The sequence below is a fragment of the Hyperoodon ampullatus genome (genome assembly GCF_949752795.1).
Source record: "Hyperoodon ampullatus genome assembly, chromosome: 12".
In the NCBI taxonomy this organism is placed as follows: Eukaryota; Metazoa; Chordata; class Mammalia; order Artiodactyla; family Ziphiidae; genus Hyperoodon; species Hyperoodon ampullatus.
The window spans coordinates 76,292,775-76,364,863 of record NC_136925.1 but is presented as its reverse complement, the minus strand read 5'-3'; the positions used below and the strand labels follow the sequence as shown (position 1 = coordinate 76,364,863).

Here is a 72,089-nt window from a genome sequence, read left to right as displayed (position 1 = left end):
CAAGAATGACATGAAACACTTATCTTCATAGTCGCAAAATACATCTGAATTCTAGCACACCTCTTAAGGTATATCCAAGGTTCATTCCCATCTTATATTAGGTCAGGATATCATACTTAGCAACAATAAGTAAAGATAAGAACTCCTTTCAGTACATTCTGTCATCAGTCAGTCAGTACAAAGAATACACATGAAAATGGGCCAACAGAGCAATCCTCATGGCTGGATAGCCATCATTTGCCCAATATCATCTCCCAACAAAGCTAGTTTTGACATTTGGTACAGACAGTAAGTGATAGAACATCACTACTCAATGTGTGGCCACATGCGATCCATGTGCTGATTTGCAAAACATTTCTTACTGGTTCACAACAAAGTAAGTAATGAAATGGAGAGGAAGCATCTAGAAAGGTTCACAGCAATTTGAAAGAGTAATTTTATGTCTATTAAATCTAATAGTAAAAACTAATTGGGGCTTGTACCTTGCTTTTTTTTTTCAATTTATTATGTTTTTTTATTATATTTGACCAAAGTATTGTTCCAAGGCTGATTGGAAATTTTAAAATGAAGAACAAACAAAAATCACCCTGGTCCTTTACCATCAAGTGTGAGAGTCACTCTTCTAAACCAGAATATTAGTGAGCTGGGAAAGTGTCATAGATAAGTAGGAATTATGATGGCAATCTGGCTAGCTAATGATGCTTGACTACCTACTGTTGTGTCTATCATTGTGCTCAGTTTCTTTCTCTCTCTCTCTCCCCCTATATATATATCAATGTATATATGTGAATACATATTACATATGTATACATATACCATATAATGTATATACGTGGTATATAAGTATATATATATATACAGCACCATATATATATACACATATATGTATATATCTGTGTATATAGTATTTAATATCTTCACAATAACTCTGAACTTTGAAGTCAATATTTATCATCCCCGTTTGACCTGATTATGTCCTGGATATTACTGCCAATGTCCACTTCTCCCCCTAGAGTTATTCTTTGTTAAAAATTAAACCAACAGAATTTCTTTCATTACCAACATTCTTCCACGAATTTATGAGGATGGAGAATAATTATGGTTCCCCACCCCCTTACCGCCCCCAAAAAATAAAACCTGTTATTTCTTAGCTCTTTTCTGTATTTTGGAGGGTACTTGGTGGGCAGATGGGAATAGCTGTGTCAGTGGCTCCCGGGGAGAGCCTTTATTCCTTCATCATTGTACTCAGCCTTTTTCATAGCTGCTGCCCACTCTTCCTGGAATGAGTAAAAATGTTTTGCTGTGTGAATGAAGAGAGCTGATTGAATTGATTCCATCACTGGTGCACTTCCTGGAGATTGGTGTGTTTATTTTTTTTAAAAAAAGGCTGAACTGGCATGAACTTTATAACAGGCACCAGTTTGCTGAAATTACATTAAAGGCAAAGTGAAGGGAAGTAATTATTTTGATTAAATAGATATAATGTGCTGAAGGGAAAGATGACCATAACCTTCTTTGACAAATTTTCACCTTGAGTAGAACATGAGCTTTTGAATAGTTTACTGGTTACCTGATTGTCTCTTTAAATGTTCTTTTAAAGATGTCTATGAGCATAAGACAAAATATACAGAATGTAGCTTTGGAAAGAATAGATAATATACTACCTCATATGCTGAATATGTCTGAGGAGTTGACAAAGTAGAGCTGTAGTTCCATATAGACGTGTTATGAAATGCAACAGAGAATCAGAGATAACCCACACTGGCTTAGTCGTAGAAAAAGATTTGAATAACATACAGGGATAAGACATTAAACACAAACATACATGGGATATATTTTGTATGTTTTAGATCCTTTTGGGGATGCTTCCACATGGCATTATTCTCTTTATTCCCATTTAACGTGTTTATATTAACAGTGCTCTATGTTGAATTTCCATAGCAATTATCCCTGCTTGTGTAACTATCTTAATTAATTACATGAATAATTACTATTAGGAGAAACAGTCTCTGGCACACCCTTTTTCCAAATGTTGTGATTTTGTTTTCTCTACTGAATTCTTTTCCTTTTCACATTTTAAGTCTTTTTTTTTTCTTTCCTTATGTTAACTTGCTTATCTTCTTTATGTGAATTGAAATAATGAGCATGTCTGCTCTCTGCAAACCAGTTTGATGAATCTCAAAATGAGTATGTCACAGAGAAGAAAGTGCTATCAGTACTTTCCTAAGTAAACACATTATGACTGCATATTAATCACTGGTATATTCTAGAATGGCACAATGACAGTAATAGACCATGCTAAGGAGTCTCATTGTCACCAGGCAATGTTTATGACAGAATTTCTCTTACTGTAATGTAGTTTTGGTCCCATTTCTGAAACATTTACCTTAAGCTAATGTTACTGTTCTAAACTAAAGAAAAGCCTGAATGAATGAGGTAAAAATTAGATTTTTAAAAGTGCTACTTTATCTGTATTGTTCTTCTAGACTTTCTGAAATTACCAAGTAATTGAATAATCTTCCCCTTCATTTTAACTGTGCAACTCTGGCCTCTGTCAGAGCGTCTATCTACTCACTCATGCTAGAAAAGCCTTCTCTTTCTCTGTTTCACTCATTTAACAAGCATTGACTGACCTCACTGGTTCTCAAGCTTATGTATGTGGTGAAATTCCTGGAAAATATGCTGCTTTTTACCACCTATCATTTTGATGATATTAGCATCAAAATAGCTAAATTTTACATTTATGTATGGAATTAAATACTGGCTTATATTAGATTCCAAAATACACAAACATGAGTAGGTACCAACATTTTAAGAAGAAAAAAAAGGGGGATAAACTTTGTGAGAGAAATCTCTCATTAAATTAACACTTTCCCTCGGAGCAAAATAGAGGGTTGTTTCTATGACCTGCTCCAGCTCACAAAATATCAGTTCTTAGTGGACTCTTAATTGAAACACGTAAGTATTATTTCATGTGTATCAAAAGTACCAAAGTAAATGGCCCAGACTCTGCCCTCAAAGAGCTCATAGTCTTGTAGGAAAAACTCACAAATGGCAAAGCTATAAAATGATATGGAATTACAGGTCAGAGAAGGTCAAGCAGTGCTGAGCACCTTCCCACAGGCTGGAAGGGTCTGCAAAGATTGCCGTGAGGAAGCATCTCCACCAGCTACTGGGGATACCAAAACAGGTGAGACTCTTCACGATGTCAGAGTCCAGTTCTAATATAAACAGGCTTGTACACAATCACAGCTCAAAGTGGAAGGCACACAGTACTGTGTGACACTGAGCGGGAACACCTATTTCTTCCCAAGTGGGAAGAAAGGAGAGAGACAGAGGACGGCAAGTGAATGAGCCTGATGGGGGGGCAGTTCAACAAGCCTTCTGTGATCTTTCCTTCCACCGGGTGCTTCCCTAGAATATACGATGTCTTTCCAACTCTCATGAATATACCTCCTCTACACACTGATCACGATGCCTCAAGTTCACAACTTAGCGTGGCCTGAACTGGCTTTAAGGTGTATATCCATCACTTGTAAGTCTGTATTGTTTTGTATTGTTAAAATGCAAAATCAGACCCTCCCAGGGAATGTGATGCTTCTGGTCCACAGCCCACACTTTGAATGGCAAGGGCCCAAGTTTTAACTCTTCATATGAGAACCTTGGCAATTGCCAAGTAAATCTATCATCTTTGCAGTTATATTTAAAAACCCATCATACAATTTTGAAGAAAATCATCAGCTATTTTTTTGTAAATAAATATGAAGACAGGTCTAGAGGTAATAATAATAGGAACAATGATTGTGATTGTGATTACAGATTACTGAGTGCTGTTCCCCTGGCACACTGCTAAAGTTAGTAGTTATAATAGCAATATATATGTTTTCTATCCTTACGACTACTGAGTGAAGTAAGTATCACTCTCCATTTTACAAACTGAGGCAGACGTTAAGTAACTTAATGCCTTGTAGTCAGTACAAGGCAGCCCTTTGTAACTCCAGTCCAGATCTCTCTTACTGCAAAGCCACTACACTCTAAAAAGCATGGTCAAAAGAAGAAAATAGGAAGTTGATAGAAGTGCAGAATCACAAGAGTAGAAATTGTGATGTTCTGTGGAATGGAAATGGCTGAATCTTCTGGGGACAAAAATTAGCAGCTGAGTTGCACAAGGTGCCCTTTTCAAACAGCCCTGTCAAATAATGCTTTTCAGCATGTCTGATAGATACTCATGGGCCAAAACAGGAAGAGGACTAACATGGCTCTGATTCTTTACTTTAATTATAGAGGAAAGCACAGGAGGAAAGATTTTTTAGTCTTTTTATATATTTATATGTTATGATACATATTTATGTGTTTATAAATATGTATGAAAATATCATGAACATGGAGAACTGATGACTCAACATAATGTGGCATTTTTAGCAAGCTTCATGTATAACCAAGGAAAAGGAACTGCATGGATGTATTCACTGATGGAACCAGATTCTAAGCACCAAAAGAGCAGACCAAGTCCTATTTTTAGTAATTATTTTCTCTTAATGCATGAAGAGTTTACTTCTTGAATTTTTCATAGTTTAATGTAATCATAAAATGGTGATTTTTGAAAAAAGCACACTAAAAACTATCCCTCTCCCCCCCGCAAAGAAAATGGAAAACTGGTTTGGATGCCACTCTTTTTAGATGAACAAGTCATGAGACAGGAAGTGACACTGAAAGCTTGCTCCGTTACATAGATATATGCTGGCTTAGATGAAGCAGGGTAGTTATCAGAAATTTTAAATTGAGGAGTGGGTTGTTTTCCTTCTCAGGGAAAATACATCACAACTAAGAATAAATATCAGTAGGTGGCGAATTGCTTCCTTGTCCATCCCAGTGCTAAAAAGGGCCTCACAAATTTGGCTTATTTATTAGCAAATACCTTTTGGGGGCTAAACACTGAATCAGCAACTATATGACAAAACTGACTGCTTTCACTAAACATGACAAAATGGCTACAATTATAATGAAGTATGATTGTGGGGTAGGAGTTGATTGTGGATAGTGTGAGTCACTTGAGACTCAGTTCATTTACATGTGATAAAACTTAGAATGTTAGTGGTGAAATGAAAATCCAAACCATTAGTCTTCTTTCTTCACTGAATAAGCCTTTGTGTAGATCCCTGAGCTAGGAAGAATCTAACCAATGGACACAAAAACTGTACAACCCACCCTATAAGAAGTGAAATGAGCTCTCAGAAGGAAGAAAGTGTGGAAATCTTCAACATCTGTAGCCTGAAAACATTGTACCACACCAACTTTTGGGCGACATCATGAACAATACTCTCCAGCATTACTTTGAGAGAACTGTCACTATTAAGTACTTACTGTATGTACAAGGATTTTTTCCAAGTATTTTACATGTTCAATCCACTTAACCCTTATAGTAGTAATGGTGTACTGATGTGTCCTATTATAACCAATAATTATCTGCAGATAAGGACACAAAGAAATTAAATAACTAACCAAAGGGCATTCAGTTGATGATAGAGGCAAGATCTGGACACAGCCCTGCTCCAGAAGTTGTTTAATCACTGTATTGTAGTGCTGCTTGGCGGTGGGGATGGAGGATATTGTCATTGGTGTATTTCTAAGTTTGAGTTCTAGAAATATTGTTATACCAAGAGTGAGATGAAAAATCACTAATATTGAGTGCAGAGTCAGTTCTTTTCCAATTCAGCCTAATTTTCCAAAATTGGTAATCTCACAGCAGCAGCATCTTGACCATTAAGAAAGATGTAGGAATATTCTTTTTCTTCTAAAGTTAGGATATGAAAAATAATTAGTCATGTTTATGCATGAATATATCAAAATACCAAGCAAACTTTCTGTGGGTTTCTAAGATAAAGTATGAATGTTTCATCTAAGATAAAATGTAAATGTTCACATTACAGTGGGCCATTCAGGCTTCAATTCTCTAGACTTCCTGAATATGAGTTTACTCCCATCCTCTGTGAAAGATGATTTGGGAAAGGACATGGAGCACTGTTGAAACTTAATAATGTGTCTTAGAGCTATAAGAATTTGTATGCAAATCTTCCATATTTCTGCCTTAGGCAACTTCCAAAACTTCCCAAATTTCTGTCTTGGGAAAATAGATATTTTTAATAATCAGAGAAATCATTCATACTCACCATCATCAATACTCAAAATTTATTGTGCATCTAATATTTTGTATTGAGGTATAGTTGACGTACAATATCATGAGCGTCTATTGTCAGAAAACATTGCTAAATTCCAGGAAAACCAATATATGAGAAATATATTTATTCTCTCCTTCCCCATTAGAGTTTTACAATCCACTTGTGAAACAATACGTAAACAAAAAAGATGAAGAAGTACCAGGAAATACTCAAGGATTGACAATATGATTGACAAGAGTACAAATTGAAAAAAAAACAGGGGTTCCTCATCTCCCTCCCAACTGTATTTTGAAGAGAGTTCTCAGCTTGGGCAGCCCATTTTAAGAACAGTAACTTCAGAACTAAGAACAGTTTTCTCAGTCTAACCATCCATGTAAATTTAAGACCCCTGTAGATCAACCTCTTTCAGAATGTCCAGCCTTGGCTTGAATGCTCAAGAAAGCTTGACTTGATACTAACCTCACAGGTAAATTAAGATCTTACCTGAGAATCGGACAGACTTTCTATTTGTGAAAGCAAAACTCTCTCAGTTGCTTCTGTTTATCAATCCATCTTCTAACATTTGGGATCTTACAAAGCAGATTGACACTGTCTTCTACTTGGTATCACTTCAAATGCTAGATAATTATGATTCTGATTATATGAATCTCCTTTAAACACTTTTGTTCTAAGAGTAGTATTCTTATGAGATTTTCTTTTTAGTTTTGTTTTTTTTTAACTCTCCTTCTAGTTTTCTAAGCAAATTTCATTTTCCTTCTTAAATTATGGGGGCCAAAATTGAACATAATAATTTAACCAGCCCAGAGAAGACCTAGCACCAGTTTGTTTTAGAAAACATGTTTTTATTAATGCATTCTAAATTTCCATTAACTATTTTGTTTACATCATACTGTTGATTAATACTGAATTTATTGTCCAGTAAATCACCTAGATATGCTATTAAGCCATGTTTTTCCCATCCTAGTCTCCTGCAGTTTTTTAAAATCTAAGTTCATATCCTTATATTTATCCTTTTAAATTTCATCTTGTTTTATTTGGCTCATTGCTCAAACTGTAAAGATTTTTTCAAATTGAGATATAATTGACGTATAACATTGTAAATTTAAGGTGTACAATGTGTTGATCGGATACATTTATATATTGCAATATGACTACCTCCATAGTGTTAGCTGCCACCTCTGTCCCATCACATAATTATCATTTCTTTTTTTGTGGTGAGAATATTTAAGATCAAGTCTCTTAGCGACTTCAAGATATACAATACAGTAGTGTTAACTATAATCACAATGCCATGCATTAGCTCTCCAGAGCTTATTCATCCTCTTCAAGTTTGTATCCTTTGACCAACGTCCCCCCAATTCACCCACCCCCCATTTTCTGGTAACTATGATTCTACTCTGTTTTTATGAATTCAGCTTTTTTGGATTCTACATATAAGTGATATCATACAGTATTTGTCTTTCTCTGTCTGCCTTATCACATTTAACATAATGCCCTCAAGGTTCATCCATGTTGTCTAAAATGGCAAGATGTCCTTCCTTCTCATGGCTAAATAATATTCCTGTGTGTGTGTGTGTGTGTGTGTGTGTGTGTATGTGAGACACCGTCTTTATCCATACATCCATTGATGGACACCTAAGTTGTTTCCATATCCTGGCTTTTGTGAATAATGCTGTAATAAACATGGGAGTGCAAATATCTTTTTCTTTTTTTTAACATCTTTATTGGAGTATAACTGCTTTACAATGTGGTGTTAGTTTCTGCTGTATAACAAAGTGAACCAGCTATACATATACATATATCCTCATATCTCTTCCCTCATGTGTCTCCCTCCCACCCTCCCTATCCCACCCCTCTAAGTGGTCACAAAGCAACGAAGTGAGAGAGTGGCATTGACATATGTACACTATCAAATATCTTTTTGATATCTTGTTTTCATTTCCTTTGGACATATACTTAGAGGTGAGATTGCTGGATCATATGGTAGTTATATTTTTAATTTTCTGAAGAACCTCCATACTGTTTTCTATAGTGGCTGAACCAATTTACATTCCTACCAATACTGCACAGTCGTTCCCTTTTCTCCACATTTTTGGACAACACATTATCTCTCGTCTTTTTTTGATGACAGCTATTCTAACAAGTGTGAGGTGATATCTCATTATGGTTTAGATTTACATTTCCCTGATGATCAGTGATGTTGAGCATCTTTCCATCTGTTTGGTGGACATATATGTGTCTTCTTTGGAAAAATGTCTCTTCAGTTCCTCTGCTCATTTTTTAATCAGATTGTTTGTCTTTTTGTTATTCAGTGGTATGAGTTCTTTGTGTATTTTGGAAATTAACCTCTTATCCAATATGTGGTTTGCAAATATTTCCCCCATTCTGTAGATTGACTTTTCATTTTGTCTATTTTTTTCTTTTGATGTGCAGAGGCTTTTTAGTTTGATGTAGTTCTGCATGTTGATTCTTGCTTTTGTTGCATAAAGATGGTTTTGATCATTGCATCCGATTCTGAAAAAAGGGAAGAAGCAGCATGGGGTAAAATTGTACACAACTAGAAGTGAGATCAGAATTTTCTCTTCATTTCTTGGAAGATACAATTAATTCACAACAGAAGGAAAGCCCTCTCTGATCACTGTCTCATATAAAGCTATATTGTATGTGTGTGTGCATGTGTGTGTGTGTGTAGAAAAATATATATATATGTACAAAAGACAAAAATACTCCTGCATCCAATACCCCAAATTAACAAATATTAGTATTTTGTTTTGCCTCAGATTTTTAAAAAAATTATCAAATAAAGTTAAAATCCTGTCTCCTCCAATCACATTCCCATCATAATTCCCCAGTATCAACCAAAGTCATGGATTTTGTTCATGAGTTTTTATCACTTTGCTGTATATATTACCGAGGAAAAAAATACGATTTATATTTTGTATATTTATGAAAATTTTGTTAATGATACAGGCTGTATCTAATATTTTGCAGCTATATTTTCCATTCAACATTGTTTTACAGTCTTCCCAAATTGTTTCATATAGATTTAAATTATTCATTTTAAGTGCTGTTTTATGTATCACCATACAGTGACATCACCATTTTGTATTCATTCCTGAAAAGATGAAAATATAGATTGTTTCTAATTTAAGGTAATAAAAATACTGTAATTAGTGTCTTCATATGCATATGAAGACACTAATTACAGTATTTTTATTACCTTATACAGTTTCAAAGTATAAACATGAAAGTGGAATTTGTTATAAGTTATGTATATCATTAACTACATTGTTACATAGTCAATGTTACTCTTCAAAATGATTGTATGAGAGCTTTTCATTACCCAAGTTCTCTCTCCAAATTGGTATTGTGTGACTTTTTACCTGTCGGAAATGTGGATATGAAATAATTTTTTTATTTGAATTTCTCTAGTCACTAGTTTTGACCATCTATTCATCTAATCTGGGGTATTTGTATTTTCCTCTTCTGTAAACTGCCTGCACATTTCCTTTGCCTATTTTTCTATTAGGTTATTTGTATTTTTAAATTGTGATGTGTTACATATATGCTATAGATATTAGTCCTCTGTATTTTCCAGTCTGGTTCTCATTATTTTTACTTTATGTTCTTTTATTTGTTCAAAGGTTTTTGATAAATTATCTGTATCAAAAATCATCTTTTCCCTTTTGGCTTGGTTTTGTAAGAAATCCTTTTCCTGCTCTGAAGCTATTAGTGCTTTCTTCTATATATTTTTTCCCCAATAATTAGATTACATTTATTTTAAAAAACATTTTAAAATTGAAGTATAGTTGATTTACAGTGGTGTGTTAGATTCTGGTGTACATAATGATTCAGTTATACAGTGATTCAGTTATACATATACATTCAGTTATACAGTGATTCAGTTATACATGTACATATATTCTTTTTCATACTCTTTTTCATTATAGGTTATTACAAGATATTGAATATAGTTCCCTGTGCTATACAGTAGGACCTAGTTGTTTATCTATTTTATATATAGTTTGTATCTGCTAATTCCAAACTCCTAATTTATCACCCATTTTTTCCCCTTTGGTAACCATAAGTTTGTCTTCTATGTCTGTGAGTCTCTTTCTGTTCTGTAAACAAGTCCATTTGTATCATATTTTAAATACCACATATAAGTGATATCATATGATTTTTGTCTTTGTCTGACTTACTTCACTTAATATGATAATCTCTAGGTTCATCCATGTTGCTGAAAATGGCATTGTTACATTCTTTTTTATGGCTGAGTAGTATTCTGTTGTACATATATACCACATCTTTATCCATTCATCTGTTGATGGACATTTAGGTTGATTCCATGTCTTAGCTATTGTAAATAGTGCTGCCATGAATATTGGGGTGCATGTATCTTTTCAAGTTAGAGTTTTGTCCAGATATATGCCTAGGAGTGGGATTGCTGGATCATATGGTAACTCTGTTTTTAGTTTTTTAAGGAACCTCCATACTGTTCTCCATAGTGGCTGTACCAATTACCTTCCTACCAGCAGTATAGAAGGGTCCCCTTCTCTCCACACCCTCTCCAGCATATATTGTTTGTGGACTTTTTAATGATGGTCATTCTGATTGGTGTGAGGTGATACCTCACTGTAGCTTTGATTTGCATTTTTCTGATAATTAGTGATATTGAACATCATTTCATGTGCCTATTGGCCATCTGTATGTCTTCTTTGGAGAACTGCTTATTTAGGTCTTCTGCCCATTTTTCAATTGGGTTGTTTGTTTTTTTGTTGTTTAGTTGTATGAGCTGTTTGTATATTTTGGAAGTTAAGCTCTTGTTGGTCACATCGTTTGCAAATATTTTCTCCCATTCTGTAGGTTGTCTTTTCGTTTTGGTTATGGTTTCCTTTGCTGTGCAAAAGTTTATAAGTTTGATTAGGTCCCATTTGTTCATTTTTGTGTTTATTTCTATTGCCTTGGGAGACTGACCTAAGAAAACATTGTTATGATTTATGTCAGAGAATGTTTTGACTATGTTCTCTTCCAGGAGTTTTATGGTGTCCTGTCTTCTATCTAAGTCTTTAAGCCATTTAGTTTTATTTTTGTGTGTAGTGTGAGAGTGTTCTAACTTCATTGATTTACATGCAGCTGTCCAGCTTTCCCACCATCACTTGGTGAAGAGACTGTCTTGTCTCCATTATATATTCTTGCCTTCTTTGTTGAAGATTAATTGACCTTAGGTGTGTGGCTTTATTTCTGGGCTCTCTATTCTGTTCCATTGATCCATATGTCTGTTTGTGTGCCAGTGCCATACTGTTTGGATTACTGTAGCTTTGTAGTATTGTCTTAAGTCTGGGAGGGTTATGCCTCCAGCTTTGTTCTTTTTCCTCAGGACTGCTTTGGCAATTCTAGGTCTTTTGTGATTCCATATATAGTTTAGGATTATTTGTTTTAGTTCTGTGAAAAATGTCGTGGGCAATTTGATAGGGATCACATTAAATCTATAGATTGCTTTGGGTAGTATGACCAGTTTAAGAATATTAATTCTTCCAATCCAAGATCATGGGATAGTTTTCCATTTCTTTAAATCATCTTCAGTTTCCTTTATCAATGTTTTATAGTTCTCAGCATATAAGTCTTTCACCTACTTGGTCAGATTTATTCCTAAGTATTTTATTTTATTTTATTTTTTGCTCTGATTTTAAAAGGGATTGTTTTTTACTTTCCCTTTCTGATATTTCACTGTTAGTGTAAAGAAATGCAACAGATTTCTGTGTGTTAATCTTGTATCCTGATACCTTGCTGAATTCATTTATTAGTTCTAGTATTTTTTGTGTGGAGTCTTTAGGGTTTTCTATACATAGTATCATGTCATCTGAATATAATGATAATTTTACCTCTTCCCTTCCAGTCTGGATAACTTTTATTTATTTTTCTTGTCTGACTGCTGCACTATTCTGCTGTCAGTGCTTGTTACTCCTCTGTGGGTAATTCAGCTTATATCTTTATTTTGGAGTTCTGTGATTCTATTTTTATGCATATATGTGTTGATTTACTTTTATTTTATAAATCCTGCTGAGCATGTGGTATGCTCTTTCAATGTAAGGCTTTTGTTTATTTTTTCCTTCCAATTCTGGAAAGTTTCCAGCCAGATTCCTTGAAAATACTTCCCGTTAATATTCTCTGTTAATACTCTACTGATGATGAAAATCTTGTTGGACACATAGGGGAGTCTTTCAATGTTACTGCTATGCTTGTCTCAATTCCCTTTTTAATGTTTCATCTTTTTATCTCTTTTTGCTGGATTCTGGATACAGTCCTTGACACTTATTCTCTTGGGGGTAGCTTTGGGAAATTATTATTCCATCTGAATCTTTTTAATGGCTATGTGTTTTGTTTGTATATTTTCCATTTTTCATTCTGTCTATTCTTGTTTCATTTTTGCCTATATTTGTTCTTATAATTTCTTGTTCTCTTATATGAACAGTTTTTTCCCTTCTCACATTGTTTATATTAAACATATGTTTATTACACTAATTTTGGATGATTCTGTTATTTGCATTTGCTCAGGAGTATATTCATTTCATGATTGTTGAGTTGGCTTTCTGTTTTTAGTGTTAATTGCATTTTTTGATTTCAGGCAACACACTAAGAGGTTGTATTTCTCACTCTCACTATTTATAATGCTTCTCAGTTGTCTCCACTAGTCCCCCAAGACCTTCAGTCCCAAAGTAGCTCTTTCATTGGCATCTCAGGATTTCCTCCCATCCAGGAATGGCTTTGGAGACATCCTTGGCCCAGTCACAGAACCTGTGGGCTGTTTGGCTTAGGTCAGGTTTCATTGGCTCTCTATGCATCCTCTCTCTCCTGAAGCTAGGTACCATAGATGGTACAGATAGTTTTTTTAGCATCTTTTTATGAGTGGCAGAAACCCAGCCCCTGATTTTATTCAGCTAAAACTCCGGTCTGAACTCTGGTCTCCCACTACTCATGGTGGAGCATTTTGTACCCCAGTAGAGTTTGGAACCTTTGAAACTTTCTGTTCCCATACCTGAATTACAAAATGACTGTGACTTTACCCCCATTTATCTACCATTGTGGTTTTCTCATCTGTTTCTGGTCTAAAGAGATGTTTTTCTTATTTTTAAGAATACAGTATTTTTTAAAGTATCTATCATTGTATTCAGAACTGAAAATGTATTTTTTAAAGCATGAGCTCACAATGCCAAAAAAGCCCAAAGTACTTTATGTTTTTAACAAGTATTGTTCTCAGTCACACATATGACAATATATATGTGTGATTTACATACACTGCGTATTTGTGAAAATATTATTCAGTAGAATTCATTTCTTTTTCTAAAAGTTCATGCTAAATTTTATATTAGTCTACTAAATAAAACCTTATTTTCTTATCATCAACTAACTCCTAGATCAGTGTTGGTCTTATAAATCTGTAGCAACTCACTTGGCTGCATTTGTAAAGTCACAGGTAGGGCAGCCTGCACCTCAGTATTTTTCTTATCTGCCATGATATATAAATTCCACCAAAATGATTCTCCTGGATTTGATAAATTTTTAGTCTTTCCACGGTTATCTACTAAATGAAAATAAATTTTGAGCAGTGCAGGACAGGGAGGTGATGCCTTTGCTACAGGGACACCTAATACAGAGTAAGGCATTTTGCCCATATTATCAAGAGAAGGCCCCTGGACGGTGAGCCAGAGTACCAAAAAGGAGACTGTATGTTTTAAAAGGAGATGAGAGAGGACCAAAAGCAAACTGTTCTTCACCATGTTATAGAGTTAGAAACCTTGCAGAAATGATTTGTAAAGCTCAAATAACTGTATTGTAAATAATATCAGAGAAACGAGTTATCCATACCCCCATAACCATTTAAAGGTGTTCATAAAGGCAAGCAGGTGTAATCATCCTTGAGTACAGAAGGAAGTTAAAAATAAATTTTCAAACCTTATCGTATTTACCTTACCAACTGATTCTGATTACATGGCAACACTTACCAAGATTGTATGTAGCAGATAATGGTAGAAGTTTGTTCCCAAAGTTTTTAGAATATTCGCCTTAAAAATTTTCTGGGGAATTTTCAACTTGACTACTAAAGTTTATTCATTTTTACCTTTTCTCAAACTATCTTTTCCTGACCCCTCAATTAAATTATGCTTCCTTCAGCATAGGCGACTTACCCTTATCATAATTTTTTCAGACCTTATGTTTTCTCTCTCCTTTCAGCCAATTGGGCACTGCAGTAGCTGAAATGCGAAAAAGGCAGCAGTCACAGAATGAAGAAACACCTGCTGTGTCTCAAGCACCTGGAAACCAGAGGCCCAACAATACGTGTTGCTTTTGTTGGTGCTGTTGTTGCAGCTGCTCCTGGTATGTCTTCTTATCTGTGTGATACCACACCTGAGCTGGGTCATAACTGGCGTGAACATGCACGTCAGCTCTTGGGACCATAGAAACTTCTCAATCTATCTTTTTTTCTTCCTTTACAAGTAGGAATTGCTGGAAATGATCATTGGTTTAATGTGCACATTTCCATAAGCAAAATATAGTATTTCCTCAAAATCTACAATGAAATTGGTAGTAAGGTAAAGAATGAAAAATTGTTTTATATCATGGTTTTCTCCACCCGTGCTTCTTAAAGGTATGGGTAAAAATAAGATTATGGCTATATATTTACTGAACAGTAAACAACATTCTCCCATGTTACAGAAGATACAAGAACACTAAGATAATATCTAGTAGTATTGTATATAGTATTCAGGGTAGTGTTTTAGTTCTCTGCTATTCCATGTGGTGTTGATTGTTCTGTCACAGAGTTGGGTGGCAACTTCAACCATAGACTCCTGAAAAGGACAGAAAAAGAAGTGCCACAGACTCATGTCCACAGATCTAAAAGGCCAGGGGCTATGATGGGTATGAAGGTCAAGTCAGTTCATTAAAAATTCTGAACTTAGAGCCAAAGAACCTGCTTTCCATTGCGGTTTTGTCACTGACAGGCTCTGGAACATCAGACAAAGTTGTAATCTCTGTTTTTTGGTTTTCTCACCGGCAAAGTGATGAAGAGTCAGATAAGTTGGTTTTCAAGGTCTTGTCTCGTACTAAATGTCCATGGTTCAGGCACCTTAGAAAACCTGCTTTAGTTCCAAATTCCCAAAGTCTTCAAATAAGAAAATCAGTGAGACCCAGAGTCCTGAGATTTACAAAGATGAGATTCCTCGGGAGGGGAGTGGGGGGATGTTAGACTTAATGGAATTTCCATAGAACCACACGTTTCAGGGTACTGTAAGATCCAATTCACAGGTGGATCTTTTGGGTTAGCAGTGGTCTCCTGGATCTCCATGACCTGTTTCAAAACCCTAAAGAAAGGGCCAGATGCTTGAGTCATCTTCTCACACATGATCCCTACAGTTTCTCAATGTCCATATTATGATGGTTGGAGTTATGATATAGTGGCATAATGTTCTATCACAGTGGCCAAAAGAGAAGAGGAAATATGTAATGCTCCAGTGGCAGCCTTGGTGTTGAACAAGCTCTGAGCTCTCTAGGAAACTTCATTTCCAGAAAAACCATCCGATATTGTAGCAATCTGGAACGTTTAAAGTAGTTTTTATAAATATCAAAATTGCTTCCCAGTTGATGATTCTTTTTTGGGGAAAGTCATGTACGATTCCTTTTTCTTTCATTCTTAAGCCTCAAATTCAGCATTTCAGATGGAGGCAACAGAGTCCTAGAGGAGAGAACTATTTCAATGCAACTGTGTAATATTTTTCTCTCTCATTCCTCAAGAGATCAGCTAGCTCTGGTTTTAATCTGTGAAATATGGGGTACTGACTTAATATGGTGGTTCTGAAGTCAGACTGCCTGGGTTCAAACTCTTCATCTTTCACTATTTGTTTGACCTTCAGCAAGTTGCTTAGTGTCTGCAGATTCCTCATCTATCAAATGACAGTAATAAGAATCCCTACCTCATAAGATTGCTTTAAACATTAAATGAAGTAAAACACATACAAGCTGAGAACAGTGCCTGACCCATAGTATGCATTTAATAAGAGTTAGTTACTGGGCTATGGAACACTTCACATTGGGAAAATAAAATCTCTTTAAAGAAGATCTGGCTTCAAATCATGTATATTTTTTTTAAAAAGATCAGCTTGTAGATACAATACAAAAAATTATCTTGGAAAGGAAAACTATTTTATTTTAAAGTTCATATGAAACATCGCAAATATATTGTTACATCGTGTTGAGGATTATATTTCTATTTCTCACTTGCTCTACGCCATGTTCCAGTAATTAGTATATAATTTTGTTTGCCTGCAAAAAGTTATTTCTGAATTGCTTCAGGATTAAAACACCAAGCACTGAAGTTTTTTTGTGCAATATCTGCTGTCAAACAGATGTGTAGGGAGATTTGCTTTTATCTGTCCTACAGATATTTAGCAAGACTTGCTTTTATTAATTCTTAAAGTGCACATTAAATAAAAAAATAGTCAACGTGAGCTTGTGAGCATCAGATTGTCACAGAACACAAACTATGGATGGAGAACAAAACAGCTTTTGGAAGCTGCATTAACTCTCCACACTTCTAGGGCGACAGGTATTTGGACCCTAAACACGTGGTGCCTTGGATGCATGTTCTATTAGTTCTAGACGAGAGAGTATTGTTAAGAACTATGTTTGCTAATAATGAGTCATGGACACTCAAGTCCAGGCCATAAAATGCAGTCTGTAAACGTATGCCTTCTTTACATGATAAATAATAGGTAAGGTCATTTCTAATGTAAGCAACTATTTTAAAAAACAAGAATGAAAGTTAAATTATGTTTTAATTGTAACTCTGTTATCTCAGTATAAATGGAGATGTCCTTTACACATGCATTTTTAGAGTATCATAATTTTTGCATTTTGAGTTTAGGGGAAAAATATTGTAAAGTCTTACTAGAGTGGAAAAAAAAACAAAGAAAGCAACGTTCTTCAAATTTTCCAGGCTAGGGAAAAGGAGTATAACAAAAAGAAACACTAGAAAAATGTAATTTAGGGACAAAAAGTTAGAAATAAAAGTATGAAGTAACTGTCATTCGTAAATAGGAATAGTTGCCATGTAGCTATTTTACCTCCTTTTAAGGAAATAGAGTGCTAAGAAAATAAATTTCTATATCTAGTAATAAATATAAATACCTCACTCAAGCCTCACATTATGAGTTTTTAAAACAACTTAGTATTTTCCCAAATTTTCATTTCTCATTCATATTTCATCATCAGCTCCTCTCTCGTGTTTAAATTTATTCCTGCCTTTATAAAATTACCACTATGCTTTATTTTGGGTGGTGATACAGAGCATAAATACATAACTGTTGAATAGTTCCACAGTTTCCTTCAAAAATCTCAAAAGTTAGGATTACTTCACAATGTCCTCTGTCCCTGTCAAGGAACCACTTCCTTCCCCAAATCCATCTATCTCCCTTTTCTCCCCAGAGCCCTCCATTTCAAAAAGAGAAAGCAAAGGAATGAGGTTTAGACCATAACCTGTTACACAAATAAGTCATGGATGCCCGAGTCTTGGTCATCAAGCAGACAGTCTGTAAACTTGCAAGCCCTTCTACACATGGGACAAAGCTGTTCCCAACCAGGAGAGCTTTGTCAAGATCACGTGTCTAGAGATTCAGAATTGTCAAAACAATGTTCCCCTTATATCAGGATTCAAAGAGAATGACCTGCTTTTTCAGGTCGTTAACCCTCTTCCCTTTTCTTTATGAGAAAGAAACCTTTTAAAGATGTGGGATCCTTGCAAAACTGCCGACAGTGTGAATCCATGAGGTAGTTTCACACTGTGAAAGTGTGTGGGAAACCAGAAATTGCGTTGTGCTCACAAAACAAGGTGCCACAAAAAGGAGGTAGAAAGGGAGAGCTTCCAAAGTGCATTGCGAGCTTAAACCTAATTTCCAAATTGTCCCATGAACCCTCCTCTCCTAACACCAGAGGTTAAACTAAAATAACACAGAGTATTTTTTTCAAGGAAATCTCTAGGTGCTAATCCACTTCTGCTTTAATTGCTCATTGCTCCCGGGGGTGTCCTAGCAAGCAAAACAGATTGCTATGTTTACTTATAAAAAATGACAACTCAACAGACTTCAGATACCATGCCTCCAAAACACTCCATTGGCTTCTCATGTTGCTGCATGGTGGTGAGGGGATCACTTGGGTGGGGCAGCCTCAGGCTCCCCACCTGCAGCTTCCGAGGGAATGGTTCTCTCTTTTGCTACTTTACTTACTAGATTAGTGTATAAGCTTTTGTTTGGAAAAAAAAATGTCCTCACTTAAAAACTAATGTTCAGAAAACTCTGTGTCTCATTTTACACATAAGGCAACTGAAGACTTGCCTACTGTCACTAAGCTCATTAACGACAGAAGTGGGACTAAAATGCAAGTCTCTTAATATCCCAGTCCATTGTTTTGTCCATTTTAAGAGAACACTTCCAAACTTTTCATTTCCAGGATGGATATGAACTGTTTCCAAAGCTTTTTACTTTGCAAACTCTTCAAGAATTATATTAAGTAACACTCTTCAAATGAAATTCACAATCCCATGCACTACTATGTATTGCCTACAAGATTTCGTCCACTGCATCGGATGGTCTCCATTCTTCTTGGGAGAAATTGGCCAGAACATTAGTACATTAAATAGTCCTGTGAAAGCTAAAATTATCTCCCTTTTGACACGTTAGTTTCCAGACCACGGAACAGATCTGACTAGGTAAACTTTAAGCACTTCACAAACATACTTTTGGTTGCCCCTCCCTCCATTTTTAACAAGTACCACAGCCTCTATAATTCAAAACAGTGTGAAAATAATGTCCTATTTTATCCTCACACTGTCACACTTTAGCTCTTTGCTAGTGTAAACACTAAAACGCATGCTTTAAAAGCCAAAGGATATTTTTTGAAAGGAAAAACAAAATCCACGTCTGCTCCATGGTAAAGAAACCACCCCCTGGAAATAAATCTGCTCACACATGCAAGTTGAATCATTTCATCTAAGGCACCAGTGAAGAAGCAGTCTTTTCTCTAGCTGTCACCCTCAGAGACCTGATTCATCTCACATGGGAGCACAACTTATCTGCATAGGATTTCCAAACCAGACCATCAAAAATATCACTTACAAAGAATTCTAGTTTTGAAAACTCTATCTCACCATGTCATAGGTAAAAATTTTCAGTAGTTTCTATAACTTACACAAACTTTTAAATGCACACAATCAGAAGACATGTACCAAAATGAACCCAGGTTTCCCAGGCCATAGACACAAAACCAAAAAGTGGACGTTGGCACAAGGGACCATCTCTGTGTCATGCACTTGTTTATTCACTCCTTTACAGCTGATTGAATGTTAATTATTTCCTGGTACTGTTGATGTCATTGGCTTTCACCAGATTCTCCCTGCCTCTACATTGACAGGGAACAAATGCTCAGTAAGCAACTGAACATGGACATGAACATTTTGTTTACTCCCCAGGTCACCCTCCAGAAAAATTTAAGATTCAAGCTGCCTCTGCCAATAGAATGCCTTGACCCTTTTCCAAGGAAGCCATACTATTCTTCTTTTTCTAAATTTTATTGGAGTAGAGCTGATTTACAACGTTGTGTTAGTTTAAGGTGTACAGTATAGTGATTCAGTTATACATATACATATACTCATTCTTTTTCAGATTCTTTTTCCATTTAGGTTATTACAGAATACTGAGTAGAGTTCTCTGTGCTCTACAGAATACTGAGTAGAGTTCTCTGTGCTCTACAGTAAGTCCTTGTTTGTTATCTGTTTTATATATTGTAGTGTTTGTATGTTCATTCCAAGCTCCTAATTTATCCCTCCCCACTATGTTCCCCCTTTGGTAACACTAAGTTTATTTTCAAAATCTGTATGTTTCTGTTTTGTAAATAAGTTCATTTATATCATTTATTTTAAAATTAGTTTCCACAAATGAGTACTATCATATAATACTTGTCTTTCTCTGACTTACTTCACTTAGTATGATAATCTCTAGGTCCATTCATGTTGCTGCAAATGGCATTATTTCATTCTTTTTTATGGCTGAGTAATATTCCATTGTAGATATGAACCACATCTTCTTTATCCCTTCCTTTTTGACTCTGTTTACTGTAAATGTACATTTTTTCTGAGTGTCACATTGCAGTGCTTAGACCATCAGTGGAAAAATGGATGTGAAGAAAACAAAATACTAGATGAAAATATTATACCCAATTTTATTTAAGAGAGTAGAAAGAACCAAAACAGAATGGAGAAAGAAGATTAAATTAATTCTAGCTAGAAGAAAGCAAGAGCCAGCCCCCGCCTGGCCCTGTGGTGGGTGGAGAGGAGCTGCCTCGGAGAGACGGAGTGCCAGGTGGGGCGGGGAGAGGACGTGGGCCTTACCAGGTTGAGATGTAGGAGAGTCCTGACGTGGAAAGGGCGTTCCAAAGAAAACAAAGATGGGTCCTCAGGAGAGGATGGTGAGAGGAGCCTCACTCTGTGAAGAAGCCCAGAATTCTAAAGAGACAGGAGGAAACAGACTGTAGGTGAAGAGACTAGGTAGCACGTCCAAGGACAGCACTTGGCACCGAGACTTGAGTGCCATTCACGGGCCCACGTACCCCAGCTGGCTTCAAGTCATTTCAGGGTCAGATCCAGGGAGGATCTCTCAGTCTCGGCTGACTCACTGTATGTCATGGTGCGGTGGGTGAGGGCCATCTGGGTCTCAAAGGGCAGGATGTGGTGGAGCTTCTCAGTGACCTTGGCAACGGGCCGATGCTGGTCTTCCCCATGGCCACGCCTCCCTCTGCCCTGGACAAGGCTGCACACTTGGGGGGCCGGTCTGACACCCAACTCACTGTGCTGGTTTTCATACTAGTGACTCTCCTTCTGTTTGACATGCGATTTTGTTTTCTAGGTGAAGGTCTTCAGTAAAATTATGTTATATGGATTTTATAGTGGAATTCACAGCCATTCATATCAGTCAGTTGGCACTGGGTCTTTTCCTAAACGTATACTAAAATTTTAAAATAACTAAAGGTATATTTTGGCTTATAAAATAATATTTGGCACATAGTAGGTGTTTAATTAATAATAAGGTGTTGAATGGTTGATGGAATTTGGATTTTCCAATTGAGTCTACTTTATAAAATATGGAAATTTGTATCACAAATTTTGTTTTTCAAAAATTACAGGTATATTCTCCTATCATTAGCATAATGATGTGGCAGCTAATGCATGTTAGGGAACCACCAGATTTCTTCTTATGCACCATGTTCTTCATTCCCCTGTGTGTGTGTGTGTGTGTTAGTAGCAGTACTAGTACTAGTAGTACTAGCAGTTAGTCATAGAGAAAGGCCAGGATTCCAGGAAGGAGTACTAAAATCTGGTTAGTACTACTGGGATATAAAGTCAAGAAGGACAAAATAGACTAGAGAGACAATGACAAGTAATAAAATGCCTTTTATGGCATATTAAGAAGTTAAAACTTTACACCTTTTTTGGTTATGGGAAGTGACTGAACATGATTAAGTAAGAAGGGGACAAAGTCCATTTTATGTTTGAAGTGTATCCCTGTGGCGACAATGGAAAGTGTGTGGGAGGACAGGACAGAAACAGGAAGCCTGTTAGAAGACTTCTGTGATAGTCTTTGTGAAAGAATCAAGGGGCTCAAAATGAAGGGTGATTAAAAGGAATGGAGAGATTCCAGTTTCAAGAAAAATGAAGTATTGTCAAGAATTTGCAGTAGACGTAAAGGAGAAGGGAAGGATAACGCCATTGCTTTGCTTGAGGGGCCGGGTTGATGGTAAGCCCATCAGATGAGAGAACTCTGGAACAGGAGGTGCTTTAGGCCAGGATAGGATGGTGGGTTGGGCTCGCTCCGTGTGTGGTGCCCAAGGATTAGCTGTGCAAATGATTTTGAAGCTTGCAGGGCATGCCTTGATTAGATATAACAATCAGGGAGTCATCAGCATACAATATACAGGAGATAAAAAGGATGGCCCAGCATGAAGAGCAGTGAGCTACAGGCTGAAACCTCAAATATAAATCCTTAAACCCACTACTGGGCATATATCCAGGGAAAACTATAATTCAAAAAGACACATGCACCCCAATGTTCATCGCAGCTCTATTTACAATAGCCAGGACATGGAAGCAACCTAAATGTCCATCAACAGAGGAATGGCTAAAGATGTCGTACATATATACAATGGAATATTAGTCAGCCATAAAAAGGAATGAAATTGGGTCATTTGTAGAGATGTGGATGGACCTAGAGACTGTCATACAGAGTGAAGTAAGTCAGAAAGAGAAAAATAAATATTGTATATTAACGCATATATGTGGAATCTAAAAAAATGGTATAGATGATCTTATTTGCAAAGCAGAAATCGAGACACAGACATAGAGAACAAACGTAAGGATGGATACCAAGGGGGAAGCGGGGAGTGGGATGAACTGGGAGATGGGGATTGACATATATACACTATTGATACTAAGTATAAAATAGATAACTAATGAGAACCTACTGTATAGCACAGGGAACTCAGTGCTCTGCGGGGACCTAAATGGGAAGGAAATCCAAAAAAAGAGGGGATATATGTATACATACAGCTGATTCACTTTGCTGTACAGTAGAAACTAACACAATGTTGTAAAGCAATTATACTCCAATAAAAATAAAAATTTTAAAAAAGCCTTTAAAGAGAAAGCAGTGCAGCTCTGCAAACACGGGATGCAGAGACTAGACAGTCTGGGAGGTAACATACAAAACACACCACTGGGCTGGCACAGAAGCCCAGACAGTAAAGAGTTCCACACAGAAGGGAATGATGGATGTTGCAAACACACCAAGGAAATCTGATGCAATAAGAATCATAAAACTTCTTGTCATCTGGCCTACCAGGAAGTTATCAGTGAACTCTGTGAGAATCAAGCATCTCCTTAAGGTGCATGAGGAAGAAGAATTTGGAGAGAAAAGCTGCTGAGTGCAGCCCTTTTCAAAGGCACTGAGACATCCTGGTCTTTGGGGGTGAAGATTCAAGTTGAGGGAAGCCAGTGTTCCCTTTCTGATTTAGTCAAAGCAAACTATTCAATTTCTAAAACAATGTGAAATCCAGCCCTTCTAAATCCTGGCCAAATATATTAGCTATCTGGACAAAGTTTAAGAACTGCCCACCCATCTCAGCCTCCGCAAATCAATAATAATACAAAAACTGAGGTTATGACATTTTGCTACCCCTAACCTATCTATAAAATGTCATAGTTGTGCTACATCTGATTAAAATTAACAATTTTCATCTCTCTCATTGGAACTTTTTTTTAAACATCTTTATTGGAGTATAATTGCTTTACAATGGTGTGTTAGTTTCTGCTGTATAACAAAGTGAATCAGTTATACATACACATATGTTCCCATATCTCTTCCCTCTTGCGTCTCCCTCCCTGCCACCCTCCCTATCCCACCCCTCTAGGTGGTCACAAAGCACCGAGCTGATCTCCCTGTGCTATAAGGCTGCTTCCCACTAGCTATCTATTTTGCGTATGGTAGTGGAACTCTTTATTAGTCCTTTTAAGCCTAACTTATTTAGGTCTAGGCCTGGTAGACCTATTAAAATCTGCCTGATGTTTTAGGACATCACTCAAGAATCACTAATTACTTGTCAGATAAGACAATAAAATCCACTTCTAGCAAATATGAAGTTGATTGTATAATAATTCTGCTTCATTCGGTTTTATAAATATTATAATTTTTGATGCTATAAAATTCATATCTTTGTTTCAGATATCAATATACTATATATTAATGTACATTTCATGCCTGGGAGCATGTGCTCCTAAGTAGAAAGCAAATTTCTGCCATTGCTACTTTTCTGTATACAGAAACATAGATTATTTAAAAGCACAAAACCCTTTTAATTGACCAATTTCATAAGTAATAGTTGAATAATAACTTCATATGTTTCATTGTAAATAGATGTGGTCTTGCCATATTTAAAGATTATGCACAAATTCTAATAACATGCCTTCCTCATATAAAGCCTACTTTCAAGAGGCAGCACTGGGGAGGGAAGAAAACCACACTGGAATTAGACCTGGATGCATCTCAGTTTCATAACAGATAACTGTGAAACGTTTGGCAAGCTGCTCAAGCTCTCTGAGCTTTAGTTTCTTCATCTGTAAGATGGGATTCAACAACAGTTACTTTAGGGTGCAGTTTCTTTCAGGAACCCCTGAATAATCCTTTATTGATAGATATTATTTGCAAGTCTCAGGCTGAAAGGAAATTACCAGACTTTGGCCACTGTATGCTTAGCATGTTCTATTTCCATGTTGTCAGTTAATGTAACAGGACCTGTTTTCTGCATTCGGTATCCCTGGCCCCTTTTCCCCAACTCTCACATGAACCAGCACAGGTATAACCCGGCATTCCCAGAGCATGGACCACACACTCATTGATACACAGAGTGATGTGAGTTCATCATATCCCGGGGTTAAGTCTCCCCACAGATCAGGACTCTTGCCTTCAACCATAGCTGTTCTCAAGGATGCTCCCACCTCAGCCCAAACATACTCACACACACAGTAACTGGAAAATCCCCAGGGAAGAATGAATGGGTGGATGGGTAAGTGACCCTGCCAGCAAGCAGATGTTTTTCTGAGTCAACTGCTAGGGTTTTAACCGTTTCGTTGTCCTTTTTATAATAGAGACACAAGTTAACTAAAGCTAGAAGCTTGAGCTCCAACTTAACTGATGCATTTAAAGATCTGGATGATTACATGCCATTTTAATAACAGTGTCTACTAACTAAATAAAAGTCCATTTGGCTTTTTCGCATCCAAGATATTTGCTTTCCCACAAAAGCATCCACTAACTTAATTATGACTTACAGGGAAAATTACAGTGGGTTGAAGGAAGAGCTTAAAATAGGATTTCAGTCAACCTGAGAACTGAAGTAGAGGATTCTAGTGATTGGTGTATGTTATAGAAAGTACATCTAAATATTCAAGCCTATAATTCTCTTAATGTTAAGGGGGGAAAAAAAGAAACTCTATATATGCCAAATAGGAGGCTTTGGTTATTTAACTGAACATCAGCTGACATAGTAGATCCAGATTTTAACCAGGTAATAACTTGTTAAATGCAGTTGGCATTTTAAACCAAATGAATGTCCATGAACTTAAAATACATGGCTTAGAGTTTGAAATAAAAATTTAATACCAATAGAAAAAGGGAGTTTTTGAAACCCATCTTTTCCAACAGAAGCATGTATAGAGGGAAAGTGGTAGCGCAGAGGGCGAGTATGAGAAGACGAAGTGATTTTGTTTTCAGTTTCCATGCAGCAAAAGAAGCAATTAACGTTTACATACAACCCAAACTGGGATTGAAATCGTTTGGAGAATCCACTTTCACAGTGGCTCTTTGAAAACATTTTAAATAACAAAAAAAATTTCCTGCCTGTTGGTCGCTAAAAACCTTTTCTAATTAATTTGTTCTAAGAATGTATCACCCAAGATCTATATTACTCCAGCAAGAGACATAATTAGAATTCAAACAGCTGATTATTGGAAAGGATGACTACGATGTTAATAGGATTATACCTGACCCTTTTTTAAGACTGAAGTATTCCTGAATTAAATGATTAGGGCGGGAAGTATCCAGAACAAAAAGGAAAACTGGGCGTAATTATTCACACCTGTCAAGATTAAATTTATCCCTTTTGAGTATATTTCACTCACAGAAAATTTGATGACTCTCTTCAAAGTCCTTAGAAAGATGTAATTATCAAAACCCCATACATATAAGAATAGATTTTTTTTTCCAAATAAGGGTAAACTTAGAAACTTTTTCAGTTTTATTGAGTTGATTAAAATATTATATTTATAAAGGCAACAGAGCCCTCTAGTGGACAGATTTTTAATAGCGGGTTAATTTTACTTCTGATAGGTTTTAAATCTATGAAATAAAAGCATAAACGAAATGAAACACTTGTTTTATGATATATGATACATGATTATGAAAAATAGGAGGAGTACTTCTAGGGGCAATGTTTTTGGAGACAAGTGTTGTATAACATTTCCAGACACACATTTGTAACCACCATTCCCATCCTTACACACCCCATTCAAAACCAAGTTGTTCTACCAAAATGTAGAAATGAAAGAGATGAGGTTCAAGACATAGGTTTGATTATAACTGAGCTTTTATATGTCTGAAATTGTAGATCGTGTATGGCTACTGTCCCCGCTTCTGCTGCCTTTTTTCTTCCTTTTTATAGTCCTTTCTAAGCAATGCATCAGTGCACCTCTCCTTTCTCTTCTCTCCAAAGTTGTCTTTGCCAGTGGGAGCGAGTTGTATGTCCCAGGGATGCTCTTTGCAGTAACAGCATCTGTTCTGGAGTCATGAGTGGCACCACCTCTTCTTCCCCTTGTCAGGTTTTGTTGTCAAACCTTCTGTAACAGCTCCTTTTTCCCTGGCAATCTCAAGTTCCAGGCAATCAAGAAGTTACTCCTTGCCAACATCTGCTGTATATTCAGTCCTCTGGGCAATACCTCCTGCAGACTGGCAGCTGTGGGATGATGTTGTTAGAAGGGGCTGTGCCCTCAAGACATGGGTTTGTGATAAGAGGTTTACCCTTTCCAGACATTTAAGAGCAATCCATTTCTCTAAATACCTGAAAGGGTAAAATACCACAATTAATTCTTCTATATCAAGAGAAGAAGCATTGCACAGCGAAAATGAGCATGGAATAAGAAGTCGGGAAGGTGTGAGTTCCATTGGTAGGCCTGATATGTTTTAGTTGTGGGTATTGAGTAAGTCACCCTCGGTGACTGCTTTTTCTTAAATCAGATGGGAATGATTAATAACAAAGCCCCTGCTTACCTTACAGGACTGTTGTGAGGAAGAAATGGTAAGGTGTTGTATGCGGAAGTGTTTTATAATAACAGCACAGTGTAAGTTTTTATTCCCTCTAGTTGAAATAAAAAACTCTTTGATAAACTTGGAATTGTCATTTTAATATGCCACCAATTTGCCCTTCCACTGAATTAAGCATGTGTAATAATTTTCCTTTTTGTCACAAGTGTTTAGTCTTTGCTTTCAACCTTGTGTAGTAGGTCACTACCTTCGTCCCCATTATGAATGGGGAAAATAAAGCTTGGAAAACCAAAATCATCATAAAGGAGATATCTTTGAGATTTGGAGTCCACTTCATTGTTTTCTTGGCCCATGACATAACCACACCTCACTGACTATTCTAATTTATTGCTTCCGTCCTGAAACATCTGATTTGTCCATTCTGCTCTGCATTGATATCATGCATTTTTACAATGCTACACATGATTTTACCCCCTCTGCTTGGAATTCTCCTTGTCTAGGTCTCCAACTGGCAAACACATTTATTTCAACTCTCACTGCAATGCTCTGTGATGCCTATTTAACTGTCAGAACTCCTCAGTTTCAGAGCCTCTGTCTTGTTCATCTTGACTTTCCAACCCAGACACCGCTGCATAAATCAGGTGTCTCATACATATTTGTAAATCGTTGTTGACGCCTAAATACAGCTGTAGTATTATTTTACCATGGTATTTTGACTGAGAAGAATGACACATTTAAAGAATAACTTACCAATTTTTTTGAGAACCTGAAGGAAGTTGATTCCATTTTGCACTGGGAAATGTGAGGTAGAATTGTTAAATATAAAGGAAAAGCTGATAGTACAATGTGAGAATATTAAAATAATGAATTGCCTTTACCAATGACAGTGGTTCTTTCTTGAGCCTTGATGTCATACTGCATTAAATTTAAGCATCTTATTAATTCCTCAGCTGAGTGTTTGTGTAAAGATATGTGGTTTTGTGATCAGCCTCTACCCCAAAGTTACCATAGCTACTGCAAAGTTTTCATCTTATTTGTAACCATTTCAAGGATTCTCCCTAAGAACCAATTGTTTACTGAAAGTAGACTGTCTTCCAAAGGAAGACAAAGGAAGACATGTCTTCCAAAGGAAGACATCCAAAGGAAGACACATTCCTAACCTGCAGTCCCCACATAGAGCCATGATGATGAACCAGTAGGTAAGCTCATTAAAGGGCAGTAGGTAATGTTTTCCATACCCCACTGCCCAAACTCCCCTGTAAACAAACAAAAAATCCACCCACACACAAAGAGGGCATATTTCCTTATTTTCTGAAGTATACCAAATTTATTTCTCTCTTCTCAACGTCACTATTCTAGACAATCTCTAATAAGATTTTATATGCTTATTTTAATATTCTTAGCATAGGCTATTGGCATTTTCTCCCATAAAATATTTCAGCTTTGATCAAGACTCCCACAGTGAGCATTGTATATGCATTCTGTTCTCTTCATGGCTTTACTTGTTTAAAAAGTGGAATTGTTAGTTCAAAATATTACAAGCATTGTAAAAGTGAAAAGGAACACGTCTCTACGTGACCCCTCATATTAAGCTTGATGTTTTCCTTTTAGAGCTTTTCTCCAGCATATATATATATATATATATATATATATATATATATATATATATATATATATATGTTGATCCAGAGCAAATATGTCCTGTATTTTATTACCTTAAATGAACCCACTGTATTACTTAGAGCAGGACCAAGTAAAATTGGGGACAGACATTAGTCATGCCTAAGACATAGATGGCAAACAGTCTAGTACCAAGTCTCCTATCATTTTCTCCATTTCTCTTCATCTTAAAGTGGCATTATTTTAATGGTTCTTGATAATGGAAACTTTGAAACCAATTTTTAAAGAACAGTCCTAAAGGACAGTTGATTCAAAAGGACACATCGATTGCTAAAGGTCAGTTTCTTTCTACAGGGCAATATTGTGTCCAATATTAGATCAAGAAATGGAGGAGACAGTGGACAGTTAGGCACTTACTGAATGTCTGTTATAAGTAGTTTTAGTACAAATGTGTGTCCATATTTTACCATCTGTAGAAATCAAAGATATAAACACAACCCAATATTTCATAATGATCACTCGAATATGGTGGCATTTTGGGATGTTTGTAAACATCACAGACACAGATGTAAGAGCCAGAATTCCTCTTCAGAAACTTGTGAATCATGTACGTAGATTCCAGATTTGTTGCTCCACAGCAAAGGCACAATGGAGAACACATTTTTTCAAAGAGGTTGTGTTTTAAAGTTTTTCAAATAAGGATACCTGCATTGGTGTGGCACGCTCCGTAGGATACTGTGTGGAAATGTAACTGAAACAAATCCTCAAGGAGTTTATTATTTAATCAGCAAAGCAAGCTCATTTTCCAGTCTTTTTATAGCCCCTCAGCATGTGTGCACACACACATATGAGCTCGGTGAAGCTTGGCAGAATGAGTACGAACTTCCTATTTAAATGTGATCTTTCTAGGATTTACCCCCCAAGTTGCGTAGTTTATACATCTGGCATCATTAGTTTCTCCCAGGAAATTTCACAGAATATTGTCAATGGTGTCTTCCTATCTCCTCCCACCCACTTTCCCATAATTATCGGAAATACATCAAATTCCAGAGAGGCACTCTTACTCAAAGACACTTTGAGAAGTGAATGATGCTCCCCTCCAACACATTCCTAACCTACAGACACAGTCACAGCTCGGCAGGCAGAGACTCAGCCAGTTGTGCCGTTCTCTGAATTCCCCCGCTCGCTGCTGCTTCCTCGAGGCTCCCCACACCGAAGGCTGAGAGGGGTCTGGAATTGCTGACTACCATGCAGAGCAATCCTCAGTCTTCTGGACATTTGAGTAACAATCAAACTATAGCTTCTGCTTCCCAGAATTCCTTGGGCCATACCACCTTTGTGAGAGGTTTCTCCTTTTCTACACCAGTAAATCTGCCACGTTCCCTAGAAACTGCTAGAGGAGAACTTAATTTACTTCCCTCTGACATTTTATTTTTTTCATTGACGTGTCCTGTTTCTGACTGAAGAATCCTTTCCACTTCCTATTGAGTTCTCTTTTCTCCAGGTGGTCCAATTTCGCAACTAAATGTTCCATCTAGTCCCACTTTCAGTTGTAGATTGACTCCTTTGCCTTCCCGTCTTTGCTACATTCTCTCCATCCTCACCCTTGCACCTGAGAATGAATGAATGAATGAGACATCTCTCCTCTTCCCTTACCGGACGTTCCAGATCAATAATAGCTAATTGTTGGAAGCTTTGCACACTAAGCCACAACCATGTTTGGTGCCGCTTTTCTGAATTCACATAAGTACTCTATTGCCTCAGTGCCTATCAGAGAGCATGGTTCATAATAACAGTTACAGGGTGGCTGAAGAGAATTGGGTTCAAATTCCAATCATACCGCATATTTAGTGCCTGCCTTTGGGCCAACCTACCAGACAGCTCTGTGCCTCACTTTGCTCATCTGTAAAATGGGGATAGTAAAATTAAAGTAAATTAAAGTAAAAGAACAGTGTCTGGCACATAATAGTTACTAGGAAATAATAGTTTCCATTTCCCTTTGTTGAATAATGAATGAACAACTGAAAGAGACATCATCTAACTTCTTTTGCTCTCTGACAGGCTCTCATGAAGCTTTTAGGCTTCTAGACAGAGGGATCAATTTGCTAATTCAGTAGCTTGGCTTTTCCAAGGCCACTGAGTTATCCTCCCCACCCTGCTTCTTAATATCTGCCCTCAACCTCCTCATCATGTTGTCTGCACCTAGAACCCTGAGTGTTTCACCCCACGACACTGCTCAGCTACAGTTTACCTGAATCAGACAATTCTTGTTCTGGGTTACTAAAGCCCATAGGATTATCCTAGCTCCTGTAATCCTGTAGAATTCCCAAATTTATGTCCCAGAGACACAGAGACTCCTCCCACTCAATTCTCTAATATCCAAACCCCAAACCCTCAGAGTGACTGGTTTTTCCCTGTTGAGATGTTGGAGGTTTACTTAAAGGGATGAAAGGGCAAAGAAAAAATCAAATATAAATCCTGTCGCTCGAACTTGAGTGGATGGAGGAATGATGACAGAAAACTTGTTCTGCAGAGAAGGGTGATGTGAACTTAGCGAATTCTGTTGTAGACTCTGATACACTTTATCTTTTTAGCAATCAATGGGGGAAAATCAATGGAAAACAAACTATGAATAGAACTAACCAAAAATCAAAATGACATTACACTAAAGAGTAATGTAATGATATATATCAAATATTAAAGCATATAATCATGTAAGTTATCTTGGAGATTTTAAGTAATTTGAATTATGCAAGGATGAAGTCAGAATGTATAACAGTATCCATTTTTTGAGGTTATGATTTACTTTCTTTTATTAAATAATGATTCTCTTTCCTTTAGTTGACATGGGCTTACCCAACATTTAAAAATGGTATTGCTCTTTTTATACTCTAAATACTCTCACATAGTTGAAAATAAAATCCTTCCATGAAATATTTTCCTGGAATTTTTTTCTTTTCTTTAAATAATTGGTTTTCCCTCGACAAAATAAAGTGTTATACTACATTACAGCCTCACTGTTAGGAATGAAGAAAGAGGGGAAAATGCAGGAAGACCCACACATACCACAAAAATGGAGAGTATCCAGGTCCTAGAGGAATGGTGAGTGTGATTCATGTTGTAATTGTGTCTTGCATGTACGTACTGTGTACATCTACCCAATGCTTAAACATAATCTCTTGCTTCCCGGTAACTCCTCAAAATGGTTTTGTGAAATGAATGCATACTTAGTCTGGGAGATCTTATTTTGTGATTGCGACTGCTTTTTATCCCTTTTTTTTTTATTAGCTCTGCTAAACTATCAGCTAAACCATTGCTTGAGTTTATCCTTCCCTTTCAAAAAACAACGATTGATACATGAATTAACCTCCCCCCCCCAAATTGCCCTAGTTCTCTACTTCCCTTTTCTAAGAATATTTTTTAAGTTGTTCTCTTTATAGAAGAGTCTAAAACACACAAAAAAAAGATATGGAACCACCGAAGTCAGTGAGAAAGGGCACCCAGCTGCTCCTCAGTCCCATTTCCATTGGAAGGGACTCTAATTAAGTATTTTCTCCAAACTGAGAAGTTGAAATGCAGTATCCACAGAACAGAATTAAAATACAAGCAGATTTGTATAATGATAGGTGCTTTCTTTTTCTACTTCTTATGAGAAGGTTTTAATTTTGATGCTTCATAGTAATTTTTCTCTTTTACACTTTTTTTAAACAAATGAGGAATTTCAGACATCTTGGAATAATATCAAATCTATATAAAATATTTGGTCAAAAAGGTAAGAAAAAATAAAATATAAGTATTTTTTGACCAAGCGTATTTCAGGTTGGAAAATTATTAAACAGACGAATGAATGGCAAAGCAAAATCAGGACCAATTTAACCATAAGAATCTCCAAGCTTCTCTCCTTTACTTCTTTGATGTATAAGCAAAGGAAGTAACAACTGGTGGTTTCTGCAGGAAAGTAGTCGCTGAAAACCTGAATATAGATATCTAAAAAGTCCCTGATGTCATTATAATTGTCCTGGGCTTTTTAATTGTGATAACTCCATTCACAGGTAACAATTCACTCATAATAGTTACCAGAATCATTATTAAAGTTTAGGAGAATATGTGACAAGTGCACACAATGTATTCTTATTTTTGATTCAGTGAAAAATGAAAAGACAGCGACCACAGATGAAAAGAGAAACTGTATCTTATGGCTTGGAAATTAAAATCTACATCAGATGCAAACAAAAAAGTTCAGTTTGCCTTTCAAAGTAATGCATAGGCTTGCAGTAGATTGTTTGGGTTCAAAAATGCCCAAGCTTCATTAGGAATCTATGATGACCACGTGCATAGTGTATGTAGCCCCTTGCTATTTGAATGCTTGACTCCCTAACACATAGCTTGTACCTACAGGAATTTTTGTCAAGACCCAGAAATATCTAGCCCCGTCCTGGCAGATGCTTGCCAGGTCAGGCTGGACTGAGTCTCAATGACCACTAGATGGCAGCAATTGAATGACATTTCTATCTGCAGCTCAGCATCCCGGCACCAAAGTTGCTTTTGATAACGGCCCCATTCTGTCTCTGCAGCCAAAACCCCACTTCAGATGAAGTCTTGTCCTGGTCTCAAAATTTTGACAAGATGATGAAGGCCCCGGCAGGAAGAAACCTCTTCAGAGAGTTCCTGCGAACAGAATACAGTGAAGAGAACCTACTTTTCTGGCTTGCCTGTGAAGACTTAAAGAAAGAGCAGAATAAGAAAGTAATTGAAGAAAAGGCCAGAATGATATACGAAGATTACATTTCTATACTCTCACCAAAAGAGGTAAAAATCTGGAAAATATTGATGTGAGCTTCTTAGACCAAGGATGAACCTAAAAGAACTTCTGTCCAAATTGAGCAATGAATGCATGGGGTGTGGACAAGCTAGAAGGCTTGTCTGGGTGGATAATCTATATTCCATTCTGAGAATCTACCTGAACATGTGTTTCAAGGTTAAGTCTCCCCAGTATGCTTTGATCATTTATCTCTAGCTGAATCATGTGATAGTCTACTTGCTTTTCAGAACTACCATTAGGAAGCCTGGTAATACAATTTGCCATGACTTAGAGTGGAAAAGAAGAACTTACTTTGGGGCAGTGTTTCTCCAAGTGTGATCCCCAGATCACCTGTATAGGAATCACCTGGAGCATTTGTTTGAAAAGCAAATTCTCGAGGCTGACCCAGGACTTCTGAATCTGAATTTTGGGAAATAGAGCCCAGGAATCCATACCTTTAACAAGCTTTCCACATACATACTAGTTTGAAAACCTCTGGTTTAGGGGAAAAAAACGAAAACAAAAGAAACCCTGCCATGTTGATGCTTATGATAGAATTTTTACAGAACTGAAGTATGACCCTTTAGGACCCATTAATATTCTTGGGGGAAAGATGTGTAAGGACAATCATTTTACTTGTTCTGGTTTTCCTGTTATTATAAGTGCAAGCTATTTTTCCCATTGCCAGAATGTACCTGATAAACAAGGAACCTTTCAAGAAATCGGACTGACACCGTTCCATTAGCTTTCTAAAAATCCGTTTGCTCCTGAGAAACGGTCCCGCTACCAGAGTTAACAAGCATTTGGTGAGGGAGGGGCTAAGAGTGCCCCTGGCCTCTGAAGTCCCGAGTGACTGAGTTCCAGCAGGGCTTTTCAGAATTTGAACTTAGAATTTCCTAGAATGCCTTCTCTTCTGCACGCCACCCTCTTGCTGTCTTTTCTGTCTCTCTTAATCCAGTGTGATTTTACCTGTGCATTGAAGTGTTCTGACCTGGTGCTGTCTGCCTCCGGACTTATCCTCCACACCCCTCTCCCACACGCGGACTTTTATTACATCCCCTAGAGACAGGCATCTGTCTCCTCCAGAATTTGGTGCGGCCCTTACCTTTAAATCTGTAAGATGAGTTTGCATCTGGTCTATCAGCTCTGTGCTTGGGATGCTATATAAGCTATTTCACTTCTAATCAGATATACCTAAGTAATTTTTTAAAGATATATCCATTCGTGCCATTGGTATTCCAGAGTACTCCAATAGCATTGTCTCTGCAAAATGAGAAAACTTGAATTGGATACACAAAAGATTGTCTTATTTTTTTATTTCCTGCATTAACATAGAAAAAGTATTCATAGAAACAAGGTGGGGAGAAATTTTTCTATAGCCTCAATACATTTATTACTGACGCCACTTTGTATTTCTAACGCCATTAAAATTCTACATCCTAAAAATACATTCTTCAAGTTTCTGGTCTCTCTAGAACCTCAGCATCTAACCAGTTCTACTTGAACTTTATTAGTATATTAATTTCACCTTCATTTTTATTTAATATTGCAATACATGGCAAATATATCAAATAATCCAAATGTGCCCCAAGATGTGCTTCTCTTGTCCATAAGTACACATAATTACAGGGTCTTTGGGAAGATTATCTATCCCATTTCTCTCCCCCAAATATGTAACATGTATCATTTGAAAATGATTATTGTTTAAATTATCTAGTCCATTCCTTTGTACTATATATCCTCTTAAAATGATGACTGTCCCATTTTAAAATGTTAGTAGAAAAAGTGCTCTCTATATTAAGTACATACAATTCCTTTATCTTACAGTCTCCATTTTCTAATTTTAAGTTTTTATGGGAAACACTTCCCCATTGTTCTCACAGCTCTTGATTTTCAGATGTCGCTCATTGATGGAGCTTTGTAAAATACTTAATTTTCACAAAATTACTTCTTCTCTGGGCCACAGTTTAGAGATATCATAGTTATTGATTACTGAAATATAAATTATTGGATTTTCATTATTTTGCAAAAGTAATGGAGTTTTGTTCTAACCAAACTTCTTTACTTTGAACATGAGTTTCACCAAAAAGTCATTAAAATATTATTTCCTGAATAAGAACATGACCTTTCCTAAATTAAACAGACTAATATTTAGTGTAATAGCCATATTTATTCTCTCCTTTAATATTCTCTAAATACCAGAGACAGAGGTAAAATTCAAATTTTTATCTTTTGGCTACTTGTTTGCTGATATATAAATAATTCTCAACATAGAATCTAAGTGGTTGGACTGTATGAAGTACCTTTGTTTAGCCAACTGATTGCTCTCCTGTCAACATAGTAATTACACTTATTATTGAGCAGCAAAATTGAATAAACCCAAAGTAGGCAATTATAAAAGATAATTGTTAAAAAGTTATATTTTAAGTCTACGTATAGATATATTTACTTTTGAACCAAGTCAGATGACTTGACTCACTTATATACTCCTAAAATGGCACTCACTTTCTAGCTATCCCAGGGCCCTTTCCAAAATATTATATCTCACTGACCTTCTATGCAAAAACGTGTCCATTTCTAATCAACAATACACTGCTAACCGTTTAATGATACTGTGTTATCACCCTTCAATTTTTGTTTTCCACCACTGGAGAGAACACATGTCCCATCCAGAGAGCCCTGACTATATAGTAGTAAGAGTACTGAACTAACACTCAGGTGGACAGATTCTAGTCCATGCTTAGCTCCAACTTAATTGTGTGGCCTGGGATAAATTAGTTCACTTTTTCTGGGCCTCGGTATTCAGTTGATTTGTTTATAAAAATCAAAATTCAAAGGGGCACAGAGGATAGTAAACCAAATCCAGAATGGCAGCTGTAAGGCCCTTGTGGTACTACTGCATTCTCCCCACCAGATGTCATGGCCAGTTAGTCATGGTCTTCCTCACTGCTGTACCCAGATTCAGCCTCAGAGTCTGTCTTAACACGGTCCTCAGAGCAACTACTGCAAGGCAACCGGAGTTGGGAATCTACTTCCCACTTTGGAGCCAGACAATCTGTTTCTACTTAGATTATTTTTAAACAATATGAACATTTGAATCATTTGTAAAATGGTAGTAACTAAAGAACTGAAAATTGTCAGGACTTTATTCTTAACCAGAACCTCAGTTTTCTTCACTAGAGTTTCATTTTACTTTAATTACATTGGGTCACCATGTTCCCCTTTGTTAAATGTTGAGGAGGTCTACATTCTTAAAATTATATATTCATTGGGGCTTCCCTGGTGGTGCAGTGGTTGAGAGTCTGCCTGCCGATTCAGGGGACATGGGTTCATGCCCCGGTCCGGGAAGATCCCACATGCCGCGGAGCGGCTGGGCCCATGAGCCATGGCCGCTGAGCCTGTGCGACTGGAGCCTGTGCTCCACAACGGGAGAGGCCACAACAGTGAGAGGCCTGCGTACCGCAAAAAAAAAAAAAAAAAATATATATATATATATATACATAGCATATTTCCTTCATGAAGCCAAAGTGCTAAACATTACATTTCATTGTTTTAAGATCATGTTACATGCATTTTTAATAATTTGGACGTTATGTTATAAAATAGATGTTTAGGGAGACGCAAGAGGGAAGGGATGTGGGAACAGATGTATATGTATGACTGATTCACTTTGTTATAAAGCAGAAACTAATAAAAAAATAAAAAATAAAAAATAAAAAAAATAAAATAAAATACAGTATTTTTCTGATTATAAATTAACATGTTCATTATAAAAATGCAGTTAATACAAAAAATAAAAAGAACAATGTTAATTAAAAAAATAAAAATAAAAAAAATAGATGTTTACAACCAGGAGGCAATATAACTTCCACTCTTGGCATAGCATGCATTTCAAGAGGGGAAATCACCAAATCTTAAATTAAAAAAATCTAAAACAAACAAAAATAACATTTCTTTCAAAAGTGAATTTTCTTTTTTGTCCTCAAAGGGAAAACAAATGGACGTAATAAAGAGGAATTTAAGACTAATAGTAGGCTTGCTATGCATCACAGATGCCAGTGGCAACTTATATGAAGTACTGAAAAGACAAACCCAGAAAAATAAAGAACTTTAATAAAAAGTCTGCTTAAAAGTTATGACCAACTTAAACAGCATTGAGCTGTTGAATAAAGAAATATCTATAAATGCTGAAACAACTGTAAGACTTATTGGAATTGAAGAAAACTATGTGTGTTCAGATATCTAGTGACAGCATTGTCCTTAACCAGGGCTGTAATACAGCCCTGCCACTTAACCAACCATCTGTTTAACACTAAGAAACTCACTTCAGTGCTCTGCAGCCTTAGATACCTTGTTCTGTAGAATGCGGGCATGGAAAAAGCTCAAAACCCCATGAAATCTATGACTTTCAGGCTCTGCTGAATGACAATTTTTATAGTAGTAGGAACCGTTTGCTTCTTCTGATTTCACCCTAAACTTCCAGTTGCTATCCGGGAGAAAAAAGCAAAAAGTCTATTTAAACACCAGAATTATCTAAACATAATGCATATGTGAAAGACATGTGGGTCCTATGTGTGCACATAGACAGATGTTTCTTCGTGCAAAATCATGTGAATTTAGTACTTTCAATAACTTAAATCAGTTTTTCTAAACAGGACTCATGATTGTACTTTCCTAGATTCATTTCTTTGTGCAGGCATACTAACATTCAAAAAATATTTATTGAGTACTTCCTATGAGCCAGGTACTGGGCTAGATGTTAGGGATATGATGGTGAACATTGGCCTATACCTTATGGAGCTTTCATTTTAGGAAGACAAACAAATCATGTCAAAAACAAGTAACTAAAAATCGTGATAAACTTTATGATGGGGGTGGAGGTCAAATGATGTAGTTAGAATAGGGTTAGTCAGGTAAGGTCACTCTGAGAAGGTAAAATTCAAGTTGATACAAAGTCTAAAGACATTGGGTTTGAGGTGTCACTATACATATGCTCAATTATTATTATCATTACTATTAATACTTTACACTGGGCTTAAACTTTGTTGTTGACAAAATGGTCTTATGTATATTATTACAGTATAAGTCTCACAAGAATCCTTTAGCCTCTAGGACACATGGCACCATTTTATAGGAAAGGAAACTGATTTTCAAAGACGTAAAACAAGGATATTAGAATTATATCTGGTAGAGAGACAACACAACCCTAAGATCTTCCGACTCCAAGTGTGATGCTCTTCCAACTACAATATGCTGATGAGTTATTCCATTGTATTCTATTCATGATACTACTATGGATTTCTATGAACCCAAACTTGAACTTGAGACACGATAAGAACTAGTAACCTTAACCACATGTCTGAACTCTCCTTCAGAAACAAGATAAACTTTCCCATCATGTGTACGCCATCAGAAATATGGTTACTCCACTTTATCCTACCAGTGATGTTTGGTCCAAGAAATACATTCCAGTAATCAATCTTATTTGTAATTTATAATTATTTTCAGTAGAAATTACCAACACAAAATAATATGACTAAAAACACACGTGGTAAAAGTGTATTAAAACAGATAGGAAAACCAGATAGCCTTCAGATCTGTAAAATTTTACATGAGAAGACCTAATTTAGTTAAAATTATAAAGAACATTTCCAATGGCAGAAACTATAATTGGTAAAACTGAATGTGGACTTATAAAGGAAAAAGAAAAAAATTAAGCAGAATTTTACTTAGAAAATAATCCTAAATAAAGCAGCTTCAGTAAAATTAAAAATTGGAAAATGGGAGAAAAAATGGGAGAAAAATTAAATCATTATGTTTAAAAAAATTGTTCAAGGAATTAATTGACTTAGGAGGGTCTTTATAAGAGTAAAAGACTTTTAGTGGTAATTCATCATCTTCAGTACAATTCCACCGAAAAAAATGTCCAAAGAGTCAAAATTTCCATTGCATCTTGATGACTAGAAGAGGAAGACAGGGTCAAAACTTGGTGTGCTCCCTTTTGGCAATACTGACCTATTTTACATGAATTGGCTCCATTGCTAGGAAATCTATCAAGTATAGTATATAATTCAATTTGACCCAGGTTTTCCCAACCACACTAGATTTCTGTTTTCATCCTCCCCACTTTACCCCCCCCGATACTCTTGTTGAACCTTTAGCTTTCACTTCATTTCCCCCCCAATTAGTTTGTGGAGTTGCTGGTGCATATTTTTATGTTTGCAAGCCACGTGCTTTTCTTCTTCCCTGTCTCCTACTCCCTGTGGGAATGGATGCTTCCAGGTTCATTGAGTCCTGTCACAAAGTCACTTATGCCGTTTTAAAGCTTCAGTTACCACCTCTCAACACTGCCAATATTTCCAGCACTGCTAAAACTGCCAGTTAAATGCTACCAAGTCTATCAGTGCCGTCTTGTGCCCTGTCCCACAGTAGTAGATCGTTTTTTAACTGTTATTGCTCCACTGTGTCCCTCCCTTCACCCCACCTAAATGGGAGTCTGTGAGGACTGAGTAAGAAAAGAATTTCCATTGCCCAAAGATAGCTCTTGTCTTGTGCTACGCAACTTTCTCTTCCCTTAGGATGAGTTCTTTACAGGAAACTCCTCAGTCCTATGCATTGGCCTTACAAGCCATCCAATCATGGGTGAATCCTAGGGTGACAGTGGCTCAGGCCCATGCTGGGATCCACCCACACTAACTTGTATTATAGATGTTCCACAGTCGAAGCACAAAGATGCTACAAGATGAAACTATAGATTGTTATGCTCATGGGGTTTATCCTTGTTGTTTGACCTCTCTACACTTCTTTTGACTGACAGACAACCTTTTCAAACAAACAACCAGATATTTAGGAAAATATTTTATTTTTCAAATGGAAATAGCAAATGTGTTTTTGTTACAGATTACTAAATGTTGAATGGTACTACTTTCTGTACTGCATTTCACTACTGTTTTTAATTTGCCAAAAAAATTTTTTTAATTATACAGTGAAGACAACACATTTAATAATTCAAATTATTTTATTTCTCTGTCTTCAGATAACTAATATTATTCCAACTACTGATAAACTGTTATCAGTTTATCACATGTTAAATATGTTAAATATATGTGTTAGGCAACATATATGTTAAATAGCATATATTTCATTATGCTATTATTTAAGAAATAAATGACCTCTTTCTTTATCACTAATCTAATGTTTCTCTCTCCAATGAAACAAAAAGTTCCTAAGTTTGAAAGTAACAGCACCATTTACAAAAATAATAGAATGTGTTTGTTAAGATTCAATTGACCGTAACACCACATTTCAGAATAAGATCTATCAGTTTAAACTCCAATGTCAATATTTTCCTTTTGAGTAGAAAAACAAATGATATTTTTAAATAAAAAGCTTAGATAAAAATTCTGTACTTTTTATTACTTGGTACTTGATGATGACCTCTTATGACAGTTTGTGTACACAGAGAATAAAATGTAAACGATCCATTTCCAGAACATCTTTTCTTTTTTTCTTTAGAATTTAGAGAGAAGAATATATAGTTCAGCCAAGAAACGTTTAATTTTTTCTATATATATAAGTTAGTCTAGCTAAACCACAGAAATTTAGTCTGGATCACCATTTCCTGACACATGCTCCCCTAGCAGCCATCCCTGGTGTATCAAGGAACCCAACACCACATGGGCTGTTGAGCTCAGGCATCTGGGGACACCAAATGGAATATGAGTGGCTTCCGTCATTGGGACTGTTTCAGATCCCAGGCTTAGTCCAAACAGTGGGTGGGGAAAGAAGCCAAAACCAAAAAGGTTTTTGCAAAATGCTTGTGACAAAACGTTTAGCTATAAATATGAAAGGTTTGTATAGACTTGAGTACATCATGAGACAAATAACTGTGGATCACAATGCCCGAGTCTTTGTTCAACAGTGAGAGCTATGGACACCAGTCAAGACTCAGAGGTGGTTTGCCTCTTAGAGGGTTTTGCTAACATGTCATTTCAGAGCAGATCTTAGTTCTCTTCCCGGAGTGTGCATTTATTGGTATTTAATTTCCCCCCCTTCCCATTTCAACATGCTCTACCAGTTCCAACCAGATTAGCATTTAGGGAGGGAAAAACCAAAACAAAACAAAAAACAAAATTGAATCACTTGCAGAATTTAATTTCTTTACACTTTTCAAACAACACTGTATGATTAATGGGTACTCTGAATTCCTACTTACATTTCTCCTTTCAAAGATTGAATTTCAAGTAAATATTCTGCTTAATCTTTAGTACAGAGACCTTTGGATGTATTCCTAGGTAAGGACTACAGAGTGTCCTATGCCATACCAGGTAGATAGAAGACCTGAAGAGTGTGTGCTGTCGTTCTGCTCTACTCAGCCCTTCCACATTCCTGGTTCCTCCTTCTGACATGGGAGGACTTGTTGGGATATTAAATTATCGGGAATCAGCACTTGATATACATGTTAAGTTTTGACAGAGAACTACTCTCTGCCAGATTTTTACCTTGTTCCATCAAGAGAGTTACCCCAGCCGTCTCATAATAGGAGGACGTCGATTTGTATTCTGGCCAGGGAATTCTCTAGCACTGCAACAATGAATAGAAATTGTCAAAAAACTCCTGAGTGAATGCATGGAAAAGATACATCCAAGTAAGCCAAAATTCTGGTTTAAATGTTGTTTTTTGTTTGTTTAATTCAACCTTTGAAGGAGAAGAGTATGCAGGGTTATTATGTAACCTTTGAAAACATAACCTCAAGATTTTAGGTTTACTATTTGAGGTTCCTCTGAAATGTCATGAACCTATAGTTACTTAGTTGAGATCTTTTGAAAAAATATTATTTAATGTATCTGCTCTTATTTCTTTTTAGGTCAGTCTCGATTCTCGAGTTAGAGAGGTGATCAATAGAAACCTGTTGGATCCTAATCCTCATATGTATGAAGATGCCCAGCTTCAGATATATACCTTAATGCACAGAGATTCTTTCCCAAGGTTTTTGAACTCTCAGATTTATAAGTCATTTGTTGAAAGTACTGCCAGCTCTACTTCTGAATCTTAATTTTTATTTTTAAAAAATCAGTTTGGAGGGCTGGAGTGAGAAATAAAAGTAGTTAAATAACACCTGAAACTGAGTTCCTGGAGAACTACAGTTTAGCATTCCTCAGGCTACTGTGAAAATACAACCATATGGTCTTTGTCTCCATTTTTTTGTCAAGGTTATCCATGGCTAAGTTTGGAGAAAATACCACCTGAAACAATGAATTGCCAAATTAAGTTTGTTTTGTTCAACACGCATTCTACTTGCAAGCAAACTGTATTTGTAGTCCTATGAACAGTCTCCTAGTGTATCCAGAGACTGCATGTGCAAAGTAAAACTGCTTCATTTGCCATGTAGTTGTTGTTAATATTTAAGCCAATGGCATAACTTATATCTGTATTTAAGGACTTTCGTGCAATATGGTCTTATAGAAATAATTGCCAAAAAGTTGGCTGTGGTCTGCATTTTTAAATATAATATAAGACAGAAAAAGCCAATTTTTAAATTGTAACTATGGTATTCAACATGCTATATACTGTGCTCAGTACACTAATTTTGAAGCCAATATTTCTGTACATGAAAAAAGAGCTATTTATCTCTGTTTGTTGGAAAATCCTAATGGGGAATTTCTCTGGTTGTTCACTGCCAAAACTGTGGCATTTTCATTACGGAAGAGTTTTCTTCATATATATATATATGAAGAAAAGAGAAAAAAAAGCACAAAACAATTTGAAGATATTCTATCTCAAAGACAAATCAAAGAGTGATATTGTTTTTAACTGTAATAGAGGAAAATGAATCTATGTATCAGATGTCCAATACTGTAATTAATTTATTAAAGACTGGCTCTCCAGTTCTAAAATGGTTGTGTAAAGTATGTACGTTAGCAAAAAAATAATAATAAGCTTGATAACTTAGTTTTGGAATATAAAGAAAGGATTTAATAAAGGAATGCCTACATGTAGCATCATAAAACTTTTGATGAATAGCATCTGTGCTGTGGCATATTTTCCTTGAAAGTGAAATCCAAGAAAAGCTAAGTTTTTAAGCAAGAAAAGTTTTATAGGGGTTCTCTAGAAGATAATTCTCTACTTCAGACCTTAACTGTTTTCACATAGTATCTTAAAAATGACTTATTTAAAAAATGTTAAAACCAAACCATTCTGATCCATAATTGAAAGGCAGTACAGTGCTCAAATCTTTTAGCTGCCGTATTATTTTTTATATGTACTACTAAATCTTTAAGACAAAAAATACTTGCCTGACATTGGCACGTACTTTTGACATTCAAGAAAACAGTATCCTATCTCGCACACACACACAAAAGTCAGTGTCATATTTATATCAAGGTGTTACATTTGAATATTAATATCCCCTGGAGGCTATTTTTTTAATCTTAAACTTAATAAATATTGAGTAACCTAAAATGAAAGTTTTAAAAATATTTATATCCACTAAGAATACTGGCCTTATATTAAGGATATTAAAATTATAAGTTTCCTTTGTCATTTTTTTAACTACCTCTCATTTTTTTAATTTATTAAAGTTTTTTTAAAAAAACAAGTTTGGGGTTTTCTTTTTAACATTTATTTTACTTGAAAGGTTGACATCGTAATTTTCTTTTTCCATAAACTTAAAACATTTCAAGAATTGCTTTTTTAAGTGAATTTCATTTTCTAACTTATACAGAATTCAGGAGATATGATTAAAAGGGCTATTATCTATTCCCTATGCAAATACTTTAACTGTTGCAGTGTTTGACAAAATGGGATTTAAAAACAAAAGTTTGCAGAGTAGAAAACAAAACGTTCTGTTTACACTGGCGTTGCTGACTATCCTACTATATTCAGCACTTTTAAATACATTATTTATGAAAATGTAGTTAAAATACAAGATAGAAAATATTTATAATAATTATTTCTTTTAACAAATGCGTGTTTCTGTCTGAAAGTGTTAGTGTGTTAAGACATGCTTTATCCATGTCAATTAGATATTTACTATTTGAACAATAGTTTTCAGTAATATGGTGAAAAAGATAGCTATGAAGATGTTTACAAAAAGTTGTATTTTTTTCCTAATGAGTGAAGAAAAAGCTAAAAGAATCATCACTTCTATTGTGAAGTTTATTGTTACTAAATTATCTAATTTTTTTCTTGATTCGTATTGTTATGCTACTATGCTGTATACACATATATGTTGTAATATCATACTTGTTGCTGTGTTTGAGGCACATGACTAGAAAATATGTAATATACTATGATACACTGCATGCATCAATCTTTTTAAATGTAGACTTTATATTCTTGTTGTTACTATATATGATGGTGACTTGCTAGTCATAAGTTATCTTTATAAGATACTTTGGACTATTAGATGAATTGTCTGTTTGACAATACCTTTAATATTTTACCAAATGTAAAAGATAAGGGCCCTTATAAAGAGTCCTAATCTCTAACTCTGGGCATTTGTAGAATACAGAAGCTAGTATATCCCTTTGAAATCTGATTAGGAAGTTGTGTTAAGAATGACTCTAGAGTAGATTTACACATCAGATGTTGGTAACAATGCTATGTGAGATTTCCGTGCTAAATTCCTATTTTCAGGGGAGGGGAGTGCTTCTCTTTTAATTTCAAAATGTTTAAAGTTTCCATGTAAGAGTATGTCTGTGTATTTGCAACTCTACCAATTTTTAAAGTATGGTATAATTCCTTCAGTTTTAATTACAGAGCTATAATAAACAAAAAAAGCCCTCAACTGGTGTCTATGCTACCATTCCAAGAGCACAATATTTGTTTTGGTAGAGTTTGATTTTTCCTAGTGAGTAAATTCCTCCCAGGGGAAAAATTAGCACTTTAGAAGGTACACTTTATATTTTACATTGCCAAGATATCTTTGTATACTGTTAGAATCTGCTAATGCACACAGAAAGAGGTTAATGCTCTTTAAATAATGCCTAACTTCAGATGTGTCTATAATGAAAAGTAGAGGATATAGATTATATATGAATATGTACACATATATTTATATAAATTGGAGAGATTTCTTCAGAGATGGATCTTGAACATAGATCACACTAATAATGAATGCATGATGCTTCTTTACTCTGGATAACTATTATTATGTTACCTAAAGGTAATACAGATGTCCCGACAGTGTTATAGGGCAGCTCTAAGCACAGCAGGTGCACTGGCAAGAGAACAATAGCAAAACACAATTTTGATATCAACACTATGAAGTGCAAAAATCAAGACCATAATCTGGTCATTTTTTAAAATTTTAAAATATGTACATAGGATGACCAGTTCTGATATTTGGTCATGGTGCATGGGGTGTTTATTCGTATCCTTTAATGCTGCCTAGATTCTTACTTGTGGAATGAAATGTGTATCATATATTTACCTGATAGTTCAGTTTTGCAAGAAGACTATAGAAATAAGTAAATAGTATTTATTTATTAGGGGCAAAAAAATACACTTTCACCCCATTAAGCTGATTTAAAATAATACCTGATTTTTATTTTTTGAATTTATCCATTTTTTTCTATACACTTTTAACTTACATTGAAAAAAAATGTCATATTGTAATTGTAACAAACTACATTTGCAAAAAAATGCAATATACCAGATGTGTTGAGGAAGAAATATACAAGGAAGAAATTTAACATAAAATCAGAAAATAGGAAAATAAGCCACCTAAAATTCCTTAGATCCAAAATGTCTATAGATAGAACCCTGTCAAACTTGAGTTTGAAACCTTTGCATTAGATACATTGGCAAATTATTTTGAAAAGTGGTAAAGATATTTCCAGAATTTTTTTTGCCTATGTATTTATGTTGACAGTTTATGACCTTAATTTTCATAGTTTTCAGGCACTTATATTTGCATGCTCTTTTCAGTTTTTTAAAAATTTCTGACCAATATAAAATGTTTGTTCTCCTGAGAAAACAATACTCAATCTGCAAAAAGTTTAGTTATTCCTTACTTGCTGCAACTTCAAATATTTACCAAGGAAACTGATACCAAAAACTTGCTTCAGATCTTCTCTGCAACACTCTTAGTAGTATCCTTGCAACACACAACAGTGCACAGAGCGATGTTTTGTTTCCAGATACCAGGCTTTAATTATAGATTTGGTTTCAAGTTACGTTTCTGTCTCATGTGACTTTGGGCAAATCACTTATCCTCTCTGACCCTGTTTCTTTATCTTCAAATGAGGAATATAATAATTTACAGGATGGCCATGGGAATGAAATAAACATGGAAAGAGTGAAGTGTTACATATAATATTATTATTTTATTAAAGTTCTCCAGCTCAATAATAATTCCCATTTTCAAGAATGTATGTATTAAATGCCATTTTAATGCACTTTCCCCCGATTTTTTTCAAACTATACTTTAAAAATATGATTTAATTATTCATTAAAAAATACAACCAAGCTTATTTTAAGACAGAGGAATATATGAATATGTTATTGCTTTGTTCAATAATGTGATTCAAAATCACTGTTCTCAGTTCACCAACACCACACTGAAGCTACAAACAAGAAGTATGTTTCTTTCAATGACACACACGAAGATATATTTAGATGTGCATATGCATATGTGTGAGTATGTGTATAATATTGTAGGTTTAAATCAAAGTTTAAATAAGAGAAATCATTTGAAAATTTTATTTCCATAGGAAATAAAACATTCCCAAGGATAGGAAGAATATAAATATCAGTTAATTTGCCAAATAAATATGTGGTGGTTAGAGGTAAAACTAAATTAAAAGAGATTGGCCTGTAGAAAACATTGATACTGGCACGGAATAGAAAGCATTCTTTTTACTACTAAGGTAGTATGAATTTTAAAATAATTTTATCATGAAAATATGAAAATAAAAGAATAAAAGGCAGTTGTATGTTCATAAAAGTTTTCATTAAACCTTTTATTTTAGAATAGTTTTAGATTTACAGAAAAATTGCAAGGATAGTATAGATAGAACCCATATATGACACACCCATGAAACGTTTGTCACAATTAATGAAACAATATCAATGCATTATTAAGTCTACACTTTATTTAGACTCCCTTAAACTAATGTCTTTTTTCTGTTCCAGGATTCAAGGTGCCACATTACATTTAGTCACCATGTATCCTCTTAGCTGTGACATTTTCTCAAACTTTTCTTGTTTTTGATAACCTTGGTAGTATTGAGAAGTACAGGTCTAGTATTTTGTAAGATGGCCCTCAACTGGAATTTGTCTGATCTTTTCCCCACGATTACCAGTGTTACCAGTTTCTGGAAGAAAGACGGCAGAAGTGCCATTCATATCACACCATATTAAAGGTACATACCATCATTACGACTTATTTTTGTTGATGTTGAACTTCATCACCTGGCTGAGGTAGTGTCTGTTAGGTTTTTCCACTGTAAAGTGGTACATTTTTTAAGAGGGTATACTGGACGTAAATTTACTGGACATTTACACTGAGATAAAAATATTCTGAGCAGATTCCTCAGCATTGCTACTAGGTTCCATTAAATGACTGCTAACCAATACTATGAAGAAAATATAATGAACTGGAAATTGATATGGGAAAGTAAAACTCCAAAATGGTTTTAGCTTGAACATTCACTTAAAGGAGGTGAAAGTTAACTTTTTCCCTTGAACTACCTGTATGATTACCTTAATCCTCTGCATCCCTTGGATAGTGAAGATTTTAGTTTTACTGTCATAAAAGGTAATCTAAATTGATGATGATTTTGCTGAGTACTTTTCTATATTGCCTTCCACTGAACAATGAACACTGAATACTGGAATAATGTAAAAGGCTTGATTTTTCCCCCTTGCTTTAAACTATGTCATAAATACAGTGTATCTTGTATATGATTTTAGGGTGTTTGCTAAATATTAAAAAGTATTTCAATGTGTTTGTTTCTGTAAAATTTATATTGAACGTGTGTAATTTTTTCTACCATGTTCTTTGTACTTAATAATCTATATCCATATCTTGGACTTCACCAATATTTATTAGTGGACCATAAAGAAATTTTGAATGCATGAATATAATTGAGACGCCATGTTTGGTTATTTTGCAATGCCAGAATAACTGTAGGTACTTATAAATTGAATAGATAATCCAGATTATTTTTCCACCAACTTAAGTTGCTTTGGGTTTTTATGCCCCCTTCCTTGAATCTATTTTATTATTTTACCTATGTACAATAACAGACTAACTGAAAATGCTAGAATTTTCAACATATAATAGAATTTGAGCATGACCATAATGGAAAAAAATTCAGAAATCTCGAACAGTGTATATTTCTTTGAGTTTTCAAAGTAAAACTAAAGCTGTTTTCATTTGACTATATTGTGGAAACCTATGGATATTATTGTAAAATGCACATGCATTACACTGACTTTTTAAAAATGTTTTGAATAAAGAATTCACCAATGTATCCTTAGAAAAGTTACTGTTTCCTCATTGGTGTAACACTATAGGAGTAAAGGTGCACTTAATTATGTTGCTTAAATTGCTTACACATCTGAGGGAAAATAATTGCTGGCAGGATTCTTTACATTGTTCTATAAGGTTATCACTTGTTACATTTTTGCATCTTTTATAAATAATAAAGTATACTCTTGAAGTAACTCGTTTTGAGAATTCAGCTGAGAGATTTATATTGAGTTCAAGTAGCTCCCACAATTTCTATGCTTAAACTAATATTCAAAGTTGAGTTTAGACTTGGAAAAAAACTATTCCTAAAAGAGATGCAGACAACCTAACCAGTCCTGTTCTATACTCGGATTAGAATTTTTTAAATTGTGTTTGGATCACTATCTTAAAGCAAAACAATTTTATAAAGTAGTGTGGCTTTAATACACATTCAAAGTGAAAGAAGATTTGAGTTAGTTGAAGCTTCTAAGTAGCAAAACTTATTTTTGTTCTATATTATTTGGAGAGTCAGCTCATTCTACTTCACTTTGCATTTGTATGTAGAGAGCAAAGAAATGATGCAAGCTCATTTTATAAGAATTTATACTTAACCTCAACAATTCTGATTAGATGACTTAAGGATGACTTAACCTTGTCAAGGGCTCCCTTATTTTACCATTTTTTTTACAAGAATAAGTAAGAAGATTTTGGGTATATTAGGTCTCTGTACTGTTACACCACCACTTAGTAAATCCTACTCAAACCAGTTAGGTAGTGGGAGTTCCCAGATTGAACGTTCAGCCCTTGCATCCTCAGGCCTGTCTAGATTGTATTATTCCCTCATATACATTCCTCTGGCGGGCTATGAAAAGGTCTTTTGAAAAATGCAAAAGCAGTATACCCGTAAACTTCAGTATTCCTGGCACTAATCCACTCTCAAGTTTGGGGGTGTAGGCTGGTGGTTTTGGGGGGCGGGGCTACCGGAGGCGGGGCTCTGAAGGCTTTGCTGGGCTGTGATTGGTTGCAACACGGAACGGCTCAACCACCTTAAAAAGTAGCTGAGTAACAAGGAATAAGTGAGAATGGGCATGAGACTCGGTGTGGAAGGAAGCCGTTTAAAAGCAGGTAAATTAAGTGGCAGATAAAGGGCAGGAAAGCAGACTGCTAAATCACTCCGTGGTTGCCTTCGAGTCTACTTGTCACGTCTTTGTTAATACGAACCTTAACCACCGTCGAAAAGAGAAACATGAGCAGGAAAATTGGAAGAGTAAACACACGTACACACTGATAACCATCCTACAATTCGCTCTTGGAGACGACAGTCCAGGCTGGCACGAGAGAGGACATCCGTGCTGTGACCTCAGCCCCTCTAGCGGACAGTAGACTGCCCTCCATTGCCGTACTTTAAAACCTCACTGAGGGCCTGGGAGACAAACCTTCGACGTCAGAAAACGTAAAGACAACCTATTGCTTTCTCCTTCCGGTCTAACACTCCGCCCCCACTCGTTCAAGGAGGCGTGTCTGACCTAGCCTTTAGAGGAGGTGCCCGAGGTCTCTCGGACCCTCCCCTACCGCGTTCGGCTCTGCCCCTCAACTTCCGGCCTCCGCGAATAATACGGCGTTTAATAATAATTGGCCAGAAGTTCCCAGCCAGGCTTCCGGGAGGCCCTTTTAAACCGGCGCGTGCGCCGGGCGGTGCTTGGCTAGGTCTCGCCCCTATTGCCAAGCTGCGCGGTGTCGCGAGATTTGCTCCGTCCGGAACTTCCGGCTCTTGGCCGCTTCGGACGTCCGGCTGTAGCTATGCGGTCAAGGTTTCTTCGGAGTGCTTTTCGGTGGGCCCGGCAGGTTGCTGGCCCGGCCCGCCGACACGTAAGCTGCGGTAGCCTTCCACTGGAGGAGCTATTCGCCCGCGGCGGACCCCTACGGACCTTCCTCGAGCGCCAGGTAGGGTCTGAAGTCCAGTTGCAGGTCAGGCGGCCTGAGCTGGTGGCGGTGGCCAAGCTTCTGAACGAGAAGGAACAGGAGCTGCAGGAGACCGGGCACCTGCTACACGGTAAGGGCCGGGCCTAGGGGAGCCGAATTCAGAGCAGATTCTTGACTCTTCACTTGCCCTTACCACTAAGCCGCTGCTCAGATGTCCACACTCTCTCCGAGTCTGAAGTCTTCCCCCGGTTGCAGCCCTTTTGGATTGCATCAGAGGTCAAGGCATCTTTCTGTGAGTTCTGGTCCCATCCCCTCCTTGGGCTCCCTTGACAGTGCTCTGCGCCCTTTTACAAAACTTAAGTTGACCTTTACTGGTTGCGTATTTAATAGCAGGAGATTAGCTCGCCAGACAAATAAGGCACTAGTCCTGTTATGGGCTCGAGAGCAGTGTTTCTAAGTGTGGTACAGGGACCACCCGCAAAAGTGACAGGAGAGGTTCGTGCTAAGTAAACCCAGACTCGGCATCTGAGACCTAGAAACATGCGGTTTTAACAGATTTCCCAAGTGATTCGTGTCCATTCGAATCTGGATGGGGCCTATGTTTCTGCATTTGCACAAGCTTCTGGGGATGCCTAGTTGCTGGTCTGTGGCGCACACTTTGGAAAGGCCCTAGAGAGGGTCACAATCTATTAGGGGCAAGAAAATTAATTATAATACAGATGATAAGTAAAAACATATATCAGTAAAGACCTAGGAGAGCAAGGAGAACTTGTTGGGAAAGACTTGTACAGGGATAAAGGCCCACCCTTAGATGATTTAAAAATAATTTAACCTTTATTGATCCTTTGCCCTACTCCAGGCTTTGCTTAGCTTCCTTTATCTAATAACTCATACAATTCACGTAATAAATTATGAACTAGGTTCTGTTAGCCTCATTCAACAGAAGAGGAACCTGAGACATAAAGATAAAATAACTCAACTCGGGTGACACCGCTTGTAAGGAATGGAGCTTGGATAGGACTGACCCCAAATCTCATGCTCTTAATCACTGAACTCTGTGTTAACCAAGGAAGGGGAGGTTGGAACCATTTTGTAAGGGGGCTCAAGTACTAACCTACAAAGTTTGATTTCATCCTGTTTGCAGAAGCCAGCCAGCAGAAGCTTTCAGATTGGGAGTGAACGATAGGAATAGCGTTCTTGCTTAGGAATCTTGATTGGTGGCAGTTTAGAAGCATCCTGGAATAGGACTGAAGATGCCATGGAAAATGGGAGCCTAATGCAATGGTATAGTTGAGACATAGTATCCTTTGGGAAAAAATTAAATCAGTTTCATTCCTTAAGCCAAGCTTAAAGTCCAAGTAGCAGCCACAAAGCCTTAATATTAAAAAATATATAATATTTTTTATATTGATTACATGTTGAAATTGGTAGTGTTTTGGTATACTGGATTAAATAAAATGTAGTATTTAAATTAGATTACTTCCACACTCTAGTTCCAATCTCCTTAGCCTTACACTGCATTTCAGAGCTGAAAGGCCCCTTAGAGAACATCCAGCTCAGATCTTTCATTTTATTCTTGAAATTACTGAGACTCAGAAGTTGGGTGTGTTGCCCTAAGAGAACCTTGGTGGTTGAACTAGGGCTAGAATTCATTTTTCCTTTCTCTAATTAAGCACATTTTACATTTCACCAAATTCTTGCCAAAAGAATTCCCTGCCATTCCACCAACACTCTATACTCGCCTATCTCAGTTTTGCTGTTGTCATTCTCTCTCCTTAATTCTTTCCTTTTTCTGCCCATCCCCAAAACAAAAAATCCTTCAGCATGCTGTTAGTATTTAATCACATAATGTTTTAGGTTATTTTTTGTGAGTTTTTCTCCCCTAGAATAATATAAAGAAAGTAAAATGATCTAAAATCCTGCCTTGAGGGCAGGTCTTAACATATTACCCCCAGCTCCCAGCATAACTGGCTGTTAATAAATGAATAAACATTCCAGCTGATAGAGTTTGTTCTTTCAACAGAGACAGGAAATTGTAATAGCTAAGAAAATATCCGCCTGTCTCCTTTCTAAAGGCTGCATGTTGTCCATAGGATAGAGGAATGAGGAGGTATATTTTGTACGGTAAAAATTAAAACTGAAAGATGAAATAAGATTTAGGTAAAGCCTGAGACAGAAGACTGCTTCATGTAAATATTCTGTCAATATTAGGCTGGCTCTAAATGTTTATTTAGGTGGACACTTTCATATAATGAAGCATTTACTAGTAAGACAATAAATAACTTCCTACTTTTTAACTCAGTTTTGGTCTAACTGGTGGTACTTTCTCTTCCCCTTCCGGTCTTTCTAACTAGCTCAGTGTATTCATTTGTTATTGTAGAGTCTGAGTTGGAAAACTAAAAGCATATTTGTTAATACAAATATTTTGGGGAGGCAGAATTATAGAAAAGCTTTGTAGCTTCATATTTTTCTATAGAGATTCTTTTTATTTTGAACATACACTTTTGTCATCAGGAAAAACTTAAAAAAAAATTTTTTTTAACCTACATGCTTTTGAAAACTAATGCATAAAATGCTTTAAATTAATAACAGTTATTAAAAGGACAGGATAATTGTTATTTTTCCCTTAAGCTACAATAACCATAAAACTATTCCTTGAATTCTGTTAGCAATTTATTACTAATTAAGGAAAACTTAACCTGCTGCCTTTTTTTCTTAGATGAAAATGAAGACTTAAGGAAACTTGCAGAGAGTGAAATAACTTCATGTCAGAAAGAAATAGCTCAATTGAAGCATCAGGTATGGTATTTGTGCAAGGAATAAAGCATCCGTGCATGCTATTACTTCTAATGTATTTTATTAGACGTTTATAAAAGCAAGTCAAGAACTAAGCAGCTTGCTAGTATTTATAATTATAAACTGGTTTTTAAAGAAGGAAAAAGCATACTCCCCATGGTCCTGTTTCTTATCATACTAAAAGGATTGTATTGATAGAACTCTGAAAGAAAGATGACTGTCACATTAATAGGATTTGCCAGAAAGGCAGTGAAATGTTGGTAGTATATTTTCCTTTTGTTTTTAAGAGAGGTGAGGATGGGGATGGACGATGAGAAGAGGTTACGGAGAGATGGTAGGAGGAAGCAGGAATATTTCCTTATCTTTGTGTCTCTGACACTATTACGGTGCCAGCCTAGAATAGGCCCTTAGGATTTTTAAAATGGAATTGCATTGCTTTTGCTTTATATCTAGGAGAACTGCAGAACATATGGAGTTAGACGAAGGATCATGAAATTAGATCCACTCTTCATTAATTCTGTAAAGCACAGCTTAAAGGTTTACAGCAGTTATCTCTGGAAATATAAGTGAAAGAACATGATACGGTGAGGAAGGATCCTGGAAAGGAGGGGCTTAATTTAGAGATTCTCTTTATCCAAGTGTAGAACTTACCAAAAATTTATGTCCCCACCACCAGTCTAGAAGAAAAGTTCCACTATAGAGTGAAAAGTTTCATGTAGCTTGCCTTCTACCCATTTTCTAAATTTTTTGTGACGTAGAAGGACATACGTACTAATGGTTTCTGTTCATTGGCTAGTAATTAACAGATGAAAATTCTGTCATGTTAGTTCAGGATTTGAGTGGTCACATTCTATTGGCACAGGCCAGAGAGATGGAAAAGTAGGAAAGCAAGTATAGCTCCTGACCAACACAAAGTGATATTTCAGAGCTCAGGTAGCCTTGGGTTCAAATTCTAGCTCTTCCACTTTCTAGTTGTAGGATACTGGGCAACTAGAGTTAAACTTCGTTAAACTTCTTAAGGTGGAGCTGTTAATAGAACCCGCCCGGGATATTTTAAGAATTAAAGTACGTAGAGTGCTTAGCAGAGTGCCTGTCAATATTAAAGAACCAATAAATGTTGGCAGCTTTTTTTTTCTTAATTCACCTCATCTAAGAAGTCTTTTTTCTGTATCTCCTTAATAAGTACATACTGCAGTGTGAAACAGAAAATTGTAGTGAAAGGAAGACTTGAGTTAGGCACAGGGATCTGAGTTCTTGTGCCTGTTGGACAGTAATAACGCACGGCTCCTTAACGAGTCATCTCACTTCTATTAATCTCATTTTCTTTTACTTGTAAAATGAGGGAATTGGACCAGATCTTCTCTAAAGGCCTCTCCAGTTCCAAAATTGCAAGTTTCTCTTCCATGTTAAAGAAGCTTAGAAAAAATACAAACACAATTTGAGTGTTTTTTTTCCTGCCATACTAGGCTATAAATTTCCAGGGATAGAGCTAGAATCTTCTTTTGTATGCTGTACACAATACAGTGTACTACTCACAGCAAGCACTTATTAACCGAGTAGAGAACAGATATGTATACATGAACACCAAAAAGAAAAACACCTCAAGTTTTAGCTGAACCATATATAGCATTTATAATGTAGTTATAACATTAATATTTTTGGAAATTATGCATTATACGGTTCTAATTGGCAAGATAATTGAACAGTAATCAGCAATATTAAATTATTTGCTTAGGGAAACTTTAAATTAAATATTTAAAATCCTACATCTAATCATTGAGGGTTTTTTTTAAGTTTTAAATCTTAATTATAGGAGGGGTGATATTTTTGTATTTGCAGATTATCTTACTTTTGGTTCCCTCAGAAGAAACGGATGAAAATGATTTGGTCCTGGAGGTAACTGCAGGAGTTGGGGGTCAGGAGGCAATGTTGTTTACCTCAGAGATATTTGATATGTATCAGCAGTATGCTGCATTTAAAAGATGGCATTTTGAAACCCTGGAATATTTTCCAAGTGAAATAGGTCAGTAAACTGTTTTGAAAAAGTATAGATTTAATTTATTTATCTACATATATTTTAGGAAAGGGTTGGAAAGATCATGACTAGGCTTTATAATTTATAAGGATGCTTAAGTAGTTTTATGCTTATCATTTACTTAATAATTTTGAATGCAAATATATCAAGTTTGAAATGGCCTATAAAACGTTAGTCATTCCGTACTAACCACTGAATAACTAAGTCTTTTAAAAGTGGTCCTTTAGAGGTGTTACTGAACAGTTAACACCATAAATGCTTTATGTTTAATAATTATATGAAATAAAGATATTAAGTGAATATCATAGACTTGTTAAAGGTTTTCAGTATGTTTTATAATCAATATGCTTATTTCGTAGCTCTTTTAAATATATTTCAAGATGGTAGAAGTGATGGTCAGTTGTTTATAAATGGTAGGAAAAATAAAATAATTCCCTTTTCCCAATGTTTTCAAGGTGGCCTTAGACATGCATCTGCCAGCATTGGGGGTTCAGAAGCCTATAAGCACATGAAATTTGAAGGAGGTGTGCACAGAGTACAGAGAGTGCCCAGGACAGAGAAGCAAGGCCGCATCCACACCAGCACCATGACTGTGGCGATCTTACCCCAACCCACCGAGGTGAGGCACCACAGGCCCCTCTCCTTGGAATCCTGGGACCAGCACAGTGCCTTGCCCCCAGAGTAACACTCACTTTACTGAATTGAGTGTCTCTTTTGCATCATGTGTTTTGAGGTTTTTTTACAAATACATTCTCACAGTCCAAAAAGTATGATTTTAACAGTAGATGGTAAGAATTAAGAATATATAAGTGATCTAATCTTACATTGCCTATTTATTATTTTTTCTCCAGCACTAAGCTTCAAGTAGATATTTTGAGACCATGTATAGGAGAAACGATATTAAATAGAGCTCAAGAGTGATTACCTTTATAAAGACTTCTGCTTTGTGTGACTTATTCCCAGAACATTAATAGCAAGAATCCTGTTTTGACAAAGGATAACTCTTACTTAACAAAATTGCTACTTTATAACCCAATCATATTAAAATGGAAATATATTGCTACAGGTTCATAATGAGTACACTTTATTTTCACAGATAAATTCTCAGACTGTATAATATTTTTAAGGGAGCTTAGTTGGGAAGTTCTATTTTGCTTATATCCCTTCTGCTGAAAAGTGATAGGAAATATATAACTTGTTTTTCCCAATGGAGTATGAATGATTTGAGAAGGAAGTTTGAGGGTTTCTCTCTAATAAGGTTAATGGAGTTCCTTTCTTCATGTCTGAGTTTTGTGTGAAGCCTAGATGAGCAACAGAACAGTTAAGGGAGAGAGTGAAATGGGATAGATGGGAGGAGCCACACCTAGATATAGTCACTTTGGCTTAAGCATCTTGGAGATGTAAGGAGTTTTCAGAAAAAGATGGAGACTGAAGACTGAGGTCCATATGTCATCTCATTTCATTCTTCCAGCAACGGTAAGAAGGAGCCACCCAGGGAGACATGGAGGGCCTACGAATGATAGGATTCCTGCTCCTGGGGTTGTGGACATCTCACAGACTGGGCTGTAATGGTTCATGAAAGAGCTTTTTAAATACAGCGCTTTGGATGGTGACTCGCAGGACAGAGCATTATCCTGATGTCAGATCCCAGTGTATTTATGAATTAAGTCTATCTTGACTTCTTGGCCTTTGACATTTCCGTTTGTCTCTTCTCTGCCTCTAAATATGTTTAAATCCTCCTTTATTTAAAATTAAACAAAATAAAACCTTCTTATAGTTCTTAAGCTAGTGTCATTTTTTTCCCCCTCTGCTAAAGTCTTTTTGCACTCAAATCATTTTAGCTATTATATTCACATTTCTATTAGTAGCTGAATTCTGCTATTGGTAAGAAAAGGGTAATTACAGAGAAGTCCAGTTTTTGAGGATTAGGGAGGGTTTGTTTTTGTTTTACATTATGTTTTGATAATGCGCTCTTCCAATAAGAAAAGTTTAAAAAATGGTATCCTTCCAACTACTTTCTGTTCTTAAAATTAAACCTTACATAAATTGTATACATGACATGTATTTATATTTATAAATAGATAGTTCTGCCCTTTGAACAGATCATACATGTAATTTTTTTAAATCCCAACTTTTCTCTTACATATAGATTAATCTGGTAATTAATCCTAAAGATTTGAGGATTGATACTAAGCGAGCCAGTGGAGCTGGGGGGCAGCACGTAAATACCACAGACAGTGCTGTCCGGATAGTTCATCTTCCGACAGGTATGTACTTATTTCTTCAACATAAAACAATGAAGAAAGAAATCGAATTCTGAATGACTTGATTAATTTTCCACTGACACAGATCGTCAGTTATCAGAGGAATACAGTTGTCATTTAATACTTGATTTATCTTGAATCCTTAGCTGAAACTCTGCAGGATAATTACAAAACCAGAAAGAGGGAGGGATCTAAGCCCAGGTAATTTCCATGTTAGTGACTATATCATTAATTTAAAAAAATCCTCACAATGAAGTAATATCATGGCTTCTCCTTTATCAAAAAATGGTCTAAATCACTAGTTCTTACCCTTTTTTGGAGGGAGGAGGAGATGGATTCCTTTGAGAAAATGAAAGCTTGGACCTGCTACCCAGAAAAACATGCTTATATGCAAAGTTTTGCAGGTAATTTCAGGGGCTTCTTTCCATTAAGTCCATCTGCAGACATCCAGGGGTTCTGTCTTAATTCTGGACAGTAAGGCAATGGAGCTATAACTCAATATTCCTTAAGCCTTCAAAATACTATTAGTGTACAATACACTTATTAAACGTTTTTACTGTTGATTTACATGTGATAAAAAGAGCATATGGTAACAGACCTCCGTTGTCTAGAAAGAATACAAGAACCGCCTACTGTAAATGAGCTCAGTCATAATTCCTGTTGACTGGGAGTGGCTGATAGGAGTGCTGGGTTCATTTTCTTCTTTTTTAATATGGGGAAATCCTCACGTTAAACTTGAAGATGATGTCTTATGTAATACATAATATATAAACAGGAATAGGAAAAAAAAGTGGATGGAAATACTCAAAAATATTAATAGCGACTAACTCTGGTAATAAGATTAACTTTTATAATTCAGTTTGTATAATGAGTAGTTATTACTTTAAAAAAATTATGGTGACTAGCTGAAGGTACCAGAAAATAATCCATTTTAAATGACTAATGCTTATTGTTTAGTATGTATGCCTTCAATATGGAAATACTTTGAGCTATAACTCAAATTTTCAGTTTTCCGATAACTGTAAAAGTTACTTGTTAAGTTTACAGTCTTCCTTTTTTATATTAGAATCCTATTTTTTCCCTTTATAAAGGAAGAAGAAAAAGAATGAGAAGGAAAAGGAGTATTCCTTGATAATAAATGAAGATTTTTCTATTAAAACTCTTTAATTCTCATAACACTATTCAGGTGTTGTTTCCGAATGCCAACAAGAGAGATCTCAACTGAAAAACAGAGAGATGGCTATGAAAAAGTTACGTGCAAAACTATACAGCCTGCATGTAGAAGAAGAAACAAGTAAACGATACAATGCTAGAAAGATTCAGGTAAAACTGAAATCTTAAAAATGCTTCTAAAGGATAAAAATATTTTTAGATAAACAAGTTTTTGTATGTATTAAAATCATTTCAATGTATTTGTCAAAATTAGAGTATAATTCAAGTAGCTCAACCAAGGGCTATACTTGTTTTATAGCAATCTTACACCTCTGCCCTGTTTTTTATATTCAGAAGTGTCTTTCTCATTCACCCAAGTTATTTTAAAAAGAAATATGGAATTCCCATTCATTTTGAATCCTTTGAAAATTATGGAAGAAAGTTGCAAAGGAAACAACTTATTTCCTGTTTGGCATTTGACTTTATAATTACAGACCCCTTCTGTTAACTCCTTATTATAACTTTGTCATCACTGATGATAACCAGATTAATTCACAGAGGTTATATGTTTAGCTGGCATCTGAGTATCAGCTGTGTGCCAGGCTGTGTGTATGCACCATCACTGTGCAGTAGGTACTGTCTGTATTTTACAAATGGGGAAAGCTATAGAGTTGAAATAAATTACCTGAAGTCATAAAGTATTAAATGGCAGAGAGAGGATTCAAAATTCAAGTACTAACCTGTCTGACTTTAAAGCCTATATTCTTTTTTCTCTATCAAGTTCCCATGTTATTTGAGGATTCAGAATGTTTAAAACTTGCTTCTTAACATTGTTGTAAATTATAAACCAAGAGCTTAATCTCCAGGTAAGTTAAATTTGTAGGTTTAGTTGCCCTGAATTTAACTGTATTTCATATCTTTTTTCTTTTAATATATAGATTGGCACTAAAGGAAGGTCAGAGAAAATAAGAACATACAATTTTCCACAGAACCGGGTCACAGATCACAGAATAAACAAGTCACTTCATGATCTTGAAACTTTTATGCAAGGAGAGTACCTACTGGATGAACTTGTACAGTCATTGAAGGATTATGCTAATTATGAATCTTTGGTAGAAATTATTTCCAACAAAGTTTAAGTTGATTTGTTATCAAAGACTTGTATGGCTTATGAAAATTCTATTATAGCAAGTCACATTGTGTACGTACCAGTATTCTCTTGAAACACATGAGTTAACACAGTTGGGAGTAACATGTTTTTAATACATAGGTAATTTATATGAATCGTCTCTCAATTTATTAGTAAAAAGTATGACAATATAATCATGACTCTGGTTGTACATTTTGAACTCTTACTTACAAGAAAGGAAAACAGTCTTTTGTTTTATGTAAAATATTTAATGAATGATGAGAAATTTGGCTTAGCTCTTAAGGAAAACTTCAAACATAAAACAGTAGAAATATGACAGTAATTATTGTTATTAGTCAAGGTTCTAGTCAGGAGACAGCAACCATATCTTTAATTTGAACAGGGATAATTTTGATATAAAAAATTCTTAACCAACGATGGGATTAGCTATTAGGAGATAAAAGATTACTACTCTAGGACTCAAGAGAGAGTCCCCAAGGAAAGAATACCCTTGGACAGGCTTCCCTTCCCCTCCAGGTGGAGAGTCAGGCCTGTTGGAGAGTAACGTTGACTAGAAGCCTAGGCACCCTGTGGCCCAGCCAACGTGACACATAAAATTAACCATCAGTGTCCCAAGAGCACCCCTGGCAGCTGTGCATAGAAACAGAAACAAAAGAAGCCCCTTCCTCCTGCACTGTCTGTCCACCTCCCCTACTGACAAAGCTTAACATGGTACCAGCTGGCAAAGGAGAAATGTTTATAGGTCCAGCTCCAATATCACAAAGTAAGGCAGTAAATTGGTAACTGGCACAACCATACTCATTGCTTAGTTTCAGTAATTGATGTTTTCATATTTGCTTAGTGTTGGAAGTTATAAATATGTTACACTTCACCCTTAAATATTTCAGCTTGTATGTAAAAAAAAAAAAAGACACTGTTCTACTTAATCATATACTATCATCACACCTAACACAATTCACAGTAATTCCCTAACATCTTCAAACACCCAATTCAAGTCTTCCCCAGTTCTCCCCGGAATGTTTTAGCTGGCTTCTTCAAACCAGGATCCAGTTAAGAATCACAGGCAGGATCCAGTTAAGAATCACAGGTGGGAATACGTGATTATATTGCTTAAATTTCCCTTATTCTAGAATAGCCCTGCCAACCGCTGCCCCCTTTTTTTCATGACACTGCACTGAATTTTCATTTGAGAAGGCGAGACTATTATGGGTCACATCATTTGTTCCTCAAGTCACAGTAGTTCCTGCAAACTGGAAGTTAAGAGCTTAAGACTAGGTTAGTTTTGCATAGTCCTTCCCTTTCCTGTGACTTGGCATTTTTGTCATTAAAATATACAGTTAAGTAAGCCAGCCTGAATGCTCTGATATGCTAAGATGTATTAGATTCGCTAAGATGTATTAGATTCGCTAAAAAATGACTTCGCCCTTGTGAATTAAGAATTTGTTGAAAGTGAGCTTAAAGCTAAATCAATATAGTCTTTTTTCTATCATAAGATTTAAAAGAAGTTGTTCTTCTTTTCCCTGGCAATCCTGGTTATGATTAGCTTTTTTTCTGATAAGCCTGACTTCAGAGAATTGAGCCTGAGAGGAAAGGAGAGCACAGGAATGTCTGCTTGAGGCTGCACAGCTGGTAAAAGACTTTTTGGTGTTGAGAGCAACAGCAAATAAAGTAGTGTGCTTGATAAACAGACCCCTCCATGGTTCTCCCATGATGTGTGCTTCACTGCAAAAAGCAGTTATAAATTCAAGCTGTTTAACTACAAAAGAAAAGAAACAGGACATGTCAGTTACCCCATAAAAAAAGTGAGAAAAGCTAGAAATGCCGGCTCGAGAATATTTTGAAAACATGAGGTAAACTGAGAACTACAATTGTGAAGAGATCTACCTAGTGGATAATGAATAAATGTCAAATTTATGGTAGTTACAATAGGGTAGGATTTCGAGAGAAAAGTGATTTCACTATTAAGGTTATATGACTGAAATGTTGAAGTATTAGGAGACATTTAGTTAACTCTCAAAATTGCACATTTTTTCATGTGTTTGAGTCAACAGTCTTAATTTTTATAAACATGTACTACATAAGTTCAAAACTACATTATCGTCAGGCAGTTGTTTCCTCTTTAAGTCAACATTTATTAGCCAAATTTCCTTTAAAGCCCCAACATGTGCTAAATTTCAGAGTAATTTTATATTGATAATTTCTCACCTTATTGCTCTAAAAGGGAGGTGTAGAAAAACCATTAAAGACAGTTAAGAATTTAAGCTGGCCAAAGGTTATCAAATACATCAGAGAATTTTAATTTGAAGAGCATCCCTCTCCCCTGTAATGTTCTGCTCAGGAAAGCCATTCTGTTCTGCCTTCACAGGAACAGCTGATGAATGCCCCTTTTAGTGACCTAAGCAACTCAAGAATACAGCAAGACGCGTTCATTCAGCAGTCATTCAGCAGGCATCATCACTGAGCACAGGGCCCAATGTAAGCCTGTGTCTCCCAGATTTACCACTTTCCCCTTGGGTCTTTTGGTTTCCTTTTTGAGAAATGAAAGGGACATAGCTACAGGTTATTAAATATTACAATATACTGTTATTCAATTTCTCTTTACCTCCTCTAACAGGTAATAATTAGAAAAGCTGCACTGAGATTATGGAAGGTCTCGAATGTTGTATTTCATTCTGTGAACAAGGGAGAGCCAAAAGTCTACTCAATTCTGTCCCCATCCCTCTCCACTCCCTCTCTGCACCACAGGAAAAGAAAGTGTGAGAGCTGTACTAATGAAGGTGGGAAATCACCTTCCATCAGTTTTCAAACTTCCTGCCCATTAGAACATCACAGTTGGTTAGAAAAAAATTATCGTAATACTTTGGTAATGTTAACAATATAACTTTAAGATATGTATTGCTATGTGCCTTACGAACACCTGCGGAGTAGTTGACAAATTCTGGTCTGTGAACTGACACTGGCTTCCACTTCACTCACTAATCTAAATTAGTTATTCCTGTATGATCAAATGTAATTTCTGGAACCCAGGAAAAGGTAAGAGTAGAGCAACAGAATTTTGGCGTGAAGCTTACTAGAACCCTACGTCTAACTTTTTAAGGGCCTTAGAACTTTGTATCTGTTTGCACAAACTATGCATCTACACAGCTCCCTGAATTATAAAGCACCCATTGTCGCTCCACCTGCCTTTGTTTTCCCTGCCCTCTCTTCCTAAAACACATAATGACCTCCACAGACTTCAAGGTCCAACCCAAAGGGAACCTTTGCACCTAATGCAGAAACAACTGCTCTTCATTACCATACCACAGCACTTTACTCAACAGTATGAAAACATTTATGGCAAGGCAATAAACTCACTGGGTTACTCCTATCTCAGGTTTGTGTGCTTAATAAGGAAAACGGAAAGGGTGGTCAGGAAATGGAATGTATTATTAACCCTTTCACATCATTTCATTAATGGACAAAACTGTTTTCTTCATTCTTGTCTCTTCAACACCTAACTTCATGGCACTAAAAAGATGTCTAAAAGGCAGTTAGATCTAAAATTATTTGTCTAGAAATCTGGTGTATTGTTCAGGAAGAACCAAAACCGAACTTCATTTCAAAACGGCCTACAACATCAGTTAATCAAACCTCATTCAGCCAGAATGGAAATTTTCACGATGTATAAATAGATAATCACTATGTCTAAAATGAAACGTCGTATTCCTCTATAAACCGTTCCTCGTTGTGTGATCTCAGTTTCTTTCACGGCACTACCATTCTCCCTCTCTCTAAATTGCAGTCATCTTCGATTCCTCTTCTTCATATGCAGTTTACTGCTAACGCCTACTCTTCTAAATACCCTAAACTTCACTGATTCCGTTACCACCACTATGGTCCACAATTGCTTCTCCCGGACTACTTTAATAGTCCCCTGCTTCCTAACTCTAATTCAGGTCACACATACATAACTGCTAGATTCATCTTCCTAAAATGCAAGGCTCTGATCTTGTCACCCTTCTACTCAACAACTTAATAAGTTCCCACTGCCTCCCAAATAAAACTCGAACTCTGAAGTATGCACGCAGCACATCCATATCCCTACCCAGCATCCTTTCATATTAGCCCACTTTACACACCACCCCTTTATGTCACATCAAATTAATTTTTCTTGATAAATCCTCCTGCACTTAAGCTTGCCACCATTTCGTTCCTATGCCAGGGAAGACCACTCTCCTCCCCATTCCCTTAAAAGACATCCCCAACAGCAAAGGTTCACATCTAGAGGCAGCCTCACTCCCCAGGGGATATGTCGCCATGTTTGGAGACAGTTATCACAACTTGGGGCGGGGGGCAGGGGGAGTTAGAGGTTAAGGCTGCTGCTACGCACCCTACAATGCACAGCATAGCCTCCACAGCAAAGAATTATCTGGCCCAAAATGTCAGTAGTGCTGAGGTTGAGAAACCTTGTCCTACAGAGTAATCTCTTATCCTGGCATACAGCAGTAACTCTGCTGTTCTATAAAAATTCCCACAGTAACTAGACATATTTGATTCATCCAGTGTTCACAGCTGTATTTTGTACACCTTATCTCCTCCCCCCTGTACTCATGATGCTTTTTATTCAAAGATTATTTACTGAGCATCTACGTCTATTAGGTGGCTGGCCCAGATAGGAAGCAAAGGGGCAGGTACCACGTCCCAATTATTTCCAGACATTTCCAGGATGTCTTGCATGCTGTAGATCTGCAATAAGGATTTGGTGAGAATAAGGGCAATTCTCTCTGCACTTCATTTGCACCTAAAAACTCAACAATTCTGATTGATACTGATTTGTAGAAAAAAAGAGGTACATATATCTGTTGACATCTAGTAAAATTCAGAATAGCCCTTTCTAAATTTCTCACTAAAAGTGAAACTAACAGGTGATCATGAACCTGCTGAAAAAGTTAACTCTCAGTTAAGAAGAATATTTCAACATAACTAAAGCTCTAATAGTTAAAATCAATATTAAGTAACTTAATAAGCCTAAAGAAAAAGACTCTAACAAACTATTCCAGCATGCAATAAAACATGCTTCACTCTTTATATTACCTTATATTACGATAGTAATTTTAGTTTTTCCAATATCTTAGCCTTTTTCTGAGAATAAATTTTAAAACTAACTGCTGGAGTATACCTTTTAATCTGTGGTTAAGATTCAAAGGTTAGAGTCCAGGTGCTCAATTAATTTAATGAGAAACCCCCTCCCCTCAAATTTCACATATTTGCATCTAAAAATAAAAAAGGTGAATAAAGATGATCTCTGAGGTCAAATGGGAAAGTAATATGAAAACGTACTTATAAGCAATCAGGCCTCCCACAAATATTATTACTCCTCAGTATAACACAGAGGAAAGAGGAAAATACATGGACTTATCCTAAGACCGGTGGTTCTGTGGGAATGAACTTACACTTTTAACCACAATCAGAAAATGAAAACCCTAAGGTTACTGGGAGAATTAAAGGCTAATATTACAAAGTGCCTAGTAGATAAAAAAGCTACCATAGCTTTAATATTCATTCAACTATCACTTCCTTGCTAACATTCCTCCAGCAGTTAACCAAGTCCTATAGGATCTGGCTTCTACCTATCTGACCTCACCTCCTACAGTCTTTTGCTCTGTAGGCTCTAGACTTCCTTCTAGCCCTGGAACAAGCTATGCGCCTTCAGTCTCTTTCCTCTGCTTACTATGCAGATCTCTGCATTGCCAGTTCAACATTCCGATCTTGGTCCAAAGCCTCAGAAACCTTCCTGACCACCCAAAGTCCTTAACCCCGCCCCTACTGCTCATTCTCTACCCCCTTATGTTGTTTTATATTCCTCTTTCATTCAATGAAATTGTTAATTGCGAATTTCTTTCCCATTAGAAAGTAAACTCCCTGAAGAACAAGACTTTTTGTCTTTTCAACCCTGTGTCTGCAGGACGTAGCACCAGGGCCAGGTGAGAGACATGACTCAGGTGCAAAAATTTAAGGCGATGCCAAAAATTTCAGCAATCCAGAAAAATACTAATTTAATGCAACATTCTGAAAAATAAAAATTAACGCAAAAAAACATGAACTATCGAAAATTTTACCTAAAGACAGGATCCACTCAGCACTTGCATGATTCATCCTGATCCCGGCCCTGCTTCACGCAGGACTTGCCAACAATTTGAGCGCTTACCACAAGCCAACTATTAACTCTCCCCGAGAGTTAATAGTCTTTTGCAGAAAAGCAAAGGAAAGAGGGAAAACTGCCAAAGACAGGGATTCGGACTTTGGGGAGCTTACCTCCTGTAGCTTCAATGTGTTGTGACCAAAAGCTGGGTCGGGGGACTGCAACGTCACCACTTAAAGCACACATTCAAAGAGTGAAAAGTTCAGCACGACAAATTATACGGTACAACTTGTCATAGAAGACTTAACAATGAATACTTCCTCCGTTTCCTCCATCACTAGAAAATCAAGCCAGGAGCCTTCGATCCCAGGGTGTGGGAATGGGAACTCCCAGGGCAGGATGACTGATGGATTCATTCATTCATTCTAGAGCAAGGACTACTGTGTGCGCATGGCCCTTGAAAAGAAACGAAACCCGGGCGAGTACAGTAGATTTAAACGTCCGTGACACAGCAGTGGTGGCTGGGGAACAGTGGTTGAGAATAAAAACAAACACGCTTACAAGAAGTGACTGTCCCAGCCTCACCCCCTCCGGAAGGCTCCAGGGAGACGCGGGCCCAAGTCTCCCTCCCACCACGTCAGCGGGACCAGCTCCACGTGCCGGGATGGGCGCGGCCCCACTCACCGCGGCCCCACGCTCTCCGCCCCCCAAAACAGAAACGCGGGGGACCCCAGCGCGCAAGCGCCAACCCGCCAACAGCACAGCTACCGCCCGCCACAAGCGCCTGCGCGAAAGCGCTGAGCCGGGGGTGAGGCGAAACTAGGAGGAGAGAGGAGCGCGCCTAAATCCTAGAGAGGCGGGCTAAGTAGGGCTGGGGGAGGGCTTCTCTTCCGGAAAGTCTGCATTCCCGAACGACCACAGTCGCCACTCACCAAACTCCCGCTTGCGAGATGACCGGAGAAAGTCGGCCGTCCTGTCTACCCATCGGAGATCTTCAGACAGAAGCCGAAGCTGCCTTCAGGATGAAATTAGGACCCGTAGGAGGCCCGTTCTCCAGACGGCAAAGGGAAGCGTGGCGGGAGCGCGCATGCGTGGTAGGCTCCCTCCACGTGCGGCCCGGTAGAGGCCTCCCTGCGCTCCGAGGTCCCGCCCCCGGCCTCAGCATCTTTCCGGACGCGCGGAGCCGCCGGGGAAGAAGGAGGTTGGGTCTGGCGGCTCGGCCCCGCCTCAGCAGCCTCCAATTGGGCATGGGTGAGGGCACCCCCTCCCGCCGCCTTCCCATTGGAGCGCGCGTGCGAGCGGCGCGCCCCATTGGGCCGTGCGGATTTGGGCACCAAATTCAAAGATTTTAAAAGTACCAGCTGGCGCCTTTTAGAAGCTAGAGCTCTGAGAAGCGGGTGACTCGTTTCTCTGCCGCGGGCGCAGCTCCCTCACCTGAGGCGGACCCCACTTGCCGTGGCATGAGCCGGTGCCCCTGCAGCTGCTCCCCACGGCCGCCCTCCGGTTCCTGCCGCTGCAGCTACGGCGTCCTGACAGCCTCCGGGCGCCCTCGCCCCTCGGACGGTGAGTGAGAGGAGAGAGTGCGAGCGGGGTGCGCCTTCCAGGAGGGGTGCCCAGTGGTGGCGGGGAAGACGGGGGACAGCGCCCCGGACCCGACGCGCGCCCGAATCCGGCCGTGGGGCCCGTCGCTGGGCCTCGGGCGGCCGGCGGCGGCGGCGGCGGGGGGTCCTGGGACCGGGAGGGAGAAGGCAGAGGTCCGGGGAGGGGAAGCAGAGGTGCCGAGGCGGGACGGCGGGCCCGGGTCCCGCCATGCACGCGTAGCTGGGCGCCGGCTCCCGAGGAGGTGCGGGTCGCGGCCTCCCCGGTGGCCCTCTCTCCTCGCGCAGGGCCACCGACCTCCACCCCGCCGGCCCGGGCGCCAGACGCCCCTCCTTCCCCTCCCCCACCCCGGGGCTGCGGCTCTGACAGGGCCCGCGAGCCGTTGGCCCGCAGCGTCCGACCAGGGGCCCGACCCTCGCTTCTATGCCCCGTTTCCCCGTATGCCCCGCACCCCCGGGTCGGAAGTCAGTTCCCCCCGGTTTTCGTCACCTCAGCCTTCCTGGCGGGCGCGGGAGATCGTGCTCGCTGTTATCTCCCGCCTCCTCCGCCGGCCCGCGCCCTGAGGGCCACCCCGCCGACCCCTCGGGATTTCCAGGGTCCCCTCCCAATCCCGCCAAATGCAGGGCCCCCCTCATCGGGCCAGGCTCTGCTGGGACGTCCAGCCAAAAATGTTCAGTTTCTCCTTTTTTCCCTTTACCCAGTGACTCAGTCTCAAGGCCTGGAGTCAGAAGGAGGGAGGAAGAAAGGCACTTTTTAATACAGAACCCTGAATGTGTCCAAATTGAGACGGTCTTGAAGCATTTGGGAAGCAGATTTGAGAAGTGAAGAATCAGTTATCTTTTTTCCCCGCGCTCCTGAGGAACCAGTCTTTTATTCCAACTCTTGGGTGGAATGGAAGGCACACAAACGCTGACTTTTTTCTCCTCTTTGTTGCTGTCTCCCAAAAGAGATCCAGAGGCACTCATTTCACCTCAGAAATGACCAAGAATTTTAGAAATTAGCAACTTGATATTGTATATTTGGTCATCACTGAAAAGTGCCCCTTTCTTTAGAAAAGGAATGTGGAAAACTTAAAAAATATTTGAACAGGTTAAGTCTGTTTCTAGAAAACCCTGAATCTTGAGCCCCTCTGTGAAATTCTGAAGCTTGGTGGCTCTAAGAAGGGATCTTTTTGGTTGCTTCGTTCCAGTTGTCTTTACTACCTTGCCCCTCACGAGAATATTTACTGGTCCCTGGATTTTTTTTTTCCATATTTACAAATTTGAGGAAATGAAATTAAAAATCTATTGCATTCCATTACTTCTGAAAGTAGGCTTTTCTAAAATTTTCTCTCAGGGGTTATGGCTGATTTGCAGTTGATGGCGGCAGGCCTTGGGGCTCTTAAATTTTGAAGGAATAGCCATGCCTGATTAGTGTTGGGCCCATGCTGGTTATCTTACAGGTATTGGAGATTGTAGAACTTGGTTATTTAGCATTGGGATAGCAGTAAAGATTTCTGATTCCAAGCACTGTAATCTTTTTAACTATTGTAATATGACGTGTCACATCTACATTGGAGGGTCAAATGGAAGGTCAAACTTTGTACGGTTAACTATCATACCACTTCCTCGCGATTGGATTGTTGAGTGGGTAACTAAGAGGTTTTAAGAATGTTATCAACTCTTTGTAGACAGTATTTACATTTTCAAGAAACTGAAAGACTAATTCAGTGTGCTAGGTCACAAAACTAGTCAAAAGGCTGAGCAAGGATTTTCATTTGAAGTCGGATATGATTCCTAGGGAAAGTATATAATAATCTGAAATGCATACATCTGTGTAGAATGCATTTTGCTACTTTTAAAATGTTCGTGATTTACAGCATGAAGAATATGAAGGGATTTGGCTTACAAAACTAATATGGTGAAAATAAGTTCTATTTATTAAACTGTAAGTGACAGGGACCCTTCCATACATTTAATCCAGTTTGGTTGGTTTTCTTACCTGCATTTTATAAATGAGGAAGTGTTCTGTTGTTTGTTTTTTGTACCTGAGATGCTCAAGATTTAAAACTCAGGGTATTCTTTACTCCCCTTTTCTTCATCATCCACATCTAATACAGTACATCCCCAACCTCTGTTGACTTTACCCTTCTAAAAAGATCTCACACCTATCCGGTAATCTTTGTTTCCGCTGCGGCCATCCTAGTCTCAGGTACCCAACTCTCTGAACCCCTGTGATAGGCACCTCCAACTAGCCTCCCTGCTTTCACTTGAATCTTCCTACAATCCATTTTCCACAGTTGCCAATCTTTTTTTTTTTTTTTTTTAATGTAAACCAAATGTCTCTACTTAGAACCCCTCAAAGGCTCTTTTTTACACACTAAATAAAAGCCAGTCTACCCTAAAAATCCTATAGAGCATTCTGTACCTCTCCAACTTTCATTTTCAATCAGTTCTTCCCCTAGCTCACTAAGTCACAGCCCTGCAGGCCTTCCTCCTCCTTGAAAGCTCAACACTTGTCCTTCCAGTGTCCACCTCTGTCTGGTTTTTCACAAGGCTTTCAGATGTTAGGATTTCACCTCCAAAAGATCTTGCATGACTAGTTTCTTTTCTACTCCACACCCTGTCACTAAAGAGGCATTGCATAAATGAATGAAGTGGCAGAACTAGACTCTTACCCCTCATCTATCTGAGTCAAGAGGTCACAGAACCATGTGATACCTTTTTTTCCTTCCAGGATAATATCAGCTCAATTATATTTCCCATATTGTTTAGGGGCATTTGGCTTGGTCATGGGGAAGCACTGAACTAGTTAAAAGACATGGAATTAGCTTTTTACAGTCTTTCAGCTTCCTTTTTTAAATAAAAGATGGTATTCAGTTTATTTTGCAGTATAAACTTCACACTCTAAATCTACAACCAGCATCCAGATTTTGGAACCAATGAAAGGAACCAAAGTTCCTTGGAGAAATAACAGATTTTCTGGCTGGAACAGGAAAAATACAAGATGATCCTGGAGCATCTTGTTTAGTGCCAAAAAGTAAGGAATGTCAAATGAACATGAACTTAGAATGGCAAAAGCTGGAAAAATTTGAGCAACAGTGTAAATAATGTAGTATTAAATTAGAACCCAAAGTCCATAAGTCTATACTTTTATGCTTTTTTTTAATGCTCTTCATCTTACTTCCCAGGTGAGATAGTGGAAGGAACAGTGAATTTACAGTGAAGAAGAATAATCTGTCCCTCTTAACTACCTGTCAAATCTTAGGCAAGTTACTTAGATAAGCTTCAGTGTTCTTAACTGTAAATAATAATGCCTCTCCATTCTACCTCAAAAGGTTGTGAGAATCAAGTGTTTGGAAACACACTGGAAATTAACTTCTAAACACTTAATAAGGTAGTTGAATCATTATTAGCTCTAAATTTAAAGAACTGTCCATATCTAAAGAACAACGTTGAATGAAAGGGGTTCTATAGGATAGTCTCCCAGTAACTAAGTTCTAAAGACAGCAGAGGAAGAATGCTTTTGAAAAGAATTTTTAGTTTCTGAAATACAGTTTCAGGCCTCTTCCCTTTAGGCAACTAAACAAAGTAAAAGGTGTGTCTTTGTTGGTGGCTTCTTTTTTATCCTGTCAGATAAAATGTAGTCTTGTGTAAATCATACTTAATTCTTTACTTGGGGCAAAAATAAAACTCTCTTGGAATTTTTTACTCTTCTGAGTAGAAGAGAACCACTCAGAATAATTTGTTCTAGAGGTAGGGATAATTGGGGGTTTATTTACTTTTATGCCCCTGAACTCTTGGTTTAAACTTAATTAAAAGAGAGTCTCTACCTACAAGGTTACTTGCTATCAAGGTGTCCTTTAGTACTTAGAGGTTCTAAGTAAAAACAGTAGAATTAGTATGAACAGATGCTGTACCTGTGTACCTACATTTACTTATAGGGTAAATTTTTACCTACCTGTGCTTGGTTTGCAGGGGGTATAGTAGATGGGGGAGTACATTAGAAGCACATACCATCCATATACTCTGCCTTCAGAAATGCTAAGCAATTTTCTTGAACCCATCCCTTCCCAGTCTCTACTACCTGACAGAAATC

General features: G+C 37.2%; 3 protein-coding genes across 3 annotated transcripts in view; all 3 read left to right on the top strand.

Moving 5' to 3' along the window:
* Positions 1–14,418: 14,418 nt before the first annotated feature.
* On the top strand, positions 14,419–42,570 carry RGS17 (regulator of G protein signaling 17; the record flags this gene model as incomplete). The annotated part of the gene is made up of 4 exons (XM_079716103.1): positions 14,419–14,558; positions 31,727–31,816; positions 33,289–33,523; positions 42,382–42,570. Exons 1-4 carry the CDS (start codon positions 14,440–14,442, stop codon positions 42,568–42,570), a joined length of 633 nt encoding a protein of 210 aa, XP_079572229.1. The 5' UTR covers positions 14,419–14,439.
* An 8,202-nt stretch (positions 42,571–50,772) lies between these two features.
* Positions 50,773–60,364, top strand: MTRF1L (mitochondrial translation release factor 1 like; the record flags this gene model as incomplete). The annotated part of the gene is made up of 7 exons (XM_079716949.1): positions 50,773–51,025; positions 53,615–53,694; positions 55,531–55,714; positions 56,182–56,345; positions 57,876–57,993; positions 59,177–59,313; positions 60,081–60,364. The coding sequence occupies 7 exons, from the start codon at positions 50,773–50,775 to the stop codon at positions 60,279–60,281; spliced, it is 1,137 nt and encodes a 378-aa protein (XP_079573075.1). The 3' UTR covers positions 60,282–60,364.
* Positions 60,365–67,873: 7,509 nt separating this feature from the next.
* Positions 67,874–72,089, top strand: part of FBXO5 (F-box protein 5) — a gene marked incomplete at both ends in the record, with an annotated part of 9,139 nt that continues 4,923 nt past the window's right edge. Inside the window, one exon of the mRNA XM_079716659.1 lies at positions 67,874–67,976. Within this exon, the coding sequence (XP_079572785.1) occupies positions 67,874–67,976 (103 nt within the window). The remainder of the gene's footprint in view (positions 67,977–72,089) is intronic.